Here is a 72,089-nt window from a genome sequence, read left to right as displayed (position 1 = left end):
TTTTTCGTCCGCTACTAGTTTTTGGCGTTTGTTCGTCCCCATGAATTTCTGCTTCTCTCAGTATTTTGTAAATCGATGATTTTGGTACACCGGTATAATCAGAGCACATATCAACTGATTTATCTTTTGTAATTGTGGAACTTAATGATGTAGAAATGCCCGGTTGGTTATTCGGAGGTACACACGTAGAATTACAGCACATATGCACAAAGTCATCTTTTGGTGGCTGATGATCTCTTTCAAGACAGTGAAATACTCCCAGTACAATTTGTTTTTCTCTTACTGACCGAGACTCCGACTGTTTTACCTTTTTCGACGTGGAAGGCCCGACCATGTCTCCCATTTTTTGAGTAGTTTGAGAACGGTGTAGAAATATAATTATGTAACGCTTAAACACTTATTGCACTATTATATTCACCAATTGTTATCACAACACGTCGATTGCTGACTAACTTAACTAGTATTGTGTATTATCTATAATTTGCCACAACCTACAACTCTACTGCTTACTATATTTTGATTCTGCTATAAACTGGTAACGTAAAATTTAGATATGACAACGCGCTTTACTCTCAATCATTATTGGTTTTACTATAGTGACCTGTCCACCTTCCTGGAAAGGACAGGAAGGACGATGACCTAGGAGCAGTGACGGCTCATGCATTGGAGAACAGGGGAGGCTAAAGTCATAAAGACTATATACACACAGAAAAGCCCGCCGGAGGTGCGGAAATTTTTTGGGGTACCGCACCTATTTAAAGCAAAATACGTAATATTTGCATAAATGTAAGCAAAAATTTTGTATTGCCGAAAATTATACGTATAAAAATTACCACTAAAAACACAAAAACTAGGAAAAAAGGTTGTTTTTGAGTTATTTAATATAAATGAACTCTTCTCAGTCAATAAATAATACTTTTCTCTTCTGATATAACAGTTTTGTTGAAAATTGCTACAAATGTTTTATAAGCACAAGTACTTAATTATGCTTATAAAAACAGATCTAAAAGTAAATTTTATTGTCCAGCAAGAACCAACGGGAAGGTGAGAGTCGTGTCTTGTCAGGAAAGCAAAGGAAGGATGGGGTAGGAAGGAAGGTTAAATCTGGTTTGTTTGAGTGAATTCACAAGGCACCCGCAAACTACTTTTAATCGGCGGTCATTCAAGTTCAATATAGTCTGCGAGGGTCACGCATTTTGAAAGGTTAATTGGAAGGTGTATTTTGTAATTTTGGATAGGAAGGAACAAAATAAAAAAAGAAACTAAAAGTAAACATAACATTCGTTCTTAACCAAGACGACATAGCTGTTGCTATATTTTGTTTGCTAAACAATTTTAATTTGCAAGACGAAAATATATGCTCCTTAGATTTAAAATGTCTTTCTGTAGAACGAGGTGAATTTTTTGAATCGGAGTATCCTATTTTAGACCACGTTTGGTATTCGGTTTGTACGGAAAATAAAACACAGGACCAACAAAAAAGTTTTTCTCGTTTAATGGAGCCGGTTAACCAATCGCATTTATCGTACCAACTAATATCAAATCCTCGATTTTGTCGATTATCTGACGCTTTAATTGAAATAAAATTTGGTTGAGGCCTTCCCAGAGTGTTAATGATGTAAAATTTATTATCATAAGATAAAGACTTCAAATTATTTGTCAGCAACCAATCGACTATATCGTCAGATTTTGTAATTTTGTCCAACTTATCCATAATAAATGAAAAAAAAACTTATCGAAAAGTAAAAACTTGAAAACACTTTGAAAACACATTAAAAATATTACCAAAAAGCACTGCTATAATACAATACTGCCTGTTTTATACACAAATAACAAATATTATCAAAAAACACTAAAACGATTTACCGAAATATTTTTCAGTCCCGGTCCGTTACGGCATCCCGTCCGAATAATTAAATAAAAAACAAACGCAGTCGTACACTAATGGAGACCAACTGGAGGCAAGCCTCCTCTAACGATATAATTTCTGCAACTAAAATTACAAATCGGGACGTATGTCGCTGGTTTTATCAGTCTCGCGTATTTTTTAAAACGGTCGGAGGCTTGGCTCCCTTGCAACGTATGGCATTTATTATTTCGGGTTGATGGTTTATTCGTTCATGGGCGATGCGTTTGAGGTTTGTTGATGCAGGATACAGTGTGGTACGTACTACTTAGTGAGTGATAGTGTTTTTTCGGGCATATTATGTATTTATATTAAAAATTAATGGTAAAGTAATGATACCCAAGCATTTTTAGAAAAAAATAATCATAATCATTTGTCAATATCTTTTAATTTATTGCGATGAATAGCCTCAAATTTTATGGGGAGGCTAAGCCTCCCTTGCCACCTCTGACGAGCCGCCGCTGCCTAGGAGGACAACTTCTTGGGAGGATATACAATGGGTCACATGTGGCCTAAGTGCTGTGGGCCTACACTCACCATTTCTACTCTACTGGATTACATGATATTAATAGATAGATAGATAGACTGATAGTTTATCTTACTAAGACACACAATGTATATAGCAGGTCATATAAGTAAACAGTTTTATTTCTTACAAGGTTGTGAACATCTACACGTAATCATGGATAAACAAACACTTAGACACTTGAAAAAGAAAATAGTAAATCAATAATAAATATAGCACCAACAAATCATTTCACAAAGAAGCAAAAAATATCGTTGAACTGAGACAAGAAATATATATTCAATACCTAGGTTAACAATTAAGAATCTCTTCATATTTTTTCATAAACTACACCTTACGATTTGATCTCCACAAATTTTATTTGAGAAATATATCACGACATGTTTCGGTAACACAGTAGCTTCTTCAACAGTGATTTGAATACTACAAGTTGCTTTTTACACTAATATTTATATACCGAAGGTAACTACACTTGAGACTACCTCCATCAAATTACCCAAACCTCTACAACTTTTATATACCCGAGGTGCCTCTTCAATTATTATCGCCTGAAGCATATTACCTCACTTCTACATCAATATTAATACTTCCGCGTTTTTTTTTAAGAAAACAAATTCCATAATGGTGATCCATTCAAATCCAGTTGGTCATTCATTAAAATGTTTGAATTTTTAAGTTTGATAATTTTCATTGCTTCCAAATGACTCAGTTTCAAGCCTTTATTTTCTTTGTGTGAAATTTCGAAATCTTCGTCAAAGATATGATTTTCTTCTGAAATATGATTTGAATATGTTGAACTTGTTTTCTCATTTACATAGTTCAAATGATGTTCCTGAATTCGATTCCTTAATGTTCTGCCAGTTTGACCAATATATACTTTAGGACTCGTTCCACACCTTAATTTATATACTCCTGATTTCTCAAATTTAGATATTTTATCTTCATTATGTTTAACGTATTACTTGTTAACGTATTGTTCTATATGCAATTTTAATTGTTGTTTGTCCAAAATACGTCAAAGCTCTATAATTTTGATTATTTGACTTTATTGAAATTATCTATTGAAAGAAAAACATTGACTAATCTGTGAATCATGCTATTATAAACTACTACTTTGTGTTGATATGGAGGGGTAGAATCGTAATGTAATGTATAGTAAGTAATATCCGTATAAGACGGTTTGTGATAAATTGAAAAATCATGTCTGTTGTTCATTCTACTAATTGTTAAGTCCAAGAAATTGATTGAGTTTGAGTTGTCTGCTTCTGTAACAATTTTTTCAGTAAATGAGAACTATCAAGATGATTTTTTTATACTTAGTACTATAATGTAGCAACGAGGTTGGGATCTGTTTCAGATAAATTTGTCATTCCTTTGAAATCGTTATTTCGGACAAAAAGTAGCATTTCTGCATCGTTTATCATAGATTTAGCTGTAATATCAGGTCCATCAAAACGATTTTTCAAAATTTCCAATGTTTTTGATCTCGCTTGTTCTTCTCCCACGACAGGACATTTTTTGTCATCATACTTCTCGTCTGAATTTTATTTGATATCATAACTCTTGTTAGAAAATAGCTCGAAGGACCAATAAATGTATGGATTCGTGTTAACATTCAAGAAATGGATTTAATTGAGGTAATGAAATCAAAACTCGAAAATATCTGACAGAAGAGCAACTGTCAACTCTATTCATCCTTTTCTGCAGTAATATTCTATACCAATTAACACAAAAACATTAAAACAAAACTGAACAGTTACAAATTCGTTTCATTTGCCTCAGAACGGGTATATGGGATATCTTTTCACATAGATTCTCGTTATGACTGGACCAATTTACACAGTTGTCTAGTTGGATTTCCAAAATAGTTACAGATAATGGTTTCAATTTTGACTCTATGTAGTTTAAGCTCATTGTTATTCTACCATATCTCAACTTTATCTTCCGCATATGAAATCATATCTTAAAAGTATATATATATATATATATATATATATATATATATATATATATATATATATATGTATATATAGAAACAGAAGTTAATATCGGACATAGCACTCATGAAAGTGGCAAACCATAGACACGTGTTTCGGGCTTTTGGCCCATCATCAGTATGGTGCAGCCAAGTGTAAGGATGGGCAACACTTGGTTACCAAAAAATAGAAATACAAATGCACGGAGCCACCAACATGAAAGTGGCAAACCATAGACACGTGTTTATATATATATATATATATATATATATATATATATATATATATATATATATATATGAATAAGAGTAATCCCAAGACAGACCCCTGTGAGACCCAATGTAGATTTTTCTGTATTTCCGATTTGCCGCTCTCTGAAGATACATAGATACATATTGTTTTGTATCTGTCTAGTACGAACGAATAAAAAAAGATTAGGACCCCTTATACAATAAAATTCCAGTTTTTTGAGAAATGGATCATGAGAGCTTTCACGAGATCACATGAAATTTAAGCAGTATATTTACCTTCTTCGAGCCCTTTTATGATAGCAGCGACAACTTGACAGAAAGCGTTATCTGTTTGTCTACCTGTGCGAAAACCAAATTGGTGTTTATGAAGAAGATTGAATCGTTTGAATGTTTTTTTTGAGATGTATATCGATGACATTGTAAAATGATTCAGGATAATCCCAAGATTATTTTGCTGTTGATACCATCAGCATCCCAGCTGTTTGAAAGATTCAAAGAAATTATTGCACTCTCAACTTTAGTCTCCGTTACAGGTTCCAGAAAAAATGAGTTGCATTGAACTGGAACGAATTTAAGGTAACTGGATGCATCAATGCCGTTGGATGGTGAGAAGTTTATGAAATCGTTATCAACAGGCACAAAATAATTATTCATAAGACGACCTTTATAAAAAATGTGTTCTAATGTATGTTGTGCACAATTGTGTATGTATCTGTGTATATAAACCCCTTTGTATGGATAAAACATTTTTACTATTATTTGTATCAATTTATATCAAGCATATTTATATTAGTATGGCAAAATCGTATATCTCAGAAAAACGTAATTACTGAGAAAAGAACCAAAAGTTTTGATGAAAAAATGTCTTAATTGATAATACGAATAGTGTGAGATTCCATTTTTTAGTGTATACGTCTATGTTTGTGAAGAAATGTGAGTGTGTCTGTATAGATAATACATTTTTATTTGTAAACTATGCTATTAAATGTTAACAGTGTGTATCTAGAACATTTATATTGTAATGATAAACACTCTTTTCTTAGAGTTAAGCTATTACTATATTCATTTAATTCATTGATATACTATGTAAACCACTATCAAGTGTCAACTTCAGTGGAACATCCTTGTGCTCATTTGCTGCATATATTCAATTATTATAACCTGAAAATTATGTATCTGCAAATAAACGCTATTCTATTATATTCTATGTCTTCGTTATCCATAGCAAAAGAACGGTTCCTATTGTAGTTGATTATTTTCCAACTCTCTCGAGCTATATTTGAGGAATTTCTGATAAAATCATTATAGGCTTGCTCTATAATCCTATCTCTGTATTGATTTCGGTAATTATTGTATAGTTCTTTATCTGCAGGGTTTCTGGAAGTGACACGAACCGTAGAAATAGCATCCAGTCGCGCTCACATGTTTCTGAAATTATCGTTGAACCATTTAAATGGCGTGTCATTTAACGGACGTCAGTCCATTAACCATTAACCAAAGGGTAATGACGATTAACAAGATTATCTAATGAACTAACTAGAAGATTAGCTAAACTATCAACATTAGGCATATGTGTGTAAAAAGAGTTTTAATTTATCTGACTGAGAGAAGTGAGAAACGCCTCGATATTTCTTTTGTTGACTTTTCTGTTTTGCATCATATCAGTTTTTAGTTCTGGATAATAATATTTATATAATAACACTTCCAGAATACAAATAATGAAATTATTAAAAAACAACAAAAATTATTTGGCGCTCCGGGGCGACTTCATTGATTCCAGTGGCGCATTTGTTTTTTCAGCTGCAGGAAAACCCGAAAAAACCTGCAGCACCACATCATCTGGATTAATTCTGTTCAGAGAAATATTAGTCTAGTTCACATGTACCATTTTCTTCAAAAATTTTTATAGAGTCTCCTAAAATTACGATCAAGGTGTCATTCGATTCGTATCGTCACGTAGAAAGTTCAAGGAAAAGTATTCGGATAGGTTTCCGCGGTCAGCAATTTTGTGTTCTGTGGTCCGGATTGAACCGCGTCTGAAGTTTTCCTATGTTCGATGTTTCAGCTTCCGCCTTGATTTGTCATTGTCATTGTCAAGAACCAAGTAACACATGACTTGACGAAGTCTCTTTACTCGATTTGTTCTCAATTTGTTCAGTCCCAAGATATCTCTGATGAACTTGTTCGGGTCAAGTATTTATACTCGTGGAGAGGTATAGAGTAGAGGCATTGCGATCAGTAAAGATACACGACCTGCCCGAAATTAATTCTAGACTTTCTAACTGACGTATGATACTTCGAAATGTGTGACGGGACAATAATGAATTCCTTGATTGCGGTAGTCTATGTGAATCATTTCATTTGGTGAGGCAGATGGGACCTTTTTTAAATTCAATGAGGGATGAGGATGGATCCGATTTGCGAACAGCTAGTTCATGATCATAGGCTCTGTGTTTTTTAAGCTTATTATGTGGCCCGTTAAAATGTGATGTTTAAAGAGGGATGAGGATGGATCCAATTCGCGAATAGCTAGTTCGTGATCATAGGCTCTGTTGGAAATTCTTCTGTTGGTCTGGCCGATGTAAGTTATGTGGCAGGTAGACTATGATATTTCGTATATACCTTGTGCCTTATTGCATATCGTGTCCTTGGGTGATAGTTAAGACTCTGAGATGGTGAATCAATCATCAAAGATGGCCTACTTGTTTTTTTACACACCCCCATGGGGTAGTTATACAATAATGACGCATCAAATGGAATGTGTAGAAACAAGAATACAATGTGTAACTTGATTTTGATATCAGTTATTCTAAGAAAACCTGTTTTTTTCAATAGGTCAATCTCAGGACAATCTTTCAAATCATACCGTGTTAGGAATCACACATTAAAAGGTAAGACCTCGTTAGTCCTTAGTTTGCACAAGTTTCTCAACTTCTGAGAGTTGTCGTTCTTATGGGGGTGACAGCTGATTAACGGAAAAACAGATTTTAAACAGATTTTTTTTAAACAGATATAAATCATGTAACGTTATAAATTGGTGGATTTGATATAATCTGAAGTTTATTTTTTCATTTTGAAGCTAGTGTATGACAGGTTGTACGTGAAAATGTTATTTACTATTAATTTATTGTCAACAGTTTTCATTGAATCATATTCAAATTCTGAAGCCGAGAAAATAATTGTCAATAGAAATCTTTTGTGCAAAGTGAAAATTGAATTGAAATGTTAGTTTTGGTATCACATTCGCGTTTGATATCGTTTTGGTTTTGGTAAGCCTTCGTCGTTATCTTATTCTATTGTTACTTACCTGTTGATGAGAAAGCACGCAAAAAACACCAGTCGTGTGGAAACCATTTCGCCAAACTGGTCATTTGAAATGTTTGAAAGTTTTTCATATTAATTTTTTGATAGGGATATCAGCCAAGGGCACCTGCCACGATATCTAATCAGCTTGAAGAACTTGAAATTCTGAGATACGTTCTGTTGATCTCAAGGACTTCAAAGCGAAGAATTTTTTTTTCAATATTTGTTGTTCCATTCACTGAATTTCTTATCGATTTGTTTAAAAAAAAACAGAATGAAAACAAGAAAACAAAATATGCAGCAAAACAAAGCATCTCTTCAAAATAGGTATTTGGTCTATGAAACTATCTGTATTTGTCACAACAAAGATGAAAAAATCAAATTTCGGTAGGACATTTCTTTTAGAATGATCTTTACAGTCACTATTATGCTATTTACCGAGTTTTTCAATAATTGTTTAGAAAACTAATACTTACTACAGTTTATTGAACATCTCTCACTTTGAAGATTTTTTGTCAAAAGATTACTCTTTGCTAAAAAATTCAAATATTTTGACGAGCGATTATATGAAATTCGATTTTATTCGAATTCAATTGTTTTTATATTCAAACATGCTAATCTGCGAACAACTGTTTTCTTTACTTTTTAACAAAACAAATAATTCAAACAGGGTCATTAATAAAAATTGAGAAATAAAACTTTCTATGTTTTTATACTACTTGTATGTAGGCATTCTTGGTTGAACCATAAGTTCTGCGATGCTTGATGGTACTTCGTTTTCATTTTGAAGTAGTATGTGGCTTGTGTAGCTGTACTTACTTCTTTCAATGATTTGAAGAATGTAGCCGTCACTACGGGGTAGGAGATCATCATGAAGAAAAGATAATTGAAACTTTCTATGTTTTTTCTCACTTTTATTTGTAACTAACAGTTTCGTCCTATGAGGACATTTTCAAACTCATGCATTAATCATTTAATATATAGGTAAGTTTGAAAATGTCCTTATTATTTAAACATTCAATGTATAAGTTTGAAAATGTCATAGGAGGAAACTTCAGTAACGTTAGTTACAAATAAAAGCGGTAAAAAACATAGAAAGTTTTAATTATCTTTTCTTCATCATTAATACAGTTTATTCGGTTGGCTCATGTCATGCAATTTTTTAGTTTGGATGTCCATTGTCTAATATGTTATAAAATGATTTGAAATCCCTGAAATAATCAATAGACTCAAAGTGAATAGCTGGAAATAACAATTATATTAAGGAAAAAAAAACCCTGGAATAAAATTACAATGAAATAAAATACAAGAAACAACTGAAAGTTGAGCAATTAGAAAGAAATTAAAATTAAAATATTTCAAGCCAAGTTACTCCACGACGTTTCGATTGTTAGTATCCACAATCGTCTTCAGGCGATGACTGTGATGCCAGTTATCATCCAAAGTAGAAAACTGGTAACTCCATGGAAGCCTGAAAATTGTTTATTTTTAGTTTAATTATAAGTGAATTAAATAGTTTTGTAAAATTATCAGTAATCAAATATGAACTTTATTTTCATTCGAAAGTTCAGAGACCACGTTCCAAGTAGTTTTACATACATTTCCACTATTATTTATATAATAGTTATTCTTTGTTCAATCAATACTTTGTGCTTTTCTTAAATTCAAGATACTTCAAGATATAGCAATTTCAGTTCAGAATTAGTAGAATTCAGATAATGCATATTTTTGAGCTGTGTGCTGGAGTTTTCAACTTCCTGATTTACTAATTTTTTTTGTACGTTGACTAATATTATGTTTCATAAAAGATAAATTAGAATTGGAATGATAGATAGAAGGTTGCTAAAATAAGTCAAAAGTTATGTTTAAATCACTTTGAATATATACATCAATCCAGTCCTCATTGCTTAGACAATTTTTGAAAGTGTTTATATTTTCTTCAGAAAACACCCTTTTATATTAGGACAATATCAGGTTAAAAACAAGACGATCTGAAACATTATTGTCAAAAAACAGAGAACATCGAAGTTGACAAATATAGATGATCCAAAGTTGAGACAGCATTAGTTCTAATCCTAGTTGGCCATTTCACCTTGGAAACTAAATTAAAACAACAAAGCAGCTCAGTTTTCGAAATATGTATCTTTCCTATAAGATTTAAAATCAAAATCGTCGCATATAATAATATTTCTACTTGATTTATATATGTAGTCCAGTACTGCCACTGGGTGAGCGATCACACGATATAACGAAAAATTCATTATAATTGTTACTATTAGTTTTAAATTTGTAACTTATCCCACATATTTCAATATGTTTTTCAATATAAAATTGTTCTAAGCTCAATTTGCTGGGAGAGATACAGCTTTTCGTATAAATTCTTATTCCACCTCCCTTGAACTCTGATCAACAGTGAAAATTGGCTCAATCAAAATCATCAAACACATTACTATTCACAAAGTAATTAGTACATCATGTCTCTACAAAACACAGAACATCAATATTGTAAAAATCTGATAGATCAATCTGAAGTTCAATAATTTTTCAGTTACTTCAAGCCTTTCATGTACATTATAACTGCCTTTTATAGCTTATAATTCAAACTATTATCTCAAGATTTATTGCAGAATAAAATTGCAGGTTGGTCGAAAAATTCATCTTTGTGTTAATTTTTTAGTTATTAACCTAGGCGTAAAAAGAATCTATTAAATCACTTTTCCTACACCAGAATATCGTCTCTTGACGCAAGTTTGTTCGCAGGAGGTGACTAAGTCATTTAACATGAGTAACGATATGCGCGTCGAGAGACAGTATTTTTGTTCTAGTGTGGGAAGAGTTTTCAATAATTTTTTCGTATTCTCACTAGAAGATTCCCACATTTTTGTGTATGAAGATGAAAAACTAGAAAGCCAAAACCTTTCTTAAAATTAATCTCTCCTAAAAATATACTCCTGTCAATTTCATCAAGAAGTTATTTCAAAATATAACTAAAGTAACTTAAACTACTTATCTATTTGAATATAAAAAGAAATCAAAGTATTCTTCGAATGAGTGAAAACTTTCCGCAATAATTTTTTTTTTAATTTTAATTTTGAATCGATTCATATTCAGGGCTACGTCTTTTAGATCAGTGGGAAGAGCATTGTAAAATTTTATTGCCAGATATCTGTAAGAGTGCTTAGTTTTGGTAATTCTTGGTTTAGGCAATCTAAAGTCTATTCACTTTCTAGTGGGGTATTTATATATTTCTTCATTTCTAATCATATTGCCTTTGGAGATTTCCTTCTTCATGTAGATTAAGCATTCATATATAAAACAGGAAGGAAGTGTTAAAATTCCAAATTGTCTAAAAATGGTTTACAATGTTCATTTGACACTTTTCTCAGCCATTATCCTGAGTACTTTTTTTTTGTAGGGTAAATATTTTAGCTTAGTAACTCGATGATCCCCATACTATCAAAGCGTACGTCATTGTTGAATGGAATGATGAAAAATATGATATCCTCAAATATTCTTCCGTTAGTTTGCTTTTCAGCTGTCTTATAATATATGTGGCAGTTGAGAGACGTTTTGAAAGATACTTAATATGATATGAAAAATTTAAGCTGTTGTCAAGGTGTTTAAAAAAATCTGTTTTAAAATCTGTTTTTCCGTTAATCAGCTGCTGCCCCCATATGAACGACAACTCTCAGAAGTTGAGAAACTTGTGCGAACTAAGGACTAACGAGGTCTTACCTTTTAACGTGTGATTCCTAACATTGAGTAATTTTACTGGATCTTCATCTCTTTGTTCATCCAGTGTAAAGTTGAGATTCATAGTTTTGTCAGAGTTGAGGGAAAGGTAGTTACTCTTATTCCACATCCGGATGAGTTCATCAGAATCTACCATAAGGTCTACTAATGACCGTCTGTTTGTGTCACAATGTATTATTGATACATCGTCAGCATAACCAAAAGGGTGAATAGAGGTGCTTAGGCTCTGTATATTGAACATCATATCATCGACATAAATAATAAGAAGAATGGGACCTAGTACAGATCCTTGTGGTACTCCGTGCTCCATGGCTACAAAATCGGATACTTCATTTTCCCAGTACACTCTGGCTTTCCTATTTACAAGGTATGACTTAACTAAATTTAGTTGTCCACCTCTAATCCAGTAGTATTCAAGTTTTCCAACCATAATCTTATGATTTACCGTATCGAAGGCACCGGAAAGGTCGTAGAACTTCGCGTTACAGTATTCTTGTGTTTCGAAAGACTCCAATACTTTATCACAAACATCACTTAGGGCAGTAACTCTGGATTTTCCAGATCGATAACCGTACTGAAAGTTGGTAAGTAACTCATTTTTTTCAAAGAATTCCACTAGTCTAATTTTTAATACTATCTCGAAAATTTTTGCTAGGATGGGTATTATAGAGATGGGACGATAACTATTAGCATCATCATGGTTACCTTTTTTAAATATTGGAGATATCTGGGAGAGTTTGAAAACTTCCGGAAAGGTGTTATGCGCAATAAAAAAAATTAATTAGATGTGTTAAGGGCTCAATGATAAAATCACTGATCAGTTTTATAATTATACTGTTCAATTCAAACACATCTTTGGCAGACGAGGTTTTAGACCCTTTATGATGTTATCAATCTCATTTTCAGTTGTAGGATATAAGAAGATAGATTTGTCTATAGTTGGTGCCAATTTGAGATACCTGTAGAAATCGCCATTGTCTCTATTATTCACAAACTGCGTCATCAGATTATCGATTACATTCACAAAGCATTGAGAGAAGTCATCTGCAGATATATTAGACTTGACTGTTCATTTATTTTTATTTTCTCTGTTGCAATTAATAACATTCCAGGCTGCTTTTTGCTTATTATCAGATTGGTCTATGTATTCCGAAGTACTTTCCAATTTAGATTGCTTAATTTTTTTCTTGTTTTCAAGTTTCAACTTTCTATATGCTATGCTATCTTCATCGTTCTTACTATTTTTTGCTATGACTTGAATTGCTGATAGTGAGTTTTTCATCTGGGTTAATTCCTGATTGAATTTGAACTTCAATTTTTTTTGTTTTTTCCTAACTTTTTTCTTTTGGAAGCATAACGTATATTGACATGACAAAAAATCAGTTGGGAATTTAGCTTTCTCATTTGGACAAGTAATACTATAAAATTCTTCATTATTGAAATAAGTCATGCTATTTATAAAATCATGTATACTGTTTACACTCATAGGTCTGCATATCACATACTCCTCATTAGCTTTCGAAGAAGTTAAGTTGAGATCAAAAAGTATACCTCGATGATCAGACAGATGTGGTTCGATTACTTCAGCCGAAAACTCTTTTTCAATGTTGGTAAAAATATTATCGATTCTAGTGCTACTGTTCGGAGTGACTCGGGTGTCATCATTCACCCTTTCAGACAAGTTATAAGTCAACATAACATTTTTACAATCATTTACCACATTGTTACATTGATTAAAATCAATGTTATATTCCCCTACCATAATTACCTGTTTATTTCCCGCCACATGTGCTAATACATTGTCAACTGCATTTAGGTACGCATTTATTCCCTGCCCTCTGGGTGACCTATATGTGCAGATTATAATCGTTTTTTGAGATAATATTTCAATTCCAGCAGACTATACCCTTCAATTTCAGATTCAAGTCATTTCTAATATAAGTGTCAGTACAATAGAAATGATATGATTATCTGAATTGAAGGGGTTATATTTTTTGGAGTGATTAATTTTTGAGAAAGAAAATGTATGGCTTTATACTAATCCATCTTGATACAAAAAATATAACCCCTTCAATTCAAATAAGATTCCTCTTGGCTGGGATTTAATCAAATAGGTGAATGAATGTCATTACGGTGTCATCGATAGATCAAACTTATTCCGTGACATTCAAAATCGTAATTCATGAATAAATTATGTGTATTTTCTATAATGTTATCCAATTGAGTACTGAAGAGCCTTAAGGCAACTGTCTTACGGCGAAACAACGATGTCTACCAGTAAGGATGACAGTGTTTCATGTAAATGGAATTTGTTACCATTCATTTAAAGTAGAACTCCTGTGAATGATATCTGATTTTATTCCATAATGAATGTTTGGAATCTGAGTAGAGAAAAGTATCTTCTGTATAATTCAATGTTCATATAAAAGTATTTGTTTCGAAATAATTTTTTTCTTTCGTGTAATTCAATGTTTATATGAAAGTAGCTGTTGCAGTAGGGCTTTCTTCCAGTTTGTGTCTGAAAGTTACTTCTTTGCATGATCTACACATCCATGTATAGAGTTACTTATTTTCAAATTGATTGCTTCCTTCCTTTCTTTGAAAGATTCCCACATTTTTTTGTATCAAGATGTGATTATAATTTTCTAACAATCGCTGAGCTTCACATGCTTTTCTGTATGTTTGACATTCTTGATCATTGACAATTATCTACATAAAAATATTTTTTTAATAAAAAGTGTGCTATGTTACTTCTAATACCTCCAAGAACATGTGTACAAAATTTCACGATGATTGATTGAGTAGTTTTCGCGTGAAACCGTAATAAACTTACATTTGCATTTATAATATTAGTAGGGATTAGGACCGCACTCTCGTGTAACTAAATCAGTTGCAACAATATTCTCTTTCAAATGAATAGAAATTATTTTGAATGAAAATATGTGTTACATTTGGTGTGAATGATCATGGTTGTAACTAACGGCTCATTTTACCTGAATATAAAATAAGATTTTAATTCCCTTTCTAATGGTTGATTGATATGTTAATGTGACATGAGTAACATTTTAAGAATCCTCACAATGAAATTTCCATTACAATCAAGTCTGGTCGCTTTGGTGGCCAAATTAATATCAGATTTTTCATTGTTCAGATTTTGTATTCGTTTTTCAATAAGAAGGGTGACGTAATTTTCAGGTCAGACAATTTCGCTTTCTGCTTCGATAAGTTTGTTGGAGGTTAAAATGGACACCAATATGTCTTGACACAATCATGTTGCTGGGATTGCAAAGGCTGCGTCTCAAAAGCTTGAAACACTGTTCCGAAGTAGAAAACCGTACACAACTCAGTAACTTTTGATGCTTTATATAATAATAATAATAATAAATGAATTTATTGACAGCTGAAATAAAATTATACAATATGGAGAAAAACAAAATACAAATTTGTCAATAGGATACAAGATTCTCCTTCCTCTCTCTTTACAAAAAAAAAATGAAAAAGATGAAAAACAAAAAAAAAAAAAACAAAAACCTAAAATAAAATTTGAATTGTGATAGCGGGTACAACATTCAATTCATGAGGCGGATATCGATACAAACATAAAGATACTACAAATATTTTAGCTATGGCCTACAAGAGCCAATGTGTCATAGAATATATTCGGGTATTATTGATTCTTCAGAAGGTTTTTTTTCAGGCAGTACCTGAAACTGGAAACAGATTTCGACCGAAAGGAAGGTGGTAGGTTGTTATAGAATTCAGCTATCGTATATGTAAATGACCTTTTGAATAGTTCTATGGAGTGTCTAACAACATGGATCATTTTGTGTCTGATGTTCACATTATGAATATCAGTTCGATAAGTTATTTTGTTATAAAGGTAGGGAGGTGTTCTATTGACAATAACTTTATGAAATAATGTCGAAGAATGAAGAGTCCGCCTATCGTACATTTCCAGCCACCTAGCTTTTTTGAGTGTATGAGAAATCGGTTCTCTTTTCTTGATACCGTATGAAAATCTCAAACAAGAGTTTTGAACTCTTTGAATTCGTTGTTGCTCATTTTTATCCAGAAAATAATGATACACTACGTCACAATGATTGAAAATAGATAATATCAACGAATCACAAACGAGTAATTTGGTTTTTAGGCTCAAGACATGCCTATGAGGGTATAATACTTTCATTTTCCCAAATGCTCTTTGAATCAATGTTGAAGTTTGTGTTTTGAATTTGAGTTCATCATCGATACAAACTCCTAGATTTTTAACCTGATTTACAACCGGTAAAACAGTGTCATCAATTTTTATGATTAGATCTTTAAGTTTTGACCTTGCGACTTTCCTTCCAAATGCGACTTTCCTTCCAAATACTATCATAGAGCATTTGGAATTATTAACTTCCAGGGCATGTTTCCTCGATACATTAACGAATTGATTCAAATCGTCAATAATGATATTTTCGCTTTGCTGTACAGAGTCAGGAGTAAAAGAATAATACAACTGTGTATCATCGGCATACATATGATATTTGAGTTTTTTCAAACAGGTTGTCAAATGGGAGGTGTAAATTATGTAGAGGATAGGTCCAAGGATTGAACCCTGTGGGACACCTGAAGAAGTATTTTTGAAATCTGACATGTGGTTCTCCACTCTAACAATTTGCTGTCTATGTGAAAGATATGAATCGAAAAATTTCAAAGTGCTTTGACAAAGTCCATTATAATGTAATATAGATCGAAGTAGTCGATGATTCAATGTATCAAAAGCTTTGCTAAAGTCGATCAATAGTAGGACAGTGATTTCGTCTCTATCCGATGCTGCGACGATATCATCTAATATATTCAATAAAGCTGTAGCACAGCTATAGTTTGGTCTGAAACCAGATTGTATAATTGGAAGTACATTGTTGTTGTGAAGGTGGTTTCTCAGCTGTTGAGCAATAGCCTTTTCCAAAATTTTAGAAAGAAATGGAAGAAGACTTATAGGATGCAAGTCTTTGAATTCCTTAGGTTTTTTAATTTTGGGTATTGGTACCACAATAGACTGCTTCCACATACTTGGGAAAACTTTCTTCTCCAAGCAAAAGTTTATAATATGTTAAATAACGGGCACTATAGGTGGACAACAGAGATTTAAGAGAGAATTATCGAGATCATCTATTCCTTTTGATCTACTTTTTATTTGTGACATGAAGGTTAACAGTTCATTTTCGGTAATCAATGTCAATTCAAGAAATGATGTGACAGAATCATTCACATTATTACTGTAAAATTGTTCCAGATTTGGGTCAACCTTATTACACCGTTGTTGCGAAGCAATAAAAAAATCATTCATGTTGTTAGCATCACATAAATGGAAGGGAAGATTCAATATAGGTTTTTTATAATGGATATCGAGTTTTTTTAGTTTCAACCATTGATCTCTAGAGTTATTATGGTTATTATTATTATTATTATTATTATTATTAGAGGCAATGTATTCTAGATAAGCCTTCTTTTCTCGCTCAATAAAAGATTTAGTGAAGTTTCTAAGAGTTTTATAATAATTCCAATCTTCCAGCTTTACCGGTTTTTTTGAATTTGTTTCTGGCTTTATCTCTTATTTTCATCATAAACTTCACATTGTCTGTAATCCATGGTGTATAAGGTTTGCTAAAAATTCTTGTGACATATGGAATCTGCTGGGATTCCAGCAGATTGATTCTAACTCATTTGTAAAATGAACATAGTTGAAATTTTTAAAATTTCGGAAAGCTCGGGTAACAGGGTTGTGTTTTACAATGATTTCAGGAGCATAACAATAAACTAGAAAATGATCTGAAACGTGATGTAAGTCCATTGTGCCACAATCAGACCATTTGAAATTAACGTGAACGATAATGTAGTCCAACAGAGAACATAATAATAATAATACCGTCTTTATTATCTTCTAATACATTCAAATCAAATTAATCATGTACAGTTCATTTATTATAAGAAGACAAAAGGCGAAGTTCAATTTACATGATGACAAGTCATCATTCAATTGCTCTTCCACTCAACCTCATGATGATTGTGTTACTCTTGTTGGCGAATTTATAATTTCTTTCAATTCGTAAATATCTAAGATGTCTGTGAGATGGATATAATTCCTATCTGTAATGTCTAACCCGTTAATATTAAAGTCTCCCATGCAAATTATATTGTCAGACTGCAGCGCGACTATGGTTAGGCTCTCATCAAGGTCATTTATGAAGTCAGAAATATTCGTGTTTGGAGGCCTATATATAACACCAATAATATAAACAGATGAGTTGTATTTAATTTCGACCCACAATCATTCTATATTATCATGTATTTCGCTAATTAAGATTTTGAAACGAAAAGATTTCTTAAGGAAAAGTCCCACCCCTCCACCTCTAGTACCTCTAGCTACATGAATAAATTTGTGAGAAGGTATTTGGAACATAGACACATCACAATTAGGTCTTAGCCATGTTTCAGATACTGCTAGAATATCAAAATCATTATTATTTACCGTATTCCGGAGCACATCGAATCCAGTGTATATTGAAAGTAAATTCATGTGGCCAAATTTCATTTTAATTAAAAAAAAATATCATCTAATTGAAACAAAAAATCAGTGAATGCAAATACGGAAGTAGAATATAATATTTATCTACACACACTATTTCCATGAAATGATTGAATTCTAATATTTTGGACGTTGGGATAACGACCGAGTGGTTATTTTCCGGGGGTGATCCGAATTCCCAGAATATAGCTCAGATCAGACCTTCTTTAGAGTATTGTTCTCATTTACAGAGTTCTGCCCCCAAACATAACCTAAAGCTGCTGGATTCCATTCAGAAAAGAGCAATCCGCCTGATGAGAGACGCGAACATCACTTGCAACCTTGAAAGTCTGGAACATCGAAAAAAGGTTGGAGATTTGTCACTCTTCTATAGATATTTTCACGGGAAGTGTTCAAACACATTTGATTCCATCAAGAACGGTATATATAAGAAATACGCGACGAACTGTGGCTGCTCATCGTTTCGAAGTTCAACTCAGTACATCTCGAACTTCAGTGTACAAGAACTCTTTCATTTGGAATGAACTTCCTGAGAACGTTTTTCTAAGTGGATTTAATCTCCAGCGATTCAAATCCAATGTGAATCACTACTTTCGCACAGGCGTTGCTCTAAGAGCGCCTCGAGGATTTTTCTGTAGTGCTTGCGTTTTGTTCTTGAAAAAAAGTTACGACAATTTTCAATATACATGCCATACATGCCTGTTAAAAACTGTTACTCCCTGAAAATTAAATCGATATTAAACATTTTGGTTTCGTCGAACCCATCGTTTTGGAAAGTTCATCAATCTATGAATCATTTACGACTACCAACACGTATTTTCCAATTGTTACGAAGTTTTATTATTAGTTTATGAAGGTTTGTTTAAATACTGCATTAGAAAATTAAACAACAATGTATCGGATAAGTGTTAGCGATTGCTAAATAGATCCAAGGTGAAGAAGCGACAAATTTCTTCGAAGAGTGAATTTAGTAAGTGTCTTGTGTCCACTCTGCATCAGTTCATTTTCCTTCTGTAAATTCTTGTTTCAAAGTAAAAAGTGCGAGTGTGTGCATTTGTTTACTTCATTCTGTACGTAGGTAAATGGAATAATTCAATTATAGATATATTAGGGTCCTGCCCTTCGAGCGTTTTGAATTTCTATACATATAATTTCATAGTATAATGATAAGAAACGCGAAAGGAATTTGAAAAAAGCTAGTTTTACCTATTAAATATCGGAGGCAAACAGATCCATTTTCTGAATAAAATGTTTTTTTTCTGCAAATTTAACCTGTGGAAAAGCTATGTTCAATAGCAGGTTCAATAGTTGTCATTGAGCTGTTGAGTTGTCAATCTCTGCGTTTCAATTAACAAAGTAGTTCCATTCGGAGTAGGAAAAAGGGGACACATTCAACCATCCCCTCAAAATCATTTAATTATTTGAATTTAGCATCGAGCAGAATCTCATTTACTAGGCTATACCCACTGACACTGTTTGTGAAGTTTGGTTGTTAGTGTGTGATTCTTACACCAGAAAAAAAATTGAGTGGAATTTTGGGGTAATAAAGGTAAATTTTTTGTTGTTCAATTTTATAAATTTGTGTTATAAAATCTGGATATTAACATATGCTTTCGGGAGTTCTTTTCTCGGCGATTCTAACCTAGAAATAGTAGAATTCTAAAAGCCATATGTTATTTCTGAAACAAAGATCAAGAGGCACATTCGACCACCTAATAATAATAATCGACCTATATCCATCGACATAATGCGGCCCTAGAAGTGCTATATTACCATCTACGACACTCTTACGGTATTGACGAGACACCGGTGTTGCACTACGCTCCGGGGGATATTGAATCCGTTGTGGGGAACGAGAAGTGCCGAATTTATTGGAACTATTCGTTCCCCACCCTCAGGCTCATACAAGCTAATGAGCCTGATGTGGTCCTTCTCGACCACCAGAGCAAAACGATATTTGTCGTGGAGTTTTCAGCTCCTGGCGAGACGAATATCGTCAGAATAGAGGCGAAAAACGGATAAAATATCAAAATTTTCTCTTCGAACTCTGCAGACTCTATCCAGATCACTCTACTCTCGAATCTTAAGATCATACCGGCTTGCCGCATTGAGGCAGAAATCTTAGCCGCAGAGATGCAGAAGGCTGTCATTCGTGGCTCACCGCGCTTGCTCAAGGCACATGCTTCTCGGACCCAATGATCACTTACCCCACGGTGTGGGAAGTGGTCATTGGTTGATAATGCTGGCGCGCCCTCCCGAATGTATCGGGGCTTCGGGGAATAGGGCCTGACCAGCGCACACTACGGTGGAAAAAATAAATAGTAATAATAATAATATTCATTTGTCAAATCTTCTTAGAATTATTACATTGAATATTGAAAAGCATAAAGGTATCCTAAGTACATTTATATATAGTGTACAAATAAAATCGATTGCCACTTAGGTTCACATGGAACCTGCCTGTGGAAACAAATGTTTTTTTCTGTTTCCTCTTATGAGAATCATGATTTTTCTACCTCATAAGTTTATCAGTTCACAGCCTGTAACTGCGGAAATAAATAATTCTTAAATTCTGTAGTAAGCTCATAAGAGGAAATTAAAACTAAACAAGAAGAAAGGAAAATGAAATAAATAAATAAGTAAATAAGAAATGAATCAATTTGCTGGGTCTACAATGTTTTTGACAAATTGTCTACTTTGTTCAAGGATCCATTTTTTAATGCGTTTCTTTATCAGACCAATATTATTAAGTGTTTTAACTGAGACAGGAACATGATTTAGAAGTTTAGCTTCAATATAGGTGAAGCATCTTTGACCAATTGTTTTTTTTGCTCTTGGTATGTACACTGCTGCAGAGTTTTGAGCTCGTGTTATTCGATTGTGGGGTAAGTTTTTCAAGTAATTTCTATTTTTCAGGAGAAATGTGATAATAGTTTTAGAAAACAGTTGCCTTCAGTCTAAAATTTTTAATTCCCCATAGAGCTGTTCTGTAGGATAACGAGATCTTTTGTTATAAATAATTTTTAAAATACACTTCGGTATTTTTTCTAGTGGATCGAGTGCAGTAGAATTAATACCACCCCAACCAATTATACCGTATTGTAGAAGATATTCTACAAATGCGTGGTATAATATTTTCAATTTGTTAAGGGTTAATATATTTCGGAGCTAGCGAAACCTGTATAGAAGTCCTCTCAATTTATTTTTCAAGTTATGCACTTGAATATTCCATCTGAGAAAGCTATCTATGTGAATACCTAAGTACTTTGCTGATTTAAGTAAATTGACATATTTGGAGTTGATGTTTATTGTTATATATTCTGGTAAATATGACTCACACGAAGTGAATAGAAGTACTTTAGTTTTTTCAAAGTTGATTGTGAGCAAATTTGCTTTAAACCACTTGGTTAATGATTCCAGATCACGTTCAGCAATATTTCTAACGTCTTCCCATTCATTTGCGGTATATAATATAACAGTGTCATCAGCAAATGAAATCATCTTCCCACAAGATTGTTGAGAAAATAATGAATTCAGATATACAAGGAATAAGATAGGACCTGATACGGTTCCCTGAGGCACACCACAAGATACATTCCTTTTTTTTTTACTCAGTTCGCCATTTATCTGGACACTTTGGGAACGATCTTCGAGGAAACTACTGAAAAGTTTGTGAACATTACCCCTTACACCCAGATTTTCCAGCTTGCTGAGCAAAAGTGCATGGCTCACGGTGTCAAATGCCTTTGCCAAATCAAGTAGTACACTAGGCCAGCTTTTTTTCATCTATAGCTTTATATATTGTGGATGTTACATCTGCTATAGCATATGTAACATCGATGTTCTTGAAATCCGTACTGATATTTTGACAGAATTTGTTTTCTATTCAGATATGGAATCAATCGTTTTTTAATTATCTTTTCAAATATTTTCGAAACAGAGGATGAGATTGACAAGGGCCGATAATTTGAAACATTTGTTTTCTTCCCTGTTTTGTAGACTGGAATAATCTTGGCCTCTTTCAGATGTTTTGGAAATACGCCTTGCTCTATAGCCATATCGAATATATGTGAAATTGGTTTAGAAATTAACTCAGATGATGTTTTTAGTATTTCATTCGAGATATCGTCTGGACCAGGTGATTTTTTATCTTTCAAGTTACTTATGATTTCTCTAACTTCATTTGGGTCGGTGTTGGACATATACATAGAATTTGAAAGTCTTACTTTCCCTTTTTCGATTTTCTCATAAGGTTTTTTTGCAGCCAATTTTGTTCCTACTTCCGAATTCATTACAAATATCTTTAAACTCAATAAGTTCGCCCTTTATATCTGACTGTATTTTAGGTATGCTATTTTGTTTATTATAAAATCATCAACTATTTTCCAAAGATTTTTTGAAGAGTTTTGGTTATTATTTGTTTGGTTTTTAAAGTAATCAGTTTTTATTTTTTTTTAAGAGTATTTATCTTGTTTCTTTAATCCATATATTCTTTTTTGTAGTTTTCATTACGTGGATTTTTAACGTGTTTAATAAATGATTTATCACGCTTTTTTATAGATGTGATTGAACCCCTTGTAATCCAAGTTTTTTTTCGACCATTACACTTTTATACATGTGGATGATTGAGATATTATTTCTTTAAATGTGAAAATGAATATATTCATACTCGTTTCTGGTTCTTTCTCTTCATAGATTTCAGTCCATGCCTGTTGCTGTAATAGTTCCAACATTTTGTTTTGATTTATCTTATTTATAAACTTTGCTTTGTTGTTTGGTATTTCTTGTATAGGGATGTCATTTTTCAGTATCGCAACCGTAGGGAAATGATCTGTTATTGAAGTTTTGATTATTAATGAAGTTACCATTTTTGGGACAAATATTTTACTTTTTAGAAAAGAGCCTCCAGTTCTTGCCTCCAGGCAAGAGCTAGATGTCTGAGTTATGCGAGTAGGCTTATTGATCAGTGAAACAAATCCGAATTCTGAAAGAATATTCATATAATCATCAATAGAACCATTTTTATTTTGTTCTTCCAATATATTAATGTTCATGTCACCCACGATAGTTATGTGATCATATTCTCGATAATCTATTTGGGAGAGATGTTGCTTCGGATTATAATTAAATTCATATATACAGGTTGATGGCGATCTTCAAATAGATACATATTTTTGTATTATTTACATTTAAAATCAATTCAATGGCATTTGCTACTAATTTAATGAAGTGGTGTTCATATATAACGTTAGATTGGATGTATATGCTAATTCCATCATTTTGATTGAGCTGATCAATGCTATGAATTACATTATAGTTGCTAATATCGAAGATAGGATCATGAGTCTTGTTCCATGTCTCAGTTAAAATGATGCATTTAAAAACGTTTTTGAATTCAGACAGAAATACTTCAAACTCTTAAAAGGGTTTTTTAAGCTTCGAATATTGCTGTGATGAATCGAGAAGTGAGTTTTTTTTTAAATTCAAGGCCGAACTCAACCTGTTATCATTGTATATTTCGCATGTATCAAATGGTTCGTTTTGATAGTCCCTCACAAATTGGTTCATTATCTGCGATAATAAAAATAAGACAATAATTTCTATCTAAAAAATAAGATCGTGTTGTCAACAAAGAGAAAGAAAAATATATATTTCCAATAATAATATTAATGGTGAGGCACTTTCAACCAGTGGTTGAATGTGCCTGTGGCTTATATTTATGCTACAGATAATTATAATAAACCTAACTGAGTTAAGGGTGTTAACATTTAATTTTAGATGGTGCGCAAGTATAAGAAGACAAACAGGACAGAAATAAATGAAAATGTCATGAGAAATGCAATTAAAGAAGTGATACATAATAGAATGTCAGAAAGGGTAGCTATTAGAAAATTTAATTTGAGTAGGGATACATTTTTAAACATATTTCATTCCAAAACTTGCAAATTGAAGAAAAAATACTCACAAGAGCATTTAGTAATCCTATACAATGAAGACTCAGGCAACGAAAGTGATTCTGATCTAAACAAAAATATTTATTCCAGCAAATATACTGTGTCTCGGGTGTTTACAAATAACCAGGAAATAAGGAGATAGAATTAATGAAATATATCCCCAGACATGTTCAGATATGAACTATGGGTTAACTTAAAAACAAATTAGGGTATAGGTATTGGATTACGCACCTGCTTTACCCGAATGCCATAGTCCTGTTCAATGAAGAGCGAATAGAATAGTCGGAATGAATGTTATATGAAAAGAAACAAACAGAAAATAACTTTGAGAAAACCAGAAAGCACAAGTCTGGCACGGACCACCGGTTTCAATAAAAAAAGCGTATCAGAATTTTTCGAAAATTATACATCAGTATTAATTAAATTCAAATTTACTCCTGGACAGATTCACAACATAGATAAAATTGGGGTAACTACCGTCTTAAAACCTGTTGAAATTGTTTCAACCAAGGGCAAAAAGCCAATAAGCCAGACTGTTTCCGCTGAAAGAGGGGAACTAACAACATTTCTAGGAATATGTTTTTCCATGGATACGCAAACCAAATGACTATTTGATTAATGCTCCTACGTCTAGCATAGCCTTGGATAATTCCTCAGGTTGGATGACATGTGATTTACTTCTATGTGTTTTGGAACATATTAGAAATCACACACTCTGTTCAACCGAAAATAAAATACTTCTGTTGCTGGGCAATCATGAGTCGCAGACAATGGCATAGTTATGCTCTCATTTTCCCCGCATACATCGTACAAGCTTCAACCGCTACCTCACCGGAGGGGCACTATCAACCATTTGTAGAAATTTCTTAAATTGTAAATTTTCAAAGTAAATAATGAATTCAGAAAAATACTATTATTGGCAATGGCAGCCAGAAGGTCAATACTTAATTAGACTAGGACAACAAAGACAACATACTACTACTTACTTTACTATAGTCCGTTCATAATTTGTCGATAGCACAAAATGAGGGCCCAAGTCATAAAACGGTCGTAAAACTCGTAAAATCATAGGCGGAGGTTCCTGAGGTGTTTATTCATTAAATATAAAGCTTCAGTTTATATTCGAAACTTGCCTTGAAAGGGTGAAGTTGTTACGAACGAAAATAATTTTTGGTTTAGTACATTTTTTGATCGCATTTAATTTACGGCTCGTTGGTGTTTCGGCGTCTACGGTAGTAATTAACGTCTCTAATATTTATTTTGCGCATTTTGTGCAGTGCGTGAGTAACTTTTTTTCATATTCCTACAAACATATATGTACCTTTCGTTCCTGCTTGTTTTGTTTGATTGCTTGCGATGGCTTCGTCATCATCATCAACATCATCAAGTTTTACACCGGTACTGTTGCGTACAGTCAGTAAGTCTGTCTATTCACCAAGAGAGAAGACTATTGTTTTGAACGTTCACGATGCTCTGGTTTCTCAGAATCCCACAAACACTGTTCAGAACATAATCAAGAGTTGTGCCAACATGACGGGCGTAGGGGAATCAACAATATATAGGTTCCTATCAGAAAGAAAAAAAAAAGGTATAGCTAACCCAAATACAAACGAATACTTAAAGAGGGGGAGAAAATCTATTGAAATTGATGAATTTGCCAAAAATGGTATTCGAAGGAAAATTCACGAATTTTTTTACAAAAAAGAAATACCCAACTTAAACAAAATTTTACAAGAAGTTAGAAACGACCCGGATTTGCCTCATGTCGGACGAACCAAATTGTGGCAAGTTTTAAAAGAATTAAATTTCCGGTGGGAGAAATCAGACCGAAAATCACTTTTGATTGACCGGGAAGAGATAATATGTTGGAGAAGAAAGTATCAAAGATCTATACGAAAATTTCGGGCTGAAGGAAGGCCAATTTACTATCAGGACGAAACGTGGGTAAACGCAGGTCATACTCTCACAAAAATTATTAATTATTAACCTGCAAGACGACTCGGATTCCGAAGATGATCCTGTTTATTTTGAATTTGAATAGTTTTGTAAGTAATCGTAGTTTATATCATTTAAAAATAGGTATTAATTAAATAAATGTATCTTTTACAAATTGCAAGTAACTTATTATTTTTGAATAAAATAAAGAATTTTTTTTAAAATAAAAATACAGTTTACAGTACCTACAGTTTAAGAATATTAATATATTTATTTATTTAAAGTAACTAATGTTTTAATCATATACTCTACGACACTGGTCACTCATTTCCACTCAAAATACCTACATAATCGGATTAAAAGTTTTATAGCTGTATTGTATTTCTTCAGATACAAGGTGGGTTAGTCGAAAACATCTTAAACTGCCAGTTTTAGTTTGGTTTTTGTTATTATATCATATTAGCTGTCCTCTCTGTATTTCAGTTCTCTAATGAGGGTCAAACTTGCAGTGAGCTATCAACAAATTATGAACGGACTATAGATGTCAATTTTTGAAAACTTGTTGAACGTACCCGTATTTCCCCTATAATTGGTGATACATTTTTTCGAATTCTTTATAAGAATCTCAATTATTGCGAAAGAAAGGTTTTTGCTTTCAACTTCTCCATCTTCACACAAAAAAATGTGGGAAACTTCCAAAGAAAAAGAGAAAGCAATTAATTCCAAAATGAACTCTTCACAAACATGTGTAGATCATGCATAAAAGTTACTTTCAGACTCAAGCTGGAAGAGGAAGCATTTTCGAAGCCACTACTTTCATTTAAACATTGAAATACACGAAAGAAAAATTACTTTCGAAACATCTACATTTTTTTGAACATTGAATTACATAAAAACACGTTTTCCTATTAAGGTTGTGCTCCAAACATTCGCAATGGAATTGAATCAAATATCATTCACAGGAATGCTACACAAATAGTATATGAAAGATATAAATTTCACTTACGTGGAACACTGTCATCCTCAATGGCGAACATTGATGTTTCGGAATAAGATACTTGTCTTGTTGCCTCTTCAATTCAATCACAATTATATTCGGCAGTCAAGTAATATAAGCGTGTATCTGTGGAATGTTTTACTATTCCATGAATAGGTATGTTCAGAGTAGTCAATAATTGGTAAACCCACAGGGATAAACGTAACAATACTATAAATTAATCAACTGTTGCTGTATTAGTTTTAGTATTTTAGATTCAGTTTCCTTTCGCACGAAGTGTATAGGCAACTTTCAGTAAGTTACTGATACTTGCGAGTTTTCCCCAAAGTTATTTGAAATACCCGGTGTTGGTCGACAACATATATCCTAGATTTGCCAATAAACATTATCATTATTATTATTATAATTGAAAAGTACTGCAAATGGAACCTTTTCAGCTCAAAATCTTCCGACCTTGAAATCTTGTGCCGTTTAAATATTGATGGATGGGAACTATTTACGCCCCCCTTTATATGCGAAATTGTTTGTAGATATATATGTGACATATTGAGATAATTTCGTTTTATGTGTTAGGCTTATTGCACACACACCGATTTTGGACGGCCGATTTTATACCTGTCGTCCAAATTCCAATAGGTAGTTAGTATCCACAATCGTCTTCCGGTGATGACTGGACTTATTCCTCAGAGAGGTGAAGTGATATGAAAACTCTCGAGTGACCTCTCGGAAGAATAATCCAGTCACCATCTGAAGACAATTGTGGATACTAACAATCGAAACGTCTTCGTTTGATTTTTTAAAAAATTTTTAATTTATTTTTTTGCTTATTTTTATTATTTTTCATTTCTTTTTACTTTGTGGTCATTTTCATTTTGTATCTGGATTTCACGTTTTATTACCTAATATAATTGATATTTCAGCTATTCTTTCTACTTCTATTTGTTCTTTCATAGATTTCCAATCACAGTAGAATCATATTAGACAATGAAATAGTATCGATATGTTCTGTGACTGCCATAAATGTAACTGTACACAACGTGGTGAAATAAATCACTTACTTAAATTTTTTGAATTGAAAACATTTGAAATTTGTTCATCTTTGTGAAAAATATATTAGATTTACGATCGGGGTACGCAGTAACGCATCCAAAAAGTTAAATAAAAGTAATAAACATAAACAATATTTCAAATAAACATATTATACTATATAAATAACAGGTTGAACAAGTTTGGGAGACAAAACTAGAATATTGAAATGGAAACATCCGTATATAATATTGTGTGTATTAAGATACATGCAGGAAAAACATTGGAAAGCGTACAAAGAATCTCCTGAAAGGAAAAGCATATGACTACGTTTCTGTATGTCTCCAACCCTCTTTTTATTGTATATCAACGACTTATTGGAAAAAACAAGAATCCAATGTATTACTTTGCTGACGACAGCACACTTGTCTCGTCATAAATGTCTCCGAACCGGATATAATAATGTCAGGTCAGACAATTCAGCTTCCTGCTTCAATAAGTTTGTTGGGGGTTTAAATGGACACTAATATGTCTTGGCATAACCATGTCGTTGGAATTGCGAAGGCTGCTTCTCAAAAGCTTGGAACACTGTTCCGAACCAGAAAACTGTACATACTTCAGCAACTTTTGATGCTTTTTAAAGCTCAGATCAGACTTTTTTTGGAGTATTGTTCTCATGTATGAAGCTCTGCCCCCAAACATTCCCTGAAGTTGCTGGATTCCATCCAAAAAAGAGCCATCCGCCTTATTGGAGACGCGAAAATCACGTACAATCTTGATAGCCTGGAACATCGAAGAAAGGTTGGAGATTTGTCTCTCTTCTATAGACTTGGAACATTTGATTCCACCAAGAGTGGCACATATCAGAAATACGCGACGGACTGTGGCTGTTCATCGTTTTGAGGTTCAACTCAGTACACCTCGAACTTCACTGTTCAAGAACTCTTCCATCTGGAGAACTGCGTTTATGTGGAATAAACTTCCTGAGAACGTCATTCCAAATGGATTCAAATCCATTTTGAATTGCTACTGTCACACAGGCACCGCTCTGATAGCGCCTTAAGGATTTTCCTGTAGTGCTTGTGTTGTGCCCTTAAAAAATATATTTTTAGTACCTAAATAAAAAACCGATATGCCAATGACATATTTTATTGAACATTTATTCATTTGTTTTCTATTTGAAAACAAAAAACACTTATTCTTCAGTTGCTTCAAGAACACGTGAAAGTGTCCAGTTAATGACATTTAATGGCTCTGGGTGATAAAATTCTCATTAGCAATTACACACCTCATTTTCTGCAAATTGTTTTAGTAATTAAATTAATTTTGCAAGAATAATAAAAAATTTCTAAACAATGCGCATGAAATACGAAATCGATTATTCAATCGAATTTGTTACATATACATTTATGTTCCTATCAATCCTCTCCCAAATTTTATGGGTGTAAACCATATGCCCATATGAGTCCACATCAATAATATTCAAAATTACAATATACACAACCAAACTCAGGTTAAACCTCCCAATCGGGAACTAGGAGAATTTTTTCCACCAAAGATATCGTCATTGGGCTTTTCAAACCACTTTATTCAGAGCACCTCTCGTTCAAAATCTGCTCAAACACATCATTTTGACAGGAATCCAATTTTCAAACACATCGATGCAATACACTTGAAATCGATTAAATGTTGTGGAAAATTCAATTATAAGTAATTGGTAATCAAATTTGTTTTCACTGCCTAAAGTATTAGCGTATCATATTATCCTATAATGCAGCTGCAGTTTCGTAAGAATGTATCATCTTTCCCACCAACCGATTTCCTGGAGTCTTTGAAGTCCACTAGATACTTGTTAGGACAACAAGAGGATTGTTCCGAATTCTTGAAGTTCTTGTTGAATACTCTTCGTGAGCAAAAAAATACCAGAATCAATACTCCTGGCCGCTCTGGATTGAATGATTCCGTACAGTCTATCTGGTCCTGCGTTTGCAAATCTTTTGCTGAAAAAATCCCCACTTGTTTACTTTGTTGTAAATGTTCAAAAGGTAGTAAAAACGTATGTGAATTTCTAAAATTTCAACTAGTGCTTCTCAATATGACTAATAACCAGTACGTGCCAAGCTTATTGTTAAATCATCTTAAAATGGAAATTTTAACAGGTGATGATCGACTGTATTGCCAAACATGCGCCAAACTTAACTGACTGTAATAAAAGAACAAGTATAGCTGAGGCACCAGTCAATCTAATAAAAAAATGGTCTTCAAACATGACTCAACCTCTGACGGAAGCACCAAACTCTTACGAAGGTTCGAAATAGATGAACCCTTCAATCTAGATGACCATTATTATAATCTTCATGCAGTCATTGTTCACTGTCGATCTGGCGTTGAATATAGTCATTATTACGCCTTGGTAAAAGACGAAACGGACTGGTTGAAGTTTAATGATAGTCATGTCACTAAGTGACATTTTGTTCTAATGAAAGAAGAACATTGGCAGATCAAGATCTAAAGATGATGTGGTGCTGCAGGTGTTTTCCAGGTTTTCCTGCAGCTGAAAAACCAAATGCGCCACTGGAATCAATGAAGTCGCCCCGGAGCGCCAATCATCAAGGTTCTACTCAAGTACAGCCTTGATGATGACAGCACGACCAGCATTCGAAAGCGCTCGCATATAAATAAATAAAAGCTTCAAATCCTTCGTGTAACTTATATTAATATCACAATATTAATATATATATATATATATATATATATATATATATATATATATATATATATATATATGAAATCTAGAAAGGTTAATGCAGTCAAGCTGCTGGAGAATAATTCTATGAAAATCAAACAATAAACAGATAAGTACTCTTATCATTTCCATATTGATTTCAATTCAAGAGCCTCCGGTGGCTCTTAATTGAAATCAATATGGGAATGGTCAAAGAGTACTTATCTATTTATTTTATATATATATATATATATATATATATATACATTGAAATTCGTTTCTGTACATGGGGATCTCGATCTCGATAAGAGATAGAGTGTCGGTTAAATCCTGGCAAAGTTGCGTATTTTAGAGACCTATTCAATGGGGTAAAAAAAAAATCGAATATAGCTCTTCTGGTTCTGGAGATATACAAGAAAAAGAAAAAAATCCCAAATTACTTTTTTGCCTATATCTTCTTTATTCGCAGACATATTGAAAATCTGTCCAAATTTTGTCATTGGCACTTGACGTGGGCTATCAGAATATGTCCATGAATCTTTTATACAGGGTGTCATCTGACTTGTGCCAGAATTGGCACAAGTCAGATGAATGAATTTTTTATTACTGACCTGTATTTTTTGTTGTAGTTTTTGTATCGTCGACGTTCACTTACTGACAAATTAAATTAAATTTTAAATTTCGGGGTGTTTCGGTTATATTTGATTATAATTGTGTGAATTATTTCCTTTTAAATTACGGCCCTGAAAATTGACTGACTGAGTTGAATAAAAGCGCAATAACAACTCTCACATCTCCCTATGTACCATAAAGTTTATCGGGAGTTTTTTTTTCATTTTTAGGTACCTAGTCATATTGTGCTGAACTGGTTTTTCCGGGTATTTGATCCGTGTATGTGATATTATCTCTAATTTCACCGACGTTTCGACAAAATCTCATTTGTCATTATCAAGGTGTGCTGTTACGTGTTCAGAAGTTTGTTGACCTTGCTGAACTCACTTATTACTATAATGGTAAAATGTGTTCAGAGATAGAGTTGAGCAAGGTCAACAAACTTCTCAACACGTAACAGCACACCTTGATAATGACAAATGAGATTTTGTCGAAACGTCGGTGAAATTAGAGATAATATCACATACACGGATCAAATACCCAGAAAAACCAGTTCAGCATATTCCTATTCGTGAAAACTTCAGATTTCATATTCGATACCTTAACGGGGAGATGAGGTCAACTAGGAAGAAGAAGAACTCATGTAAAACTCAACAACATTTAAATAGTAGGTAGTAGAGGGTTTATGGACTACTCTATCTCTGAACACGTAACGAATACCATTTTACCATTATAGTAAGAAGTGAGTTGAGCAAGGTCAACAAACTTCTGAACACGTAACAGCACACCTTGATAATGACAAATGAGATTTTGTCGAAACGTCGGTGAAATTAGAGATAATATCACATACACGGATCAAATACCCGGAAAAACCAGTTCAGCATATATATATATATATATATATATATATATATATATATATATATATATATATTGTTATGAAAAGACTCGAAATACAACAGTGTATGGGAATTTTCAAAACATCACGAAGGAATTCAGATACAAAAATACAGCAAGGATACCCTGTACATATATTGAAACTCACAGCTTTGACCGGAAACAAGCAAATAAGAGTAGAAAATTCAAATATTAAGATTCTTACATCAAAACACATCGAAATACGAAAAACTGATAACCGATATAGGTTAGAAAGAAATGTAGATAAAATTGAATTAACATCTGTGATGAAAAAACGAAAAAGGCATGATAACCTAATTATTATTATTTAGGAATGATGTAAAATTCAAAATTTATTATTGTGAATCACTTCCTTAGAAACTGACATCAAGTGATGCTTTTGGAAAATATTTATATTTACATAAAAGTGAGGTTAACTATTTTTGCACGCAATTATAAAATGCAAATGTATCTAAATTTGAGAGTCAATGTTAAATTAGTAGAATAGATAATTTTCCTGAAAGAGAATTTGAAAATTTGTATATGTGAAAATTGATAGATGGTAACTAGGGGAACGAGATAGATTTTCAAATTTTTCATCAACAACGGAATTCTTCTTGAGGCAACGAAAGAGATGCCACGCTAAATTTTTCTCTCCTTAAAATTTGAAATATATAGTATATAAATTAGGAAGTAACCAGAATAGTAGTCAATACTGATTTGTAATAATGAATTCAGTGAAAAAACCTACCTGTCCAGCCAAGTCTAGTAAGATATCCATGAGTTCCAGTTTCGCAGAAATATCACACCACACACACACCAGCGTTGGAGGAAAGTAAGGTATTTACCTATACCATTTCTAAATAATATATGCATATATTATTGAAAATACCCAAGAACTCAAAACGACAATATAAATAGAAGTTTGCACCAAATATTTAAGTCTGCCGAATTACAGTGATCTGCAATTATAACGAATAACGAACTATTCAAAGTGAATACACCGAACAAATTTGGTAAATGACAGTTTATAATTGCAGATCACTGTAATTCGGCAGACTCAAATATTTGGTGCAAACTTCTATTCATATGGTCGTTTTGAGTTCTTGGGTATTTTCATTAATATATGCATATATTATTTAGAAATGGTATAGGTAAATACCTTACTTTCCTCCAACGCTGGTGTGTGTGTGGTGTGTTATTTCTGCGAAGCTGGAACTCATGGATATCTTACTAGACTTGGCTGGACAGGTAGGTTTTTTCACTGAATTTATTATTACAAATCAGTATTGACTACTATTCTGGTTACTTCCTAATTTATATACTATATATTTCAAATTTTAAGGAGAGAAAAATTCAGCGTGGCATCTCTTTCGTTGCCTCAAGAAGAATTCCGTTGTTGATAAAAAATTTGAAAATCTATCTCGTTCCTCTAGTTACCATCTATCAATTTTCACATATACAAATTTTCAAATTCTTTTTCAGGAAAATTATCTATTTTGCTAATTTAACATTGACTCTCAAATTTAGATACATTTGCATATATATATATATATATATATATATATATATATATATATATATATATATATATATATATATATATATATATATATATATATAGTGTGACCCATTTAAAATGGAACCACCCCTGTAGAATGTGCATTTTTCAATCAATCTTAATTTTTTTTTATTGAAATATTAAGCATAAAAAACTGTATCTTGACACTAACTTTCACAATTTTAGTTTCATTTCCAAGGCACTCTATGGTTTTTTTTGTTTGTCAAAAACGGCAAAAGTTTATTAGGCAATTTTTGTTTTAAAATTTGACTACACCACTGGATTCGTAGTCGTTATAAATCAAAACTGTCAAATTTTCATTAAAAAATATTTGTTAACAACGAAGTTACAACAACTTCAATTTTGGAAACAAAGTATTTGTTTGTAATTTTTATTCAGATTATAGACATATTTGAGATCTGACAACACTGTCATCACCAAGTAGAACACCAGTGAATTTGTACAGTGAAAATCCGAAGTCAACAGCTCAATGCGTTCTACAGTTATAACTCCTGAAAATATGGTAATGTGAGAGATTTGTGGTGCAAGCGTTTTGTAATAAAAAGCTGACTACGCCACTGGATTTGTGGATAATATTCCCTTAAAATCATTCATTTGAGTGTAGGTTACGAGAAGTGTATTCTAGAATAACAGAAAATTAAAAATTCATTTTCAAGTTATGCAGTACTTAGTACATTCTTCCGCATAGCCGCTAAAATCAAATTGATTTAAAGCATGGAAATCATTTATTCAATAATAAAACAGAGAGCAGGACAAAAATTGTTCCCTGTAAATTCTTCATAACTCAGCTAAAACAATCTTTTAGAGGAGATATCAATAATTTGAGGAAGCTGAACTCATTATGCAAAGGTTTTATAATAAATCAACAGTAGGCTGTGATTTTGACAGTTAATCATAAATAAAATAATAGTTGTTACTTACGTGCATTTAATAATGGCTTTGCAATTATCATTAGAAGAAAGAATTGAAATTGTGAGAATTTCTGGGGACAATTATCATAGTGAAAGAGAAGCAGCTAGGATATTTAATCACAGACATCCAAATCGACTTCCCATTGACAGAAGCACCTTCAGTAAAATTAACAAAACATTTAAAGAAACCGGTGCAGTCAGCAAACATATTTTAAAAAATAATCACCGAAGAAGAAATTTAAACGAAGGTGCTGTTTTAGATTATTTTAGAAACCACCCAAACAGAAGTTTACGGGTCGCCAGTTTGGATTCAAACTTACCGAGAGAGACTATTCGACGATGTCTTAAACAAAACAAAATGAGAGCATTTAAACCTAAATTTCTTCACTCTTTAAAGGCAGGTGATGAAGTGAAACGTATGGAATTTTGTTTGTGGGCACAAGGCGAGTACCTGAATACAAGAAATTTTTTAAACTGCATAATGTTTAGTGATGAAGCTTCTTTCAGCACCAATGGGGTAGTTTCATCGCAAAATGCTCGGTATTGGGCTACGGAAAATCCGCACTGGATCATAAATTGTAAAAGTCAATATTCCGAAAAAGTTAACGTTTGGTGTGGTATAGTACAAAATAGAATAATAGGTCCATATTTTTTTGATGGAAACATAAACGGGCAAAATTTTTTGGAATTTCTAAATAACCAATTATCGGACGAAATAGATGAAATGCCTCTTGCGGAACAAGTAAATTTATATTTTCAGCTCGACGGCTGTTCCGTGCTCAATTCGAGGATTGTTAAAGAGTTTTGATTTATAACGACTACGAATCCAGTGGTGTAGTCAAATTTGAAAACAAAAATTGCCTAATAAACTTTTGCCGTTTTTGACAAACAAAAAAAACCATAGAGTGCCTTGGAAATGAAACTAAAATTGTGAAATTTAGTGTCAAGATACAGTTTTTCATGCTCAATATTTCAATAAGAAAAAATTGAGATTGATTGAAAAATGCACATTCTACAGGGGTGGTTCCATTTTAAATGGGTCACACTGTATATATATATATATATATATATATATATATATATATATATATATATACATATATATATATATATATATATATATATATATATATATATATATATATATATATATATATATAATATATATATATATATATATATATATATATATATATATATATATATATATATATATATATACATATATATATATATATATATATATATAGTAATAGTATCAGCATTGCACCCGTGCGGAGCCGGCCGGTCGCTAGTCAAATATAAATGAGTTTCGAGCTTCGACATTGACTGCCGAACGAGATTCTTCTTCTGTTTTTAACTGCAACTTTCACTGCAAGGCAACTAGATGAAGACCACGAATGCATTGATGGATTTAACTTCCATAAAGGACAAACCAGATGGAATACAGGTGATGACATCGAATTGCTTTGCAGTGAAAGCTGCAATGCGAGACAGAGGACGAATATCTTTCGGTGGTCGATGTCGAAGCTTGGCTTTGCAACTGACCACCTTGGGGAGTCTCCTTTTTTTTGTATTCGTGGATTGAGTTTTCTGTCGATTCTATAAATAGCATTATCGTAAGGAAAAATTACATGACCTCTGTTTATTACCACTCATTATTGATAGTAACATTTCCAGCCGATATTACCGACTGTCGTTAGATAACGAATCATTGGAACTGTAAACAATTTAAGAATGTAAGAACATGTATGTGTGAGAAACATGAATTTCACTCAGTTGTTGTACTATATTTTGTACAGAGGGATTTTGGGGGTGCTGAATTCGGATTTGAAAACAATTTGAATCCATTTTGACCCCTAATGCAAAAAACATTAGACCAATGAAAAACTATGTTTTCATTAAATGTATATATGCTGAAAAGAAATACATTTGAAGATCCAACAACTCTTCAAATTTGGTAGATATCGCAGTTTGAAGACCTGAGATATGTGAGTAGACTCATAAAAAAACCATATCCTTAACAGGTATTGGTTGTATGAATATCAGTTATTATCATTCAACGAAGAAGAAGAATCAAACTTCATGTCGCTGAAATTTCTAATTTGCAACTCTTCGTAATTTATTTCAAACAACACTTCCATACTTCTGCAAATTGCTATCTCCTATAAACAAAATTATTGTTATTATATAATTTTTACTTCATATTCTGCATGGTCCCACATTGACGATTACAACCGATACGTCGGATATAATTGTATAAGATGAGATGAACACAGCGTTTTGTTACATCGAATTTTAGTTGCGTAACTCTAATTGTTATTTGAAATTATCGCCATTTCTCAAATTAGCAGGTGTGTCTCAATGGTTTCCATCTCTCTCTGCTCTGACGCAGAAGGGTGAAGAAAGTGTGCAATTGAAGTCAGTTTCAGTTGAGAAGTGCGGAAAGTCCAAATCTCTTGATTCAGTACTTTTGTTCGTTCGAAATGTTCCGACCAGAAGATTTGTTTATTCATTACGGATTTTCAGTTGAGAGCTAAGTAAGAAACTGCCTAAGTTGACATTTTTAACTGCATGGTGTACTTAATTCAATAGCCTTATATTTGGAAAACTTTGAAAAATTATTTCAAAAATACCTCTTCTAATAACTCAAAAGTTAGTAAAAAAACCTGTTTGGCTTCATACTACTACATCATTATCGGTAGCCGGACGATTCGACGTGGGTGCTTTGTTCACTCTCTCAATCGACAGATGTGTGAGTCGGTAGTTCAAGCCGCAGGCTGAACGATCGATTTTCACTTGCTACCGTCCAACCCGTGTTAGGAATCACACGTTAGAAGATAAGACCTCATTAATCCTTAGCTCGAACAAGTTTCGACTTCTGAGGGTTGTCGTTCACAGGGGTGCGATGGCTGGTTAACGAAAAAAAAAAAATGTCAACATATGTCAACACATATTATACAGGAATAAAAAATCTAAATGAAATCTACACAAATATCTGCAGATTATGCACAACAGATTGGATACAAAGTGTTATTGAAATCCTTCTGAAACAACTACTTCCACATGAGCATTAAAATAAACGAAAATCACTTTTTCTTATTCATAATGAATTTCAAATCATATGCAGAAATGCTACATTCATAGTATATGTTGATGTTGATATAAAATTGCACATACAAGAAAAACCTTTAATCTCTAGATGGACTTCTTGAAGTTTCTGGTGCATTCAACTCCTCAAAAAGGTACTAATGATTAGAAATTGTGACACACTATAAACTTAAAAACGGTGTTCTTCTTTACTTCTCCACTACTACGAATAAAATAAAAAAGTTGGCTTCACCACTTGCTTTCAAATTCAAATCATAATCACTTTTGGAAAAGTGTTTCAAATTCTTTTATTTGAATGGAATTATTTGCTATTGCCTATAACTTCACAAAAGTGAACTGACTAAAAGAACAGTAAGTTGAAAATAAACTACAGTTCTCCTCAACAAACGGAACTTGGTCCCATTGTATTGATTTTTCATGTCAATTCGTTATTTAACTTTTTTTTGTGTTTACTTTCGTTTAAATGATCATTTCTGCCAGTGAAACTGTTTGAAAAACATTAGAGTTTTTGGGGTGTCTGGAAATGTATAGTAAAGATTAAATTCAATGCTACGAAAACCCAGGCATCGGTTTTCTCTAAAAACATAAATGTCTCCGAACCGAGTATAACAAATTCACGAAAGGCAATGAGCCTTTTTTCTGAGAATAGTACAGCGAACGTTTCACGAGAGTCAGCACTGGTAGTAGCACTATTCACATGTAAAACAGTGTTATTTACGTAATATTAATTTATTATTTAAAAATATAAATCGGATATAAAAAATTATTTTGTGCTAGTATAATGCCAACAGATCATTGCTATTTTGCGAATTGTACGTCGGATAATCGATATCCGGAAGAAAACGTGTTTTTATACCATTTATAAAACCTCATATTAATGAGGTTAGATGTAGGAAATGGATACTTGCTTCGAGGAGAGTGGATTTAACAGTGCAAAAAATAAATAAATATTCATATGTATGCTCTAAACATGAAATGAATAGTAAATTTTTTATAGTTAATTACCATTGATTAGAATGAGACATAACCTCAATCGTTTATTAAATTATATTCATTTATTATATTTAATGAAATTTATTTCCTTACCATCTACATTTGATTCATATTTCACTCGGAAATAAATCTGAAATTCATAATTATTTTAAATTTCTTTTATTACCTACACTTTGAATCTACCGCTACTCTTTTACTAGAGTCTGTATATTAACCTGCCTATTAATTCACTTTTTTCCAGTTACTTTCAAATTACGCCATGCAAACCAACGTTTCAATGTTACAACATTGTTATCCTTTACAGTTGCAAATTTTAGTTTTGCTCCGGGAACATTTTCTTCTGTTAAAAACAGTATTTTTTAATTGTATTTTACCATATTATGTTTATATGAGGATTAGACAGTATTTGTCCCTGCCGAACTACTAGCGCTGCTAGTGAGTGATTTTTCGTACTTTAGGAAAAAGGTTCATTCCGTCTTCTGCTTCGATAATAACAGGGGAGCCCACGATGCAAAATGGGGATTCACTCGAGCGTCATTGAGACATATTAGGTTGCAAAGCTTAGATGATGAGAAGAAAAAAAATGTTATATAATATATACCTTTTCATCGGTGGGGGAAGCGGCTATAGATTTTTGAATATGTAGAAAAATACTGTTGCATGGCCATAGTCGAGCGCGTCAGATATTGATAGCATCAATGTCCTACGTATTTTTAATAATGTTCGTATGTTAATCTGATCGGTTTGCATGATGTGGGTGATTGTACGTAAGTGAAAAGAAAAAAAGTCAATCGAGCGCGTCAGATTTTCTAAAGGGGTGTTAAGTGCTGTTGCTATCATTCAATATTCTGACGATTTCGATCTGACGCAAACTCGCGGCCATTATTATAATGTGCAAAAAAATTCGCCATTTTGAAATACTCAAGCGCGCCAGATTAAGATATATGGTTCATCTTTATGTTTCAGACGTGCTGTCTCATAATCTGACGATTATCTAGAGGGATTCGCCTAATATATTTTTTTTTCGCCTATATATTTTTTTTAATTCATTGAACTTAATTAATTGAAAAGCTCAGGAAATAGCATGCAAATAAATAAGTGTTTCTTAAGTAGAATACTTGTATTTAAAAGAAAATAATTTTAAAAAAATGCTCAAAAAAATTTAATTTTTTACAATCAATTGATTAATTGATGAAGAGAAGAGAAATGAAACTTTCTATATTTTTCACTACTTTTATTTGTAACTTACGTTACAATATACAGGCTGATTCACGGTGGATGGCACATTAGACGTTTCTGGTGAACCAGACAACGGATCACTTTGAAAATTTAATGGAGGGCATATTCGGACATTCTCTAGCCAACTAAAATATTTTAGACAATGCGGTGTTGCCGCTTCTATTAGAAAGCAGTAGCAACTTTGATTTTTCAAATGGAACACTTTGTATATAATATTATTTTTGGAATCTCCAACAATTGCCCGACAACTTTTCTATATATTTCCCTATACCTATCTGTTACCGTTTTCGAAATAAAAATTAATTTCAATTTTTTTCTTCGAAAATCATGACTTTTAAAAATGCCGATATCTTTTAGTTAAGAAGTACTATGATATCGAAATTTGGTTTGGAGTTAGGTGATACTTGGACACTTCCCACACGTCAGCCTAATCTCCGTTACTTCAATACAGGGTGGTAAAAAAATACAGTTTTTTCGTTTGCTTGAAAAAGTTGCTGAAATTTGATTATTTTAAATGGAACACCCTGTATATTATTGAAAATTCGGAAAGCTGCTGAAATTTGCTTTCTTTCTATGTATATCATACCTATACCTAACTAGTCAAGTTTCGGACTTATGAACATTTATTTGTGAAAATGTCCCTTCAGAATGGTATTTCCATTCGGTATTTGGTAAGCAGGCCATGATTACTATTTGACAGTAGCGTTGTGACATTCTCCTAATAATATCGACATTTTCGTCACTTCAGAAGTTGCAAATACCTTCAAAACGATGGAACAAAACTATTCAAACGAAGTTCTTATGAATTTGTTTATTATTTTTGGACAGTGTGACAAAATTATCAGCAGAACATGTAGAAAGTTTAATGAAATGTATCCGAATCTACCGCCAATGAACCTCAAGAAATTTAAACGAATTCAGAACAATTTCAATGCATTTGGATCAACTTTAAAAGCACCAAGAAACTTGCCTCGACCCGTAACTTTCGAAGACAACCAGATTAATGTCTTAGCATATTTTCACGCATTTCCCGAGTCATCGATAAGAAGTGCTGAAGAAGATTTGGGTATAAAATATTCATCGGTTCAAAGAATCTTGCGAAGACATAAAATGCATGATTATAAATTCTCCAAAATTCAAGCAATGAAGCCTCAAGATCCTCAACAGAGAGTAGAATTTTGTGAAATGTTGTTGACACGCATTCAAGAAGATCCACTTTTTTTAAATAAAATTATTTGGACTGATGAATCGAAATTTTCGAGAGAAGGGATTTTCAATAGAAAAAATCGTCATTATTGGTCCAGTGAAAATCCTCACGTCACAAAAGAAGCCGGATTTCAAGAAAAATGTAGTTTTAATGTCTTCTGCATGTTGATGGACAACAAATTGAGGTACGTGATATACGAGGAGTCATTAACATCCAGAAGCTACCTGAATATTTTGGAGAATACTGTAGACAGTTTCGTGGATAATCTGCCACTCGAAGATTATCGAAACTGTTGGTACCAACTAGACGGAGCTCCTGCACATTGCACAAGAGAAGTGAGCGCAGAACTGGATAGACTATTTGACGATCGGTGGATGAGGCGCTTGGGACCATGGAATTGGCCAGCGATATCACCCGATCTTAATCCATTAGATTTTTATTTGTGGGGAATGTTTGAAGAAAAAGTTTACAAAATACCCGTGTGTTCGAGAGATGAATTGTTAGAAAGGATTGCCTAAACATTTGAAGATTTGGATCCCAATGAAATCAGATCTGCCACCACGAAAGCAGTCAACACCCGCATTTTAAAGTGCTTGGAAGTGAACGGCCAGCGATTCGAACATATTTTGAAATATTCCACATGATTGTTTTACTTTTTTATAATTATTCATATCAATATTTCCAATTTCAAGTTTCTTGGTGCTTTTTTAAAGTTTATCCAAACATATTGAAATTGTTCTGAATTCGTATAAATTTCTTGAGGTTCATTGGCGGTAGATTCGGATACATTTCATTGAACTTTCTACATGTTCTGCTGATAATTTTGTCACACTGTCCAAAAATAATAAACAAATTCATAAGAACTTCGTTTGAATAGTTTTGTTCCATCGTTTTGAAGGTATTTGCAACTTCTGAAGTGACGAAAATGTCGATATTATTAGGAGAATGTCACAAGGCTACTGTCAAATAGTAATCATGGCCTGCTTACCAAATACCGAATGGAAATACCATTCTGAAGGGACATTTTCACAAATAAATGTTCATAAGTCCGAAACTTGACTGGTTAGGTATAGGTATGATATACATAGAAAGAAAGCAAATTTCAGCAGCTTTCCGAATTTTCAATAATATACAGGGTGTTCTATTTAAAATAATCAAATTTCTTCAACTTTTTCAAGCAAACGAAAAAACTGTATTTTTTCACCACCCTGTATTGAAGTAACGGAGATTAGGCTGACGTGTGGGAGGTGTCCAAGTATCACCTAACTCCAAACCAAATTTCGATATCATAGTACTTCTTAACTAAAAGATATCGGCATTTTTAGAAGTCATGATTTTCGAAGAAAAAAATTGAAATTAATCTTTATTTCGAAAACGGTAACAGATAGGTATAGGGAAATATCAAGAAAAGTTGTCGGGCAATTGTTGGAGATTCCAAAAATAATATTATATACAGAGTGTTCCATTTGAAAAATCAAAGTTGCTACTGCTTTCTAATAGAAGCGGCAACACCGCATTGTCGAAAATATTTTAGTTGGCTAGAGAATGTCCGAATATGCCCTTCATTAAATTTTCAAAGTGATCCGTTGTCTGGTTCACCAGAAACGTCTAATGTGCCATCCACCGTGAATCAGCCTGTATAAGGACATTTTCAAACTTATACAATTATAAGTTTGAAAATGTCCTTATAGGACGAAACTGCAGTAACGTTAGAGTCAAATAAAAGTGGTAAAAAACATAGAAAGTTTAATTTTTCTTTTCTTCTTTATGATTTCGTACCACGTAGTAACGGCTACATTCTTCAATTAATTGATTAATTAATCATCATCTTCATCTTCATCACGAACGAGTCTCTGTGATCAGCTGTGATGGCGTCATGCCAACAGAATTCAGAGTGGGGACGGAGTGAGAGAGTAATATATAGAGGAAAAGTGATTAGAGAATAGAGGAATAGAAATTTGGAGAGGAAAATATAGGTATTACACAGCTGCACGCATTAAAATTTATCGACAAATTTTTGTTATTTCGGCTTGCGGAAATCGTCAGATTATATATTTTCCGTTATCCTTGAATTATTTCTTTCGAAATAAAAAAAAAATAGCTACGCTCGAGAATGTCGAAATGACGTTATTTTTTTACAACTTTGCTGCCCTCCCCTTCCTTTACGTCACTTTTAAATTGTCAGATTACTGGAATATACACTTTTTAGCAGGTAAATAACTCACCCTACCTTAATCTGACGCGCTCGAGAATTTCTGATGATCAATTTTTTTCACTAATCTGATCCTTTATCCCTCACAGGCGGCCTTATATATGGGGTTCATATTTGGTGGAGGTACTTAACCGAATACGGGGTATCACCCTGTATATTAATCTGCCGCGCTTTAGTAAATCCCCGCTTGGGTTGAAATATGTCTTGGCACAATCATGTCGGTGGAATTGCAAAGGTTGCTTCTTAAAAGTTTGGAACACTGTTCCGAACCAAAAAACTGAACACACCTCAGCAACTTTTGATGTTTTATAAAGCTCAGATCAGACCTCTTTCAGAGTATTATTCTCATGTATAGAAAGAGCCATCTGCCTGATTCATCAACATCACTTGCAACCTTGAAAGTTTGGAACATCGAAGAAAGGTTGGAGGTTTGTCTCTCTTCAATAGACACTTTCACGGGAAGTGTTCAAGTGACTTGGCACATTTGATTTCACCAAGAGGGGTACATATCAGAAATACGCGACGGACTGTGGCTGCCCATCATTTTGAGGTCCAACTCAGTACGCCTCAAACTTCACTGCTTAAAAACTCTTTCATGTGAAGAACTGCGTGTATGTAGAATAAACTTTCTGAGAACGTTTTTCCAAATTAATTTAATCTTCAGTGATTCAAATCCAATATGAATCGCTACTTTCGCATAGGCACCGCTCTTAAAGCGCCTTAAGAATGTTCCTGTAGTGTTTGTGTCCTGCTCTAAAAAAATACCTGAAATGGAATGATATCGTGTATATATGTCGCGGCTACAAAAAGTATAGATCTACTGACTTAAATGTTTATGAGTGGTCGTTCCTTATGACCGACAATCCTTGGAAGTTTTCAGAATACTGTAATGAATCTGAAGCCGGCCCTGACCATTATCTCAGACACCAAACGCATGACATCACCGCGAAAGAAGCGGTCTGACTAGCCGGGAAAATACTAGGCGAGTGGAGAGACCTCTAGATAAATCTAGAAAGCTCGTTAGCGGTATATAAGCCCTGCTTTCCGTCCATAGTCATCTATCAGTTGTGTACCCATTGGCCCCTCTCACGGCCAATAATCAGCTAAAAGGGTAGGGGAGCTGGTTTCCAAACCTGGACGAAATCAGGATGACTCGTCATAGAGAGAGAACACCCTGAAGAGGCATAAGCCTATAGCAGGGTCCTACACAAACACACACACACAAAAGATTGTAAAAACCTGAAAAAAATTTGAAATAAAAGATTTTCATTCATTCATTCATTCCATAGAGAGAGTCTGTACCTAGAAAGTGAATCGTGTGTTTCAATAAAGGATTCGAACTGTGAAGGTACATTAAGCGTTAGTTGTATAAGTAGTGTATATAAATTATTTGTGATAGTGAAAAATTGTTAAAAATAAATTTGATTAAGACAGTTAATTCTTCAATTCGTTACAATACTAATATGGGCAAAAATCAACAAGGTCTTCGTTAACAATATTTGACAAACAGAAAATAAAATTGGATTCAAATGCACTTTCAACATCGGGTATTCGAAATTTCTATCATGATATCATTGGTTGCTAATGTACCTATCACCAACCACCTATCACCAAATAAGATACCCCAAAAGAAGATCATAGAGTTAATGGTAAATAAATCTGATAACAATGAAAATGATCATTCATAGATAGCTAATATATATTTGATAAATTTTTGCTGTAGCGCTAATAGATAGTACTAGTGGATCAAAACTTCAATGAATCTTTACAACTCTAGTTTCAAAATTTATTTTTCTATTGAAACCAACAATATGAAAAAACGTAGAACAATACAGTTGAAAGGAGCCAACCTGAATAGGTCATTTGATATTGAGCCTTAAAAAATCTTGAAATACGGCAATGAAAAGTGATACTGGAACCTCTGACGTAAAATAAATCCAAAACAAGTAGTTTTCTCAAACGCCAGAACTGCAATTACGCTTTTCGACGTAGGTTCCACCAACGACGCAGCCAACTAGTATGGATAATTTACGGAAAGAAATTACTAGATGCTCTAGGCTAGTAACATCTCTTATCCTTCAGAATGTAAGGAAGGAAACAGATATTCGTCTGAACCTGTGATAAACATTTGATTGAGTAAACAATTCAATATCCAATGTAATATTCAAAGTGTCTCGTTACAACTGGAATGCACTGTCTATTCTTTTCTCGTACTCCTCCGCTTCAATAGAATAATAGAGAATTTTTTCAAAGCAGTAAGATAATTTTGAAGTATTGTGTCTGTATTTTATGCCGGACTTTTTGTCTAATACTGCGGTATATATTATCAAAGCCGATGTGGTAACGGTTGCAGTGCCCGATTTGGTGCTGGAGTTGTTGTTCCCGTTGTTCCGAACGCAGTTCAGATATACGAAAATATGTTATGATGTTCCCGTTATTCCGAACTGCGAAACATCGCATAAAAACCTGCAGACCACGGAAAAGATACCCAGATAATAGTTTTCACATAGTTATCTCCGACCGTGAAAGTTTACATTCTGAATTATTTTCAGTGTGATGCTTCGATATTCAGTGAAAATCGTTTGGGTTTTATAAATAGTAGTATTTGGGTGAAAAATCTAACTGAGCCAAATCGAATGATCTTGTGTGCCACTTCACTGATCCTCCTAGACCGATACATCTACCGGGAAAGATCTCATTAAAAAAATAATTGAAGCAGATCCCTATTCCTGAAATGTTAACTGATTCTCAATATAATTGTCACTATGTTCAAGAATGTCTCTCAGTGTTGATGTTAAGAATATCAATGAAATATTTAAATGGAATTTTTTCCGCCCGTTCAATCACTATTTATGGTACATCACTGGTAGCAACTGCCAGATTTCTATGTATGAAATAGCATTGGTTTGAAGGTGATTGACAATGTTTCGTGATGAATTTCACTAGTTCGGACTTCCATTGTCTACTATATAAAATGATTTGAAATCCCTGAAACAAGTAAAAAAGAATAATTAAAAAAGAATAGTTGAAAATAACAATTATATTAAGCAACAATAAACCTGAAATGAAATGATAGTGAAATAACCTACAAGTAAAAAATATAGTGATTGAATAAATAAAATAAAAAAAATTAAAAAAAAAAAAAAAAGTGTAGAGATTCCAAGTCACGTTAGTTCACGACGTTTCGATTGTTGATATCTACAATCGTCTTCGGGTGATGACAGTCATCACCCGAAGACGATTGTAGATACCAACAATCGAAACGTCGTGAACTAACGTGACTTGGACAACGGTATCTACAATCGTCTTCGGGTGATGACAGTCATCACCCGAAGACGATTGTAGATACCAACAATCGAAACGTCGTGAACTAACGTGACTTGGAATCTCTACACTTTTTTTTTATTATTTTTTTTTTGTTTTTTTTTTCCTTTAATTTTTATTTATTCAATCACTATATTTTTTACTTGTAGGTTATTTCACTATCATTTCATTTCAGGTTTATTGTTGCTTAATATAATTGTTATTTTCAACTATTCTTTTTTAATTATTCTTTTTTACTTGTTTCAGGGATTTCAAATCATTTTATATAGTAGACAATGGAAGTCCGAACTAGTAAAATTCAAATAGCATTGGGTTAAAACTGATAATAATTCAGTGCCAGGCATTACTTTTTCTAAACATGACTTTAGGATCATTATTCAAGGAATTCTATGCATTACACAGGCCAAGGATGAAAAAACTTTTTTACTTAAAACACCTTATTATTCTCTTTTTTAGGGTGTCGAATCCAAATATGACACTTATTCAGCCGTATCGCCCACCATTTTTTCAGATTTGCACATCAATATATTAGTTTTTTTATTTATTACAGAATTTAACAGCTTTTATGTACTACAAATAAAATTGTAAAATTATTTGTGCTGGATATAGAAGAGTCGGCAGCACTGTTGAAACACATTTATTGTCCAGAAAAAGGGGAATTATATTGTTCGGTTCACAGCTGATGTTTGGTTTACTGTCAACCTAACCTCACTTTCTAGTTTCCAGTACATGTCCTCATTAAAATGTCTAATCGCGGTTGTAAGAACCCTGCTGACAGTTTTTCTTATATTTGTGGTGAGTTTGTTAATAAAAAAACATCAAAGAAACATTACAGACTTTGTGAAAAAGGGTTATTTCTCATATTTTGTAATTAAACTTGGTGATCAGGATAAATCTTGGGCCCGCATAGGGTATGTTATGTTTGTGTTGAAGATCTTAGAAAATGGTCAAAAAAGGAGAAAAAAGCATTCAAGTACGCTGTTCCTATGGTATGGAGGGAACCTAGAAACCACCCTGATTATTGCTACTTTTGTAGTATTGATATGACTGGCCATAACTCGAAAAACAAGAAGGTAATAAGCTACCCTAAACTAATTTTCGCCATCCGACCAGTAGGGCACGATGTAGATTTGCCGGTCCCAGAACCTCCAGATGATTTGAATTCAGTCCAAACTGAAATGTTTTCTGATGAACTGTCAGATATAGATGAGCAAGATGATGAAGAGTTCCAATGTACTACAGCAAATATAGAGCCAAAACTGTTTACTCAGATTGAGCTTAACGACTTGGGAATCTTGGGTTAACAAAAGAAAAAGCTGAATTGCTTGTTTCTATGTGTATAGGAAGAGAGAGCAGCAGTTTTCGAAATTTTTGGAACAAGAAGGTTATTTAGTGTACTGCTCAGACATTTCAGGTCTGATCAAAGAGTTTGGTTGAATACAAAATAGAAGACTGGAGACTGTTTATTGATTCTTCCAAAATAGAAATGGTGTTGAATAAAATTGGCTATTCGGCTCTTGGTTGGATGATATGTGATGACTTGAAAGTAACATGCATACTTCTTGGTCAGTTAGGTGGTTCTACCAAATTTCCATGTTTTTTGTGTGAATGGGACAGTAGAGCAAGAAATCAACATTGGTGCAGAAAGAACTGGCCTGTGAGGGAGTCTTCAAAACCCGGCGAGAAGAACATTCTCCGCTAAAACCTTGTAGATCCTAAAAACATTCTCGTACCACCTCTACATATAAAGTTAGGCCTCATGAAACAGTTTGTAAAGGCATTGCTTAAAGATGGACCTTGTTTCAAGTATCTCTGTCAGAAATTTCCAAACCGTCCATAGGCTAAACTTAAAGAAGGCGTTTTTGTAGGACCCGACATTCGAAAAATGATGTTCGACGTAAACTTTGAAACAACAATGACCATACATGAGAAAGAAGCATGGATATCATTCAAGCAAGTTGTTACAAAATTCTTAGGAAATGCAAAAGACCCAGAATATCGTACCTTTGTAGCTAACATGTTGAACAATTTTAAGAATTTAGGATGTTTGATGAGCCTGAAACTCCAACTTCTTGAATATCTTGATTACTTCCCGGAAAATTTGGGAGATGTTACTGAGGAGCAGGGTGAGCGTTTTCACCAAGATATTAAACTGCTGGAAAAACGTTACCAGGACCGCTGGAACATCAACATGATGGGAGAATACTGTTGGTCACTTCACCGTGAAGCTCAACAAGCGACTCATCGCAGGAAAAACTACACAAGGAACTTCAAAGAAAAAAGGAAAAGGAAATATAAACCAATTCCATCTGACTGGTGAAACCTACATTACAACACTGTATCATTATTTCAAGTTACCTACTATGAATAAAAACCATGAGAGTGATTTAAAATGGTGTTTCACTAATTTTACCATATACCGTACAGATTTTAAATTATATAAAAAGAGTCAACTTCTCAAAAATTATGGGTAATACAACAAAAATAAGCCCAGATTTGGATTCAGCACATCTATAAAAATCAGCTATTAAAGTGAACAAAGTTTTCAAAAACATTATTTTGGTGGCCTGTGTTATTCGTGTTTTCTTTGGACATACAGAAGAAGATTATCAGATTATATCTGATCATCATACATGCTTACAGATTTTGGAATATCGGTAGTAAAAACATTAACAAACAGGCGTCGAAGAATACTTCCTTGGGGAACCACTGTTTTAACTACAACATAGTCAAAGTATCTTTCGTTTGTTGTTATCTCCTGTTTTCGATTTTGTAGATATGAATTATTCACTGTGAGTGAAGTATTATAAAAACCATTGAATTTGAATGAAACATATTCTGGTTTTGTAAAAAAAAATATTCTATCCAAATGTTTTTCCTTTTCAGACACTGGATATGACAGAGATTGATACCTTGGATTGAAGACTCCAAAAATGATTATCACAACCCTAACAGAGACGAAGGAAGTCGAAAAATCAGGAACAAAAGTCCCTACAAACCATGTAACTAACAAATATATTCCCAAAAAAGTACAAAAACCCATTCCTTGCTATTCGAAATACAAATTCTACATATGGGAATTTGAAACGCCAGTTATATGGGTCAGTGTGTTTTTCATAGCACTGTGGCATATTATTGCTATATATGGTTTTGTAACGCACCCTTTTCTGGAAAAACCAGGGATTGTTATATACGGTAAGAATATTAAACAAAGTTATATCGTTAACTCTGGAAGAGACATTAACTCTTTAGCAGATGTCTTTACAAGTAACATTTAGAAAAACGATTATAGGTGCAATGTGCCTCACACTAGAATTGTGAAAATACTACTTGAGTAGATTTGTGAGGAATAAAACTCAAAGTAGTCTCCACAATTTAATTTCACCATCGGAGACGACTTTGAGTTTTATTCCTCGCAAATCTACTGCACTCCATTTTGAGATACAATGGACTTCTACCAGAGGCTACTTCAGTAGGCTCAGCTGAAAAATGAAATAAAAAATGTATCGAACAGAAAAAGAAAAACCAGAGGTGGACTTCTCACTCTCAAATTTTCAAATCAAGGGCGTGTTTGAATAATTTTGTTTTCAGATTTCATTATAGGAGGTCTAGGGGGATTTGGAATAACAGCTGGAGCCCACAGATATTTTACTCACAGATCGTTCAAAGCCAAGCTACCTTTGAAGATTATCCTGTTGATGTGCTACAGCATAGCAGGCCAGGTATGATGCCGAATAGATATGATTAATTTTTTTAATGTTGACTCTTCAACAATCAAATATAAAGAATGGTAAAAATGTCCCATGAGTCTGAATTCAAGTGTTTTTGCACTTTGACACGATTTCTTCATTTTATATTACTTCGACCTTTTTGTACTGGGAGACCATAAATCATCTCATAATAAAATCTGACTGGAATATGCTAGCTTTCTTGAAGTAATTCCTTTATTATTATTGACTTAAAAAAACTTTTTAACTTTTTTTAATCAGCTTTTTGCTTTCAATAAGCGATTTCTTTCTTCCAGAACTCACTAGTAGACTGGGTCAGAGACCACAGAGTGCACCACAAATACAGCGAGACTGACGCTGACCCTCACAACGCGAAACGTGGATTCTTCTTCTCTCACGTCGGATGGCTGATGATGAGGAAACATCCCGAAGTTATCAGGAAAGGAAGAACCATCGATATCAGTGATTTGTACGAGGATCCTTTGGTGGTGTTTCACCAGAAGTAAGTGTTTTGGCCTCAGATGTTTTTGAATGTTCACAAGCATAAACATTGCGGGTGCAACCTGTTAAATGATCAAATTGATTTAATTCACTCTCCGGTTTTTAAATTGGCACATCCACATTGTGAACTGTAAATTCAGGTACTCAATCAAGTCAAGTACCTACCTCTATTTCTATTAGTACCTACAGGGGTGGTACACAGTGGCGAATGTAATGAATCATTGTTAGTTTATTTGTAACGTTAGTTACAAATAAAAGTGGTAAAAAACAGAAATTTTCATTTCACTTTTTATTAAAATAACAGTTCGTTAATGATAGTGATATAAAATCGAGAGAAGTCAATGCAGTCAAGCCGCTGGAAAATAATTTCATGAAAATCAAAGATAAATAGATAAGTACTAATCTGATCACTCCCATATTGATTTCAATTTAAGCCAGCCACCGGTAGACAGTTGTTTCAGCCTATTGTGCATCGTTAGTAACGGGCAGGCGGTCCTCGATTGAAGACAAAATGTGAATAAAAGTACTACATGAAAATACCTGCGTCTCGCTTGCGTTTACAAGCGAGACATAAGTGGAACCACCTATTGATGTGACACCCAAGTCAGCTTGCCAAGGTTTCTCTGTCAGTGTTGGTGGTTTGACCAATCAACTGGCAACTGCATTAGCGGAAATTTGGGAAACTAACCTGGGATGCCAGCGGAAAACGAATCCACATGTTTCTGGAAATGATATGAAATCGTGAGAAGTTAATGCAATCAAGCTGCTGGAAATTGATGATGAATAGATAAGTACTATTCTGATCACTCTTCAATTTAAGAGCCACCGGTAGACAGCTGTTTCAGCCTATTGGGCATCTTCAGTACCAGGCAGGCGGTCCTCGATTGAAGACAAAATGTGAATAACCAAGAATACCTAATAAAAATAACTGCGTAACCGCAAGCGAGACATAAGTGGAACCACACATCAAAAATTCATCTAAAGAATAAAATACGTTTTCTTCCAAGTATTTGTGGAGAGCGTTCCTGAAGCAGTTCAGATTTGACAATTTGTGAGTTGGACCAAACAGTTCCTTAAGAACGATTAAAACAAGGTATACCTTGATATATATATATATATATATATATATATATATATATATATATATATATATATATATATATATATATATACAGTTTTGCCCGATCGTTAGTCTGGAGAAAGGTTGCCGTACATTTTCATGCTTTCTAGTTGAATATTTCTGAATGGAACTATTTGATAACATTGAAGTCCTTTGTTTTCTCATATTTACAGTAATTTGCATTATATACACTGAAGGCAGTGTAAGGATTTGTAACTGTGAGAATAACTGTTTAGGATAAGTCATTGGATGAGCACTCACCATGGACCTAATAATTTTTTTTGGTATGAGAAATGTTTTATTGGCATGAGCTGAATTGCCCCAAAAACATCAGACCATATGTTAATAGGGACTGGGCAAGTCCATAATATACCAGTTTCAATACTTCCAAAGACACTGTTCATTGTGGCTGTCTTATTAAAAATCACATAGATAGTGCTCAATTTTCTTGCAAGAACAATGATGTGTTCCTCCCATGTCATCCTATGGTCCATAATAATTCCAAGAAATTTTATAGAATTCCCTTGTTCAATGCTTTTATTATTGACTTTTATCAGATAACTAATAATAATGTTCATATTTTACGTTGTAAATACCATAAAAGAGTTTTACATACATTTACTAGTAGGTAGCCCATTATATAGACACCATTTATGAAATTAATTTGCGGTGATATTTACCCTCGCTACTGCATCTCGTGTGTTTGTTTCTGAGACCAGTATATTTGTATCAGCAGCATACATATATATTTTTTTTGCATTAGGACAGGAGTGTACCATGTCATTCATAAGGATGATAAATAAAACGGGACTGAGATAGATCCTTGTGGTACACCGGTATTGATTGCTCTCATTTGTGACTTACTTTGATTTATGACTACTGCTTTTTTCCTATCTTTCAAGTATGAAGCAATCCAATTATTTGCCACTTATCTAACTCCAATACGGTACAATTTATCAGGTAAGTGAAACTGGAGTAAAAAAATTTAGATGATCGAATTCATTCGCTAGTCTTTGGATACGTGGAACGCGACTATTGTTTCTATAGTTGGTTTGATGGGTGGGTTGTGAAGATAAAATCCGTAGAAACAATTTACAGTAGTGATTATTCAAACAACCAAATATTATACTGATATTTATTCACCCTGTGCATGCTCCAATTCCAAAAGCGCCAATTACGTCACGACCGGTGGCATTTCCTTTTTATTACATTACATTATTATATTTCTTTTAGTTCCTCCTGTCCCGGTGTCTATATTCAAATTTTTTATGTTGAATTTGACCAACTTTCCAGTGATCCATTGAGCTGGAATTTGGCATCCTTTTTTTCTCGTGACAATGTACGATTACCCAAAGGCCGCCATTTTCAATCCAACATGGCGGACGCTACAAAATATCGATTTATCATTTCCACAATAACCCCTATGAGTGAAACCCAATGAGCAAAGTGATGTCATTATAAATCCAGACTGCATACCGCGGACTAATTTTTTATGCCCCCCCCCCAAATATTGTGGGTATCGAGTGACATATGGTGGACCTTCAAGGTGGTGAATTAATCTGGTGGTGCTTGAAAAAATATTGCAAAAATGACGCATCTGTTTAAAAAACAAATTGTTTTTCCTTCAACCAGCTGTCGCACCCCTACGAACGACAACCCTCAGAAGTCGAAACTTGTGCGAGCTAAGAATTAACGAGGTCTCACCTTTTAACGTGTGATTCCTAACACGGTTTGGACGATAGTAAGTGAAAATCGATCGTTCAGACTGAGGCTTGAACCACCGACCAACACGGCAGTCAATTCGAGTAAGTGAACAAAGCACCCATGTCGAACCGCCTGGCTACCGACCTGGCTGAATAAAATCGAATAAAATGAACAGATTTGAAGTTTATTTTCTTCTTTTGAAGGCAATTAAATGAAATCTTGTTTGCTTTATTTTTGATATACAGTGTGTCCCAGGATTGATACACAAGTGGTGTGAGGAGTAAAATTTCACCTGAAATTTTCTTATTAAATGGGTTTTTAGGTTCGGTATGGGTTCGATGATTCTAGGCTTAAAGAAACTCATATGTTAGCCTCCGGTGTTTCATTTTCATGTTACCGATTTAAAGAAAGGCAATTTGTCCCTTTTTTCACACAAGAGGGTGACCTAGTTTTCTGCAATAATGTACCCGGCGTCATGGAAATGTTCAACATAACGTATGCACCAGAGAAATGGAGACTTTTCATCGATTCATCAAAAACAAGTTTGAAAGCTGTACTTCTTCACAATGGGAAGCAATATGCTTCTGTGCCTGTTGGACACTTAGTCCATTTGAAAGAATGCTACGAAAATCTTGAATTTGTTCTCAATAAGCTCAGCTACTCTGACCATAAGTGGACCATTTGTGGAGACTTGAAAGTTATTTCAATATTACTAGGTGGTTACAATAAGTTTCCATGTTTCTTATGTGAATGGGATAGCCGTGACAGGAAACAACACTATGTCAAGCAAGTGTGAACAATAAGAAAGGGTCTTATCCCTAGAGTTAAAAAAGTTGAAAAACAAAGTTTAGTGGATCCTAAAAAATCTTTCTTTCACCACTCCATATCAAATTGGGGCTAATGAAACAGTTTGTGAAAGCATTAGACTAAGAAGGAGATTGTTTCAAGTATCTTTCTGAAAAGTTTCCGGGTATATCCGATGCTAAACTAAAAGAAGGAGTCTTCGTTGGGCCTGACATAAGAAAACTTTAAAAAGATGAAAGCTTTATCACTAAAATGGAAATGAAAGATAAAATGCCTGGAATTCATTCAAACTTGTTATAACAGGCTTTCTTGGAAACAAAAAAGACCCAAATTACAAAACTTTGGTTCCTGAATTGATACAGAATTACAAAATTTTGGGCTGCAACATGATTGTCAAAGTCCATTTCCTTCACTCACATCTGGACTACTTTCCCGAAAATCTAAGGGCTGTAAGTGAGGAACAAGAAGAACGGTTTCATCAAGACATAAAAGAAATGGAACGCAGATACCAAGGTCGGTGGAATGTTAACATGATGGCAGACTACTGTTGGATGTTAAAAAGGGAAAATTCACAAGAACACAGGAACACAGCCGAAAAAGTAGATACCAAAAGAAGCTTTGACGGAAAAAGAAAACGTTTTTACAAAGACTTACAATCACTTTGAAAACACGTGTGTATCATTATTATGCTTAGTTTAGCTATGTAGCATAGTTTTTTTGCTTTTACTTCATGTTGAAATGATAAAAAATAAATCTAAAATTATCGTTTTTTAGTACTTTTTCAATTATTTCATTTTGTAGGCAAACCTCACGTGATAGATAAAAACAAATGTCATTTTTGAAATCAGCGCGAAAAACCACATAAAGATCAGTTAACGAAATCAAAACAATTTTTTTAAAGTTTTTTATGCCGTTTTTTATGCAGAAAATTAGAAGAACAATTGGTTTCAAACAATTTTATAATAACAATACCAAATTCTATCTATTTCTTATTTTTATAGTCGAAACATAAAATCCACTGATTTATATGGTTTGGCCTTCACTTTTCGTGATTGCGCTCTCTTCATCATCATTTGAAAATTACCAGCCATAAAAAATTTTAACGATACTTGTCTATTATGACCCATTTAGGATAACAATACCGGTAGGTACGTAACAATTAAAATGTTGTTGCAAAAAGCATTAGCACTTTCACAAGTGTTTATTTATATCTGTCAAGAGTCCTTAGATATCAAAAATGAATATTTCAAGAGCAAGTAAATGCAATATATCAATCTCATAAACACTGTTTCTCAAGTCTCGATGAAAACGTTTCTTTTCTTTATTGATAATGCAATCAATCGAATGGTAAAACTGGAACCTCTGGAGGGGAACACTTATTTCGACTCGTGTTTCATCAACCAGGTCAGTCTGTTTTGAACGAGATAAACTCAAAAACTACCGAAAGGATTTTCATACGGTTTTCACCAACGAATGGAGTAATGCAGGATGAAGATTTATGTGCATAATTCATCATTGGGTTGATAATTGATGTTATCAATGAAAAGTCGGGGCAGTGGTTCAACCCGCGCGTAAAATACGAGTATGATATATAAAAAAATTAACTACATATTGTTATTTTTTCATAGCTCTACCGATAAGTCCGCGATGACTTGTCAGTCTTTTAAAGATACCCATTTTAATGTCACTAACGATGTGTATACTACGTTATTATTATTACAACTTTCAAAACCCATTTAATGACAAGTGGAAAGCTACTTAAACAGATACGATACTAATCCGTATAAAATTGAATTCATCAGTTACCTCAAGCATGTCGTGCCCCTTTATAACCTGGTATGGTTATAAGTTTAAGTTGTTGGTAGTTATAATAATAACTTTTAATTATTATTAGCAGTAGGTAGTATTTTTGGGAAAGACAGGTTTTGACTTTTTATTCCTCCATCTTTATACAAAAAAATGTGGGAATCTTCCTATGACTTGGATTGAATCAAACAAGCGAATGAATGTCATCACGTACTGTTTTCGATGATATGCGTTGACTTGATTCATTCGTGACATACGGTGGTAATTTTATGAATGGATTGAGTGTCTTATTTTGTATTGTTATCCAGGTTGGTGCTGAAGAGGCAATAAGACAAGTGTCTTATTCCGAAACATCGATGTCCGTCATTAAGGATGACAGTGTTCCATGTAATTAAAGTGATACCTCTTTCTTATACGATATTGTGTAGCAATCCTGTGTATGATTTCTGAATCAATTTCATAACGAGATGGCTTTTTATTCTAGTTTGTGTCTGAAAGTTACTTCTTTACATGATCTATACATCTTTGAAATTAGTTCATTTTGAAATAAATTGCTTTCTTCCTTACTTAGGAAGATTCCCACATTTTTTGAATAATAATGGAGAAGTAGAAAGCCAAAACCTTTCTTTCCCTATAACTTATCTCTCCTAAAAATATACCCTTTCAATTTAGTAGTAGTGTTACTGTTTAGTAGTAGCAAAATTGAATCTATCGCGCGACCTAATTCATTCAAGCGGTGTCACACACCAATTTTGCCATGAAATCATTTATAAAAATTTGGATTTTGGTTCTACTTCAAAGTTGACTCTGTACCGGAGGTTACTTTTACCCTTGGGATGGACGGCACCCTTTTCATGGGGTGGAAAACGTTTTATTAAATGATTTCTTCTAGTCAACTTTCATTCTATGAAGTTTATTCTGAAAGTGAAAATTTTGTGGGTGAGTGTGTCAAATTTTTCCACCAATTAACTCACGTTACTCAGTTCAATCTTCCTCTTGAAGATGATCACTTGGTGATCGAAACACGTGTAGAAGTATTAAAATAACGGTTTGGTGTTGGGATAAAACTCCAATAATATTATTATACCAAAGGTTCCAAGCAGTGCATTACAAATGTCACGTTCATTAGTTGAAATCATTTTCAGTAAAAATATAGTTTGTAAAAAACAAAATAAATAGTGGTTTGAATTGTGTATACCCAATTCAAACAAAGTAATAGCTTTCTGGCTGTACAAAAAATTGTAAAAATCACCCCGAATTACCACCCCATTTGAAAATAATCACTACCACTTCACAATTCACAATTTATTTACTTGTATTGTGCCCTAGAAATTTCACCTGTTGAAAGTGCAAAATTTTGCAAAAAATTACCTTTTCTTCAAAATAAATAAAAAACTATCGATCATACGTGAAGTGTAGCTAGAAATGTATTCATCAATGTTTCAAACACACTGCCGGTCTGTTCATGAGTTGAAGTTATCTTGGAAACTTATGTTTTTATTCGAATTATTTTGGATTTCATGTACATGTACCATGTCATAATGATGAATTGCTTCAAGAGCATACTTAAAGAAAGGAAAATTGAAACTTTCTATTTTCTTTATAACTTTTATTTGTAACTAACGTTACTGCAGTTTTGTCCTTTAAGAACATTTCAAAACGTATACATTAAACTAACACTGGTTTATTACATTAGCCCTTACCTACAGGGATGCTATATCCTTGTAGGTAATAATAGAGACACTTGGCTTGATTGAGTAACTGAATTTTGTTAACTAGTTACAAGGCGGTTATGCTAATTTAAAAACCGGTGAGTGAACTAAATCGATTTGATCATTTAACAGGTTGCACCCGCAATGTTTATGCCAAGAAACTCTATTATCACCTACAGGGGTGCTATATAAGGGCTAATGTAATCAATCATTTTTAGTTTAATGTATAAGTTTGAAAATGTCTTTATAGGACGAAACTGCAGTAACGTAAGTTACAAACAAAAGTGGTAAAAAACATAGAAAGTTTCAATTCTCTTTTCTTCATTATGATTTCCTACCACGTAGTAACGGGTACATCAATTAATTTATTAGAAACATACTTGTTGTTGTTTCTGCGATAAGCGTTTGACAAAAAACGAACCCTAGCCTTAATTCCTAAAAAACCATTATTATTATACTTTTTTCTATAGTTTCATCTGTCGATTACCCTTTGTGTACTGTTGTCAATGTTGGTGAATCGAAATAAATATAAATTATGTTGCTGCGGCAAGAATTGTGGCGGCTTTGGAAAATAGTTGCGATCCGCGCCAAACTGCAAGAAACGTTGGTGTAGAACTCTCTAGTATGCAACAAATATGGCGGCGGTACCACAAAACTGATATACGGATGACCGCTTTCTCGCATCTAGTGTTTTGAGAAACCGAACAGTTACGGCAGTTTTCCTTAGAAGTCATATGCAAGAAGTCAGAAATGTAAACATGGGTGAGTGGACGGTTAGGAGGCGACTCCGTGCTGCAGAGCTATCTTCTTGAACTAGTGCTACTGGACCCCTCTTTCCCGCGAACACCGGATTGCCAAATTGAATTTTTCACGAGAATGCTTGGCTTGGACAGTTGCGGATTGGAAGTAATGTAGCCATACTCGTATATGCTCTGCTACAAGGGTGAAGTCAGCTCGGATATCTAGTGAAGTGTAACCGTGAATGAAATGCTTCTTGAATATTCAGCTACGGTTTCCGAATTTTCTCAGTAGGTGGCCCTCAACCGGTTTGGCATTTAAACATGATGATCATGTGTTTCACGAAGTTATTGCGATGTTTACTGTTTGTAAAATACTTTTCTCTCAAAAAGTGTTTTACAGGCATTTCTTTCGTGAATTACTTCAGTATGAGAGCTGGGTTAATATTTTGTTACACGAACGCTTCCTATCTTCAAATTCAGATGAAACAAAGTGTGAGAGATATCATTGAAATTTTTTATTTATTTGAAAGATATATTGATTCCATTATAAAAAAAGTGGAATCTAACATCATTAAAATATTCGCCATGGCTTTTCTGAGTTGAGCACATCCGAAACGTCCAATTTTCCATTACTGGAGTTTTTTCCCAACACCAACCGTTTCAACACCTCGACACGTGTTCCGATCACCAAGTGATCATCTTCAAGAGAAAGATCAAATTAAACATACTTACAAAGTTATCCTTATTTATACCATAGATACCTCTTCTAGGTACCTAGAAGAGGTACCTAGGTACTTTAGTTCTAGGCATCTAGATGCCTATGAACTGAAGTCTATGGAATGGTTTTGTTGCAGAATATGATGGGCGACTGCTGATTTTTCAGGTCTTCCATATTTTAGGTGATATTTTAATTTTAATAGATATTTTGCACCGCATTCATTACATTTAATTTCGTAAATTCCAGACACTTTTCCTAGTTTTCGACTTTGTCTTTTGGATTTCTCAAAAGGCTCTGTAGTGTATGACTTGTTTTAAAAACCACCTTCATACCTAGTTCCTTGAAAATCTTTCCTAAGTTCTTCGTGTATTGGTGGTATGGAAGTGAGATATATTTATCTTGGTTTTTGTCGTTTTTAAAAGTCGAGATTTTGTTCATTCTCAACCTAAACTTTTTCTTCCTTATTATATCATCCACAATACCCCTCGAGGAAAAGTCAAAAGACGATGCAAAGCCCAGCACGTTTGTGCTGTCCACAGTGATGTGAACTGTCAGGAATATACCTGTACGTGCTTGTTTCCTCTCTAAATACATTATAGTCCTCCATATTGGCTCCTCACCAAAACGTCATGAAATGGAATTTTTCTTCATTTTCAAACTCATACGTGGGTTTTATTGATGGAAATCTGTTATTCAAAAAGGAAACAAAGTCCTCAATATTCGAATTTTTGTTATCGAATATCGCGAAAATATCATTCACATACCTCAACCATGTCCTAGGAAAATACTTTGAGTTTTCTTTGGTTTCCATTTCGAATCTGCTACCTGGAATCGGTTTTGTTTCATACACAAATTAGTGTTGTGCTATATATTTTAGTTGTTGTGCTGAAATATCATTCGACGGTCTACATTTGGGTTGGTACATCAACAATACTATCTATAATTCATGACTTACTAATTTTTTCTTTTTGAAGAGCAAAAACTACGCATACAAAAGAAACCAAAATCCCTATGCAGTATATTTAATTTTCTGATGACACCGAGTTGGTTAGTAAAACGCGTGTAGAAAAGTGCTTGCAGTTCTGCTGTTCATAAGCTGTGTTTGTATTGATAAAATATAATTATGGTTAATGTTACTCCTAGGTACTTCTTCTGGCTGAAGTTGATGCTCTGCTTCGTCATCCCCTCTGTCATACCACCACTGCTTTTCGGAGAAACTTGGACCACAAGCATACTGGCCGTTTGCTTTGTTAGATATATTGTTTCTCTGAATTCCACATGGGCAGTTAATAGCGTAGCCCATCTATGGGGGAACAAACCTTATGACAAGTGAGTATATGGGGCGCATTCAATTGATTATGCAGTAATGAAATTGAAATTCGAATTGAATACTTCAAAATCCTTACAGGATTAATCGAAAAAATGTTTAAATAGAACCCTCTATATTTTTAGGCCATTCAATCGGCCTGACAGTAAAAGAGTGAAAGATTCATAGCTGATTCATCCCAATACGAGTTATTAACTACTCAAAAAAACACACTATTGATATTTTCGTATTTTTGGAAATAACTATTTCATGATGAGTCAAGATGAAGTACGAAATTGGAAGGGTAAACTCGTTCAGTCAAATGTTCCTTGTTGTAGACATTAAGTTTGCTTAATGCTATTTTCAAATTATGGTAAAAGCATCTCTAATTCTGTTCTCTAATACTTCTGAAGTTGCTGGCCTCATATACACCTTTTTCTTCAGATACCCTATATGGAAAAGTCCAGGGGCATCAAGTCAGTTGACTCAGCTGGCCATCGGATTGGTCGGTTGCTTTCCAATCAATTCTCCCCAAACACTCATCAAGAAAATTAGCAGGAGGGCCATCTTATTGAGAGATCATTCTATCATAATATACAAGCGGCAAATTTTCCAAAGAATATTCAATTTTGTTTTGAAGGATCTCCAAATAGATCATTCAATAACGTGTGGAAACAGATTGGTCCAATGGTGTTAAGTCCAACTAAGACTTACCAAACATTAACTCCAAAATGATCTTGAAAAGCACCTTCTCTCATCAATCGTTGATTGATGGGAGTATTATGTTGGTTGAACACCAAGATTCGTGAATATAGGTTTTTATCCAACAACTAACAAACTTCGTCATTAGTTTCTTCCTACATCGAGTTGTTTATCAATATTCCTTTTGATGGCGTCATGGTGCCGCAATATTGAATTTTGGAGAAAGTGTATCTCATGCCGCCATTTTGAAAGGAAATGGCTTCATTTATTATATCATTGAAAAGAAAATTTTAAATCCAATCAAATGATCAGAAAATATACAGAGTTCTGTATCAAATTCTTGACTTGGGTTCAATTCTTGTTGAGCCTGTATACATTTTTAAGCGTTTTATCGTAAAAAATATCGGCTTCGATGAACTGAACCTTTAATTCGAATTTAAAGTTTCTTATGTAATATACACTTCGAAAATAAATTGGCAAGGAACGAATCTATTATTGTTAATGAATTCGACAAATATTATTCAAGGCAAGTGATAATAGGTTGTAATAATATTTTTACTGTCGCCAGAGTTTTATCCCAACACAAAATCGTTATTTTCAACACTTTGACACGTGTTTTGATCACTAAGTGATCATCTTCAATAGGAAGAAAGTTTAATCTTCCTCTTGAAGATTCCGTTATCGAAACACGTGTCGAGATAATGGTTTGGTGTTGGGATAAACTCCAGTAATATTGATTACTAAACCAAAGGTTTCAAACAGTGCATCACAAATTCACTGTTGGATCGATTCTGTAGGCAATGCAATAGTTTCCACTTCAGTCTTGTCATTTACTCTGAAATTTATATTATTTTTACCTCGAAAAGCAAAAGAACTGAACTTTAATCTCTTAGTTAACATCAACATGTTTAGTCATAGACAACCATAATCAACTATTCCCTATACATAAACTTGTTGCTCTGCTTATTTCCTGGGATTTTCACTTACGAGTAGTACGAGTACTCCAAAAAAAAATCATGTTATTTCCACAAATGGTCAGTTCTAATTGGTTTTCGAGTGGTAAAATATCAAACTGAATAAAGGCCTGAAAAATGTAAATTAGAACTTGGATGGAACATAACGATGCAAAAAAGGTGATGATATTTTCTTCTAGAAGACGCTGTCTATGGGATCGACAGAAGACTCAACCCAAGAATATTATTGATGAACGAAGCTTCCAAAAGCGGGTTTATGTAGCTTCCACTTCAAACCAACTAGTCAAAATTTGAGCCTCAAACTTGCTTGGCATTGCCATGGGTTTCTTGGAGAATCTCTTACATAGCGGCATGTCACTAAACCATATCTTCGTTAATAATAGTCGTATCGCCTCGTGCAACATGTCGAATGAAAGGGGAAGGGAAGCAGAATATATTGACAGAGAAAAAACAAAGATGGTATATGCCAAAAAGGCAGAATTGATATTATAGTTGACGTGAAACGAATGACAATATGTGTTTGTGTGTTAATGAGTCATTAGATTAGTGGGGGATTGAGAAAAATCAGACATGATGGCATGCCAAAAGGGCTCTGAACCGTATCTTCTTCTTCGTCACATGCAGCACATCAAATAAATGAAGAAGTAAATCTGCAGAATTTATTGACAAAGATGGTGAGATGCAAAAAAGGAACTAAGTCGGATCTGGACATGTAGAACATTAGAGAAGGTTATCATGAGTAGGTATAAAAAAAGGAAAGATAGTGGCGTGAGGGCATGATTTTTTCATGTTGGTGGTGTCAAAAAAGCATCATCGTTAATAATAATCGTAACATCATTTGCAGAACATCAAATGAGAGAGAATGAGATCCTGAATTTATTGAGGAAAAAATACGGCTGCATGCCGTAGTTGATGTGTGTGAGAGTGAAACCAAGGAATATATATGTGTGTTTAAGTGAGGTGAAGGTGAAAAGTAGAAAAAAACGAACATGGCGAACATGCTAAAAAGGCGTGTGTGTATTACTGTGTATGACATCACAATTCGTCTATTGCTAGCCAAGATATGACTCAGTGCCTTCATAGCATGCCACCATATTTATTTTTTGTCTACCTCTTCACTAATATCTTAGCCTACTCTGTCATATATACTCTCCCGTATCGTCATTTTTCTAACTGTTACACTCTACATCTATTCTTATCAATACTATTTTGTGAGCATGCTGACATCTTTGTTTTTCGTTTGTCAATGATTTCAGTATCCCCTTCCCTTTCATTTGATCCGCTGCACATGACAATTCGACTAATAATAACGAAGAGTTTTTGACATACCTCCATGTTTGTTTTCTCTACCTTGAACGCTGACGTCATCACCCCACTCATACACATACATATTTTCGTTCGTCTCACTATTCACATCATTATTGCTCTCAGCATATTGGTATCTCTATTTTTTCAATAAATTCAGCAAACGTCTTCTTAACAAAACACCATGTTAATTTTTCCACTACCCCGATGTTGCCATGCCCCCACGTCACCGTCTTGGTTTTATCCTTCTCTAATGTTCTACACGTTACGATCCGACTCAGTACCTTTTTAACATATCACCATTTTTGTTTTCTTTGTCATTGAATTCTGCAGATTTATTTTCCCTGTCACTCAATGTGATGCCCGTGAAGATCCGACAATCATTGACGAAGATGCGGCTTAGTGCATTTCTGGCATGCCGCCATCTTTGATTTTTTCTATCTTCTGTCAACATTATCACGTCCTTAATCATACAAATAGACACATACTGCAGTTCGTCTCAGACACGTCCACTATTAATACCGATACTATCATTTTGGCATGCTGCCATATATGTTTCTCTTCGATTTCGTTCCATCTGACATCTTGCCCGAGACTATACGATTATTATTAATGAAGATACGGCCAAATGTCCTTTTCGCATGCCTCCATGTTTATTTTCATCCACTCCACACTGATTTTATCGTCTACTTCCTCACACACACACATACACATACACTCTTGCACACGTCAACTATCAATACCAATGCCCCCCTTTTGGCATAATGTCATCTGTGTTTTTTCTTTGTCACTGAATTATGATACCATTACCCTTTTATCCAATATGTTGCGTGTGGAGATCCGATTACAGCCCGCACCTTCGTTCACCGCAACTCCAAACAATTATGCTTACCAAAGCAACTTCCGCTCTCACATCACCACAGTTAACTTCACTTTCACAAATATAATTACTCGAATCGTGACCTCTGCTCTCATGATAAATAACCAGAAACTTATGCTCTCACGACCACATTTTCACCTCAAACCTATCATCACAACCCACGCAGCCAACGCCACTCTTACAAATACCCCAGCACCCAAGGTGAATCCCCCATATTCTACACACACAGCATCACCCCCATCGCTAAGACAGTCCATAGGCATTAGAAATATCTATGTGGACCACCATGCCCACCAAAATTTAGGCAGAACATTCTAGTTCTATTTCTGATACTTTCAGTAAAACCAATGATACAATCAATGACTATTTAGGGTTACCATAGAGTCTGAGTTGGGAATCCTAATCGGATAACTCGAGGGTCCGAACAAGTAACTTCAGGACCACACACAAGGCATACCTCCAGATAGCCGTGACTTCGGTCTACCTAGGGTTTGAAGTGATCAGATCTGGATTTAATAATTTATGGAATGTCTTTTCGGACAAACAAGGAGAAGAATAACATTTTTTTTCAAATATGGATTCAAATATTCAAAAAAGTTTCATCAAAAAATTCCACCAAACGGTAATAAAATCTGAAAGTAATTGAACTGTGACATGAATCATTGTTTATGTGACGTCGGCAAGTGATGAAGAGCAATAAAACCCATCAGTGAACAAAAATCAAGAGAAGAACAAAAATCCATTGATGGCCAAAAATGCCTTGATAATGTCTTGGATAATGTCCCAGAATTGTGTCATATGCAGGTTAAGTTAGGTTAGGTTAGATCCAAAGTGAGTGGGTCTATTCGACCCTCCACCGCAACCTGCAAGGGTTTATTGTGACTCACACCTATAAACCAAATAAACCCAGCTTCTTAACGAAGCCGATTAGTTTGTATGGTGAGTGGTCTTTCAGGTCAGATGGTAAGAGTACGGCTCTGCCGAACTCTAAAAACCTAATTCGGTCCCCAGCGGGGCAGGCTCTGCTGTTTCATTGTCAATAAAGTAGTCGGATAGTCAAGGTGCAAAATTCCCACCTTGATACCCGCGACAACCTTCCCATATGAGGGTTTTTGCACATCAGCTACACCTAAAGATGCCTTAGATTCACCCGTGCAGGGCTTTTTTGCCTCTGGTTCTGGTGAATCATCACTTGAGCGCAAACGTTCGCTAACCTGCTCATGGGGGGTTTGTTCCTTCACCTGAGACAGATTCTGCTTACGCCACTCAAGAATTTGATGCCAGACGGTTTCTGAAGGTACCCCGCTCTTGAGGAGACGACTCAGTCGTTTCCTGGCTGCACCGCGAAACCTTTTTTTTAGGTTCATTTATTGGATCAGGAGTTGGAGAGTTGCGGAGCTCTCGCTCCTGATCTAAATTCACAGGGGGGTCACTTGGAGTCGTAAGCTACACATCAATCTCCTACGTAGACTCAGCATCAAAAAGAATGTTTAAGTTTACCCTGTCCATAAAAGTCCCACCAGTAGCCAGGGAAAGAAGGTCAATCACGGCAGAGCCCCGCATTACCGTGACAAGGCGATGCTACGACGAGAGGGCGCCCGGTATCTCGAAGGTTCCGTAGAGACAGCTGATAGGCTCAGTGTCATTCATCCTCTCGGCACGGATACACACACCTTAGGATTAAGCCATCGTTGGAATGCCATGTAGTTAGGGAATAACAGAACCACAAGTGATTCTGTCATTCCCGTATCCAGCGGGGCTACGTGGAAGCAGGCATCCGATGGCCGGTTTGCTCAACCTCCATATCCCAAGCTGATGCACTCACCAAAAACAGCATACACAGTGAAAGATGAACAAAGACAGCCAACCCGCCCATATACAGGTACTCAAATAACTTTCCTCTTCAATTATTCTCATATAAATACAACGAAACTTGAAATATTGCAAATTTATAGCATCTTCATAAATCGCTCCTTCAAGAAAACTAAAAATATAGTGACTTAATGATCCAGCGGTCTAGGTCGAATTTATCTCTCCTTCGAAATTTCCACTTGACAACTGTTTTCTGTTTCTAACCTGATATTAAAAACGCTTTTCATATAAATACTCAAATATTAGATCATATCATTGGAATAAATATCGTAGCTTTGTTTTCAACATACCACCTTGAAAAGCTTCGTTTACCTTTGATATTCATGGATGGAGTTATCTGCCAACCCCATTGATGGCGTCTTCGTGGAGGCAGATGTCATCCTTTTTACTTACTCAGGCTTGTATTTCAAAGACAGTTAAGTACAGTTGAGCTTAACACCTCTGATGAGACCTATGGGAAGTCGAAACAGCGCTATTTGCTATTAGATGCCAAATATTTTGTGTTCGGGCTCCGATTAAGAACAATGGCGAGAAATATATCCAGTAGCATTGTCCTTCTCTAATCTCGTATTTGCTGAAAAGTTATTTTTGCATTTTCATATCTTCTATACTTTTACTTTTCCAGGAGAATTTTTCCAGCTGAAAACCTGGCTGTGTCCCTTTTCGCCATGGGTGAGGGATACCATAACTACCATCACACCTTCCCGTGGGACTACAGAACTGCTGAACTGGGTAAACTATTGAACGTGACCACGTTTTGGCTTAACTTTTTCGAAAAAATAGGCTGGGCGTACGACATGAAGACCCCTTCCCAATCGCTGATCGAAAAGGTAGTGAAAAATCACGGAGATGGTTCCCACTACAGATGGGGGCACGAGGTGCCTATACGGGAAAATGAACTGGAAAACGAAAAGTTGTGATTGTTTTTAGTTATTTATATTCTGATGGTGTACATTATTGTAGAGAGATGTATGATTTATTGATTAGATATATGTATTTTACAGATATGTTTCGTTATTTGAACAACTTAGAATATATACATTCATATCAGCAGCTCACCCTTAAAAACTATGACGTATATAAAATGATTTTGGAATGGGCCAAACCTCAGGTTTTTCAAATGGAACACCCTGTATTGAAATTTCGAGTTGATTTCGACTCATTTTCTTGAAATCGATTTATCAAAATTGAATTACAATATATATTGTATAATATAATTTCTGAAGAAATGAAAAAATATGAAACTGCTTTCAAATTCAAGAATCAATTGAAAAAAGATCACATGATTTTCCGTAAAGCCAGAATCAATACAATAATATTAATAATAATAATAATAATAGGGGAGAGGGGCGGACCGTTCTGGCAAAAAAAAAATCTGTTTTTCCGTTAACCAGCTGTCGCACCCCTTCGAACGACAACCCTCAAAAGTCGAAACTTGTGCGAGCTAAGGATTAACGAGGTCTTACCTTTTAACGTGTGATACCTAACACGGGTTGGACAATAGCAAGTGAAGATCGATCGTTTGAACCACCGACCAATACGGCAGTCAATTAGAGTGAGTGAACAAAGCACCCACGCCGAACCGCTTGGCTACCGGCGTTCTTATCCCCAAAAGCGAAGAATTGTCGATTCCTAAGAATTACAGACCGATAACATGCTTGAATTCGTGTTATAAGTTGTTTACAATCATCTTATACACATGATTACTCACCGTAGTTGACCGAGTGTTCGAACGGATATATGAGCAGAGAGGGTCGAAGAGAGGAGTGGCTGGATGTAAAAAAAAACCTGCTCACCCTGCAAACAGGGTGGGTCACTTTCAGAAGGGGTGTATTTCAGATTGATTCCCTCAGTCCCCTTCTCTTCTTCAACCCACTATTGCCATTATCCGTTGCCGTCAGAAATACTCGAGGGTATAACTGTGGCATCCCCGGAAACCGGAGGCACAAGGTCATCCATCTGTTTTATATGAATGATCTTAAAATTTATGCCTCTGGAGAGAAGGATCTCCATCAGTCCTTGAGGGTGGTGGAAGAGTACACGCATGCTATCGGTGTAATATTCGGAATAGACAAATATGCAATGGTCCAAAGAGGACGATGCGGGGACTACGGAAAGTATGTGCAGCTCGCAGATGGAAGCATCCTATACCATCTGGATGCCGCAAAGACGTATACTCACCTCGGGGTGGAACAACGCCACTCACAAGAGGTAACAGCAGTGAAAAACTCTCTCCGTGGCAAGTATCAGCACAAACTTCGAGAGATCTAGTCATCGGAACTGTCGGGGATGAACAAAGTTGCTGCAACAAATATGTTTACCGTTCCAATCTTACTCTACTCGTTTGGAGTAGTGAAGTGGACTCGGGAGGAGCTGTATCAACTCGACCCGAAAAATGATGCATCTCTATATGAGTTTGCATCCGTAATCGTCCGTTCCACGGTTGTATTTCCCCCGCCTCTTTAGGGCAGCTGCCCGAGCAGCTGATGAACTCGGTATAGTTTTCGTCTCTGAAAGAGGTGACCACAACTCTGTCACCGAGTTGCAACCCGTTCAGCAAAAACTCAGATAAAAGCCTCAGAAACACAAGGACAAGCCAATGCATGGAGTCTTCTTCAATAACATTGGAGACCTTGGCTTATCAAAGCGCCTGACGTTCGTAATAATAGTAAATAAACTGATGTAGTCCTTCTCGACCACCAGAACAAGACGATATTTGTCATGGAGTTTTCAGCTCCTGGCGAGACGAATATCGTCCGAAAAGAGGAGGAAAATCGGATAAAATATTGATATTTTCTCTTTGAACTCCACAGACTCTATCCAGACCACTCTGTCAAGATGGTTGGAGTCCTTGGTGGAATGATGCCCTCTCTACTCTCGAATCTTAAAATCATACTGGCTTGCCGCACTAAGGCAGAAATCTTAGTCACACAGATGCAGAAGGCTGTCATTCTTGGCTCACTGCGCTTGCTCAGGACACATGATTCTCGGACCCAATGATCACTTACGCCACGGTGTGGGGAGTGGTCATTGGTTGATAATGCTGGCGTGCCCTCCCGAATGTATCGGGGCTTCGGGGGATAGGGCCTGACCAGCGAACACTACGGTGAAAAATAATAATAATAATAATAATACCTGTTTATTTCAATCAATAAGGTTGTACACAATGAAACAAATGGGTTAAATGTACACTAGGACAAAATTATTGTTAAAGACGTCAATGGGTGCATTATATAATATATTATATATGTATAGCTGTATATATACAATAAGTAATTAATAAATGATTTATAAATAGTCACACATATTAAAAAAAGGAAAAACTTCAAGTTCTAGTTGAGGAATTGTTCAAAAGTGTAATAATTTTTAGTAATATGAATTGTTTTGTCATTTTTTAAAACACATATATGTTTTTACACTTAAACACAGTCTCGGGTAAAATATTAAAAAATTTGCACCCATTCACTTCATAATTTTTGTGAAAGAGGGCAGTACGATGGCGTACTGGTAGTAGCAACTGTTTTCCTCCAGTGTTATAGTTATGTTAACTTCCAGCCATATTGATGTCACTGTTGAAATGTTGAATTTAAAAAAAAATGTCTCCACCAATATCTAGAGCCTAGTTTTGCCAATATTCGTATGGCACATTTCTGTAGAGTAAACACTCTATTTACAGAGGAGCAATTTCCCCGGTTTAAAATGCCATATTTCAGGTGGGAGTGGAAATTAGCATGATACAAGACCAGCAGCATCTCTTCCCTACAATGAGTTGCCATACACTTCAAAGAGTAGCACGATTTTCTCAGTTTTGTGCATATATTGTCAATATGTGGGGTTCAGATACAATATTATCGGAAGACATAACTCTGCTCTTGTTACGAGACATCCATATGGTTAATTGAGTTAATCCTAGCCGTAGGATTTTCATGTCGAATTAAAAAAGGAATACTTTAAGGAGAGATTGAATTTTTCGAAAAAGGATCATTTTTTCCAATTCAAATTGTATATCATTCAAAGGGACTCTACGCAATGTAATATAAAGAGTATTGATATTAAATGTCATTTACATGAAATAATATCAACTTCAGTGATGTACTTCGAAGTTTCGGCAAAATAAAGTTGTCTTATTACGTCATCAACACCGTTTTGGACAACAGTATTCGGCGAAGCACTCATTCCTTTCGTAACATTACGACTTCATGTCATCGGAAGAGATAACTCTGCCTTGTCTACTACGATAAAAACTCTTCAAGAAGATATATATATAGATCATGCAAGTTTTCTTTCAGGTACAAACTTGAAGAAAAAAAAACATTTCGAAGCTACTACTACTTACAATAACCTGTAAGACGGCCTGTAAGAAGGCATAGTTCATCCCTACTGTAAGTAGTCCAACAACTGTTTGGTATCAAGCTTCGAAGGGTGAATAAACACCTCATTAATACCATTCGAAATAATCAAATTATTAGTGTATTCAGTAGTCAAGTTTCTGGAAAGATTTTGATTAATGTTCCATAATCATCCTTTAATTAAAACCTGGCGTGTCTACCTAGTAACATAAAAGTCCTATATATTAAAATGTCTTCCGTCGACGAAATCAATCAAAAGACCCTTCCGAAGATGTCGGACAAATTCCCTGCAATCTTTGTGGGATTATTACTTTTATTTGGGTTCATTTTCCAATCTCAGTCTACTTGTGACGATGGTTTTCATAAAAATCTTCAATTTATTCAAGATTATGTGGAATGGAGAAAAATCTCATATTTAATTATCGTTGATGAAGACCTAAAATCGCGTGAGTAATGAAATTTTTGCTATAAAACTCATTATAATATCACATGTATCTATATCATTTTCAAGTTTACAGGTATTCATCAATTCAGGACGAATCTTTTAAACGTTTTTTTGAAGATGGTTGACAATGTTTCGTGGTGAATTTCAATAGTTCATACTCCCATTGTCTAATTTGATATAAAATGATTTGAAATTCCTGAAAGAATCAATAAAATTAAAATGAATGGCCTAAAGTAAAAAGTAACCATTACAATGAAATAAAATACAAGCAACAATTGAAAAATGAACAATTAAAAAGGAATGAAATTCAAGAATTGAAACATTTCAGGCCAATCAATTGAAGTCGTTTCATTTACCGATCAATTCAACGAGATAGATCTTTCAAACGGTCGAACAAAAACGTAACAAG

General features: G+C 34.2%; 2 protein-coding genes across 4 annotated transcripts in view; one reads left to right on the top strand and one right to left on the bottom strand.

The window, feature by feature from the left end:
* LOC111509092 (myrosinase 1) overlaps nucleotides 1-8,105 on the bottom strand; it is a 17,083-nt gene extending 8,978 nt beyond the window's left edge. Inside the window, exon 1 of the mRNA XM_074177976.1 lies at nucleotides 7,967-8,105. Within this exon, the coding sequence (XP_074034077.1) occupies nucleotides 7,967-8,013 (47 nt within the window). The 5' untranslated portion in view covers nucleotides 8,014-8,105. The remainder of the gene's footprint in view (nucleotides 1-7,966) is intronic.
* An 11,123-nt stretch (nucleotides 8,106-19,228) lies between these two features.
* Nucleotides 19,229-67,889, top strand: LOC111516751 (acyl-CoA Delta(11) desaturase-like). Of its 3 annotated transcripts, none has more exons than XM_074177975.1 (6): nucleotides 19,229-19,359; nucleotides 49,901-50,209; nucleotides 50,606-50,736; nucleotides 51,039-51,244; nucleotides 60,991-61,176; nucleotides 67,512-67,889. In XM_074177975.1, exons 2-6 carry the CDS (start codon nucleotides 49,948-49,950, stop codon nucleotides 67,804-67,806), a joined length of 1,080 nt encoding a protein of 359 aa, XP_074034076.1. In that variant the 5' UTR covers nucleotides 19,229-19,359; nucleotides 49,901-49,947; the 3' UTR covers nucleotides 67,807-67,889. The 3 variants fall into 3 exon arrangements, with proteins under 3 accessions (XP_074034076.1, XP_074034075.1, XP_074034074.1); XM_074177974.1 differs by having other exon boundaries at nucleotides 19,235-19,367; XM_074177973.1 differs by lacking the exon at nucleotides 19,229-19,359 and adding an exon at nucleotides 37,309-37,468.
* Nucleotides 67,890-72,089: the final 4,200 nt, after the last annotated feature.

Source organism: Leptinotarsa decemlineata, unplaced genomic scaffold (assembly GCF_025532065.1).
Source record: "Leptinotarsa decemlineata unplaced genomic scaffold, Ldec_3_MD MMD2_tig00003335_RagTag_RagTag, whole genome shotgun sequence".
Taxonomy (NCBI): Eukaryota; Metazoa; Arthropoda; class Insecta; order Coleoptera; family Chrysomelidae; genus Leptinotarsa; species Leptinotarsa decemlineata.
This window is presented reverse-complemented; position numbering and strand designations above follow the sequence as displayed.

What these genes read in the sequence shown, in the direction of transcription:
- LOC111516751 (XM_074177975.1), top strand. Translation starts at nt 49,948, where the DNA reads ATGATTATCACAACCCTAACAGAGACGAAGGAAGTCGAAAAATCAGGA. An exon ending in ACCAGGGATTGTTATATACG is followed by an intron (nt 50,210 to 50,605) that starts GTAAGAATATTA and finishes TTTTGTTTTCAG; the next exon opens with ATTTCATTATAGGAGGTCTA. An exon ending in TTGGTGGTGTTTCACCAGAA is followed by an intron (nt 51,245 to 60,990) that starts GTAAGTGTTTTG and finishes TGTTACTCCTAG; the next exon opens with GTACTTCTTCTGGCTGAAGT.